Source organism: Bubalus kerabau, chromosome 1 (genome assembly GCF_029407905.1).
Source record: "Bubalus kerabau isolate K-KA32 ecotype Philippines breed swamp buffalo chromosome 1, PCC_UOA_SB_1v2, whole genome shotgun sequence".
Classification (NCBI taxonomy): Eukaryota; Metazoa; Chordata; class Mammalia; order Artiodactyla; family Bovidae; genus Bubalus; species Bubalus kerabau.
Genome location: NC_073624.1, coordinates 3,666,303 through 3,724,927, shown reverse-complemented (window position 1 = coordinate 3,724,927; position 58,625 = coordinate 3,666,303). Strand labels below are relative to the sequence as shown.

The 58,625-nt window shown below is 58.2% G+C and overlaps 1 protein-coding gene across 2 annotated transcripts; it reads left to right on the top strand.

The window, feature by feature from the left end:
• Positions 1-26,789: 26,789 nt before the first annotated feature.
• Positions 26,790-57,118, top strand: LOC129638169 (basic proline-rich protein-like). Of its 2 annotated transcripts, none has more exons than XR_008707758.1 (5): positions 26,790-29,554; positions 42,598-42,759; positions 47,711-47,838; positions 49,179-49,320; positions 56,334-57,118. XR_008707758.1 is itself a non-coding variant. In XM_055562770.1 (5 exons), exons 1-4 carry the CDS (start codon positions 28,963-28,965, stop codon positions 49,215-49,217), a joined length of 921 nt encoding a protein of 306 aa, XP_055418745.1. In that variant the 5' UTR covers positions 26,791-28,962; the 3' UTR covers positions 49,218-49,255; positions 56,334-57,118. The 2 variants fall into 2 exon arrangements, 1 of the variants encoding a protein (XP_055418745.1); XM_055562770.1 differs by having other exon boundaries at positions 26,791-29,554; positions 49,179-49,255.
• The last annotated feature ends 1,507 nt before the right edge of the window (positions 57,119-58,625 follow it).

Sequence of the window (58,625 nt, the reverse complement as noted above, 5' to 3'; positions counted from 1 at the left end):
AAGAATTTCAGGACGGTGACAGCAGAGCATTAAAGCAAGTATGGGGCCTTCGGAATGCAGGGCCTTGCTGAGTGTGGGGCCCGTGTGGCAGAGGCCACAGACCGCCCTCCCCCCGCCCCAAGCTGGCCCGGCTCCCCGCACGTGTTCCTGCCGCGTGCCGAGGGCCGGGGAGGGCCTGCCGGCAGCTCTATTGAAGGAGCATGACTCTTCTCCTGCAATGATTTTTTTTTTTTACCATCACTGATGTTACATGCTAATTTTAGAACATTTTGAATCCTCATAAAAGAAGAAAAGAAGTCTTCAATCACCTGTGAAACCACCCTCAGAAATAGCCAGTGGGAGCACTTCATGTAGCTTCTATGAAACGTAATTTTAAGCAGAATGAGCATCTTAGCATCTGATTATATGTATCATTTTGTCTTCTGCTTGTTTCACTAAATATTTTATCACAACTCGTTCCCCAAGTCAGAAGATACTTTTCTGCAAGTTGATTTTTAATGACTGTTTAATATTCTATTGATGAAACTCCTATGGGCTCAGTCACTCAGTTGTGTCTGACTGTTTGTGATCCCATGGACTGTAGCCTGCCTGGCTCCTCTGTCCATGGGATTTCCCAGGCACAAATACTGCAGTGGGTTGCCATTTCCTTCTCCAAGGGATCTTCCTGACCCAGGGATCGAACCCACGTCTCCTGTGTCTTCTGCGTTGGCAGAGGGATTCTTTACCACTGAGCACCCGGGGAAGCCCCGAAGCTCTTTAACCCCTTATTACTGGACACTTTGGTTATTCCCAGTTATTTCTGGGTTTTCGTGTTGTTTGGGGAATGTCTATGTGCCCGTTGGGGCTTATTTCCTAAGGGATCGAAGGCTGTTAGGAGAGACTTTCAGGTTCCAGAGCCTTTGGAGGTTGTCTGAACTTCCACCTTGGCCAGGGCTCAGCCCCCAGCACCTGCACAGCAACAGTGCTGAGGGGAGGGCCTGCTGGACCTCTTTTGACTTTTAGACTCAGCCCTCGCCGGAGCTGACTCGGCCGGGCAGTGGTGAGCGCACACAGCACGGCTGCCCCGTGAGGGGCTATGACCGGCCCCCTTCACAGACGCGGCCAGAGGCACTGGCCCGGGGCTTCCTGCCTGTCCTGTGCTGAGAAGGCCACGTCCGTGATGATGAAGCAGGAAGCGGTCCCTCTCCCCAGCAGACTCCTGGGAGGATCTGGGGGTCCAGGCTGCCTAGAACCCCGAGGCTGTTAGGCTGGGGGCGGAATGAGACAAGGTTTAGCGAGGTGCCCACTCGTGGGCGACATGCAGTAAATGGTGACCAGGAGGAGGAGGAGGTGGGGAGGAGGAGGAGGTAGGGAGGAGGAGGAGGTGAGCGGGAGGTGAGGTTAGAGCCCCTTGGGCAAGGAGGGCTCTCAGGGCAACCGGCCAACTGCTCGAAGGCTCCTGAGCACAGGGGTGAGATCTGCTAACCCCAGCCCAGCGCTGCCCAGCGCTGCGTATGGGCCGCATCCCCAGGGTCTCCTTCGGAGGCATCTGGGCATGCTGGGGGCAGGGTGGGGCGTCAGTTTCCTGGTGCTGCTGTGACAAAGTCCACCTATCTGATGGCTCAAGCGGTCAGAGGTTATGGAGGCTGAAGTCTGCAGTGTCTCACGGGCCTCAAATCAGGTGGGGGCAGGATTGCCTTCTTCTGGAGGCTCCAGAGGAGAATCCGTTTCCTGGCCTCTTCCAGCTTCTGGAGATGCCCACATTCCTTGGCTTGTGGCCCCTTCCTTCGTCTTCAGAGAGAGCAGCGTGTTGCTTCCTCTGATCGTAGCTGGGAAGGAGTTCTGTCGTTAGCTCGTCCCCACCTGGATAATCCAGCTGCTCTCCCAGCTCCAGGCCTTTAACTTCGTCACTTCCAGAGTGGATTCAGGCTGTTTTGGATTTATTCCTGGGCTGAGGAGCATCCTGCCCGAGGCTGCTCCAGCTCCAGGCTCTGTCCACCTCAAGGGCAGAGGGTCTGGGAGCTCTGGCAGCTTCTGTGCCAATTTGGGAGCTCCCCTTTCTCTTGCTCAGCCCTGTGGGGCAGGCACAGTGGGCACTGCTATCATCCCCATTTTACAGATGGGAAAATGGAGGCCCAGACAGGCCAGATAACTTGCCCAAGGCCATACAGCTGGCAAGGAGTAGGGCTGAACCTTGGTGATGGCTGGACCTTAAACCAGGGATCCAGGGGGCCCACCACCTGCTTCCAGGAATGTGGTCTTTCTCAGCTCTCAGACATAGTTTGTGATTCTTTCCAGAAGGGTGGCAAGGCTTCCTGCCCCATTCTCAGAACAGGCCACTGCTGTAGGGGACAGAAGGGCCTTGGGGCAGCCCTGGGGAGGGGGCTCATTTGAGTGTGGAGGGATCTGGGGGGGTTCACAGCGTGCAGGGCCTCACTGCAGCCTGCATGTCGGTAGGGAGGGTCAGGGTGCCGAGAGCAAAGGACAAGTGGTCCCGGAGCTCTTCACAGGCCAGTGCCCTGCCGGGGGCTTTGGGGCGTCCCTCCCCGCCACTGGCACAGAGCCGAGCCGCTCGGGAAGAGAAAATGAGGAAGAGGATGTTCTGCGGGCGCCTTTGAAGCTGGGGTGGCTCAAGGTCAGCCGAGGGCGTGCCCCACCCCAGGCCGGGACCCCTCCCTGCCACCGCCTGCTGCAGCCGCCTCCGCACCGGGCCTGGCCTGGCATGGGAGGAGTTAAGCCTCCGCGGGCACCTTGGCACGTCGTGCCGCCCAGAACGTCCGGCTCCCCACCCCCACTGCTTTTCTTCCCTTTTTGCCTTTTTTCCTTCTTAATTAATCATACGCTACTGCCCAATTTAAATATGGAAATGCCCAGGCCAGGCAAGGCAATTATTCCTCCGGCCAGGCGGGCTGTCCGGGCGGGCCTTGGGCTGCGGGGAGCATGGTGGCATCGCCCCCTTTCTGGTGTGTGTGAAATTACGTGCACAAAAGGCGTCTCCTCATCTGAGTGTGTGAACTAAATAAATAAATAAGGGCTTTTGTTTGTTTGCCGGCTCCCGTACATGACTGTTTTGACTAAATCGCTCGTGTTGTCTGTGCCTTTATGGGACTCGGGGGCCGGGGGCCGGGGTGGGGGGCAGCCGGCGGGCATCTGGGCCTCTCTGTCCCCTGGCACCAGCGCACCCCCGCCCCTCCCCGCACACACACCCTCACAGGAAAGTTCCCCAGCCCGGGCCGGGCTCCCAGGCAGCTTGGCGCCGTGCCAGGCTTGCCGCCGAGAGCGGGCAGCCGGGTGGGGTGAGCGGCGGCGACACTGAGGACGTGGCCGGGCACCCTGGGCGCCAGCAGGACCCAAGGCCTGGAGGCCGGGGCCCAGAAGGTGAGGGACTCCCGGGTGGGCACAGGGTGGCCCAGCAGCAGGCCGCGGGTGGCACGGCCAGCCCGGAGCAGGCCCGGGGTGGGCGGAGGGGAGGTAGGCAGAGGACGCGGCCACAAAGCCGGGCAGTGCCAGGCATTGCTGCCTCCCTCCCGCCTGCCCTGCCGGCCCGGCTCTGCGGGGAGGCCGCGCGTGCACGGGGCTGGCCAGCCGCTGCAGACCGCGCTGTGGCTGCTCTGGCCGGAGGAAGGCCCAGCGAGGCGGGGCCCAGGGCTGTCAAGGAGAAAAACATCCCAAGGCCTGCAAATTGCTGCTCTCAGCTTTTTTTTTTTTTTCCTCCTCCTGCTTGAGAGAGAGAGAGAGAGAAAAAAAAAAGCAGCGCTTCCTCTGGAGGCGGATGCAAAAAGGATGCAGAATTTTAACCATCTCCTGCACCGTCTTCCCCAACAGGGTGGCCCAGGCCCTGCACGGTGGCACCAGAGGAGGGGTGGGTGGCCAGAGCTTCAGATGCCTCCTTCTGAGAGGGGCTGAGAAGCGTGGCCTCCTCACCCCGGTTCCAGAGGCTGGGTCCCACACGGGGGTGTGAGGCATGGAGGGCATGGGTGCCCAGAGCTGGCTGGTGGTGGCCCGCTGCACACCCTAACAGTCACCCCTTGGGTCGCCATCACATATTTAGTGGGCTCGTCTCTTGGTGGTGAATGTGGCACCCAGAGCACCCGGTCGGGGACCCCAGCACTGAGCTGGGTGGGAATGGGGGGGCTTGGTTCTCACTGACTTGGGGCCTTCAGTCATGCTGCGATCCTGGGCCTTGCTCATGATCAATATTTGTGCTTTAAAAATAATGTAGAAAGGTTTTTGGTGTCTAGTGGGGACTTCACAAGCCATTCATTCAGGGCAGGACTTAAGGAAGGAATTCTAGAAGGTCATCTGGTCACTGGAGGGGTGGCAGGGGAGTCCCAAATGCAGAAAGAGAGGCCGGCGCACCTCTGCAGGTGAGGACGCTGCTCACTGAGTGGTCAGGGGTGCTCGGAGTGACGGTCCAGGCAAGCACCGTGCCCAGGGTTCAGAAATATGTTTTAATTTTAATCAGGAGAAAAAAAAATGACTATGGCAATAATGAACACATAATGATGAATTCAGTGTGGGTTATATTGTTCTTGACACCAATGCAATCATAAAATATAATTGTTAATATTTATGGAGGAAGGAGCCATGAAAGCAAAAGTACTTGAGTCCAGGAAAGTCGTGATGGGGCCTTGGGCGAGTCCGGCCTGTCTCAGAGAAAAGGGTCGGATGTCCAGCTCCGGGGGCCTTTGGGTGCCCTGTGAACCGACTCTCTCTGAACGCCAGCCGGCACAGGTGACACAGCCTGCAGTGGAGAGTCAGGGCCCTCAAGCATGCGTGTGTGTGTTCCTATGCACACTTACGTGCTTTACAAAGGAGTCCCAGACACCTGAGTGTGCAAGACCCATCCTCAAGTCAGTGAACACAGGCTGGTCAGGTGAGGCCGTGAGGGCCTGGGTTCCTGGCCGCTGGGCGAAGGGTTGTCCCTGGTTGGGGCGGGACAGTGGGGTTCTCATTGTCTGCCCAGGAGGAAGCGGGCTGCGGGCAAGGCCTGTTCCCAGACCCCCGTACCCACAGCCCAGCGCGGCTCCGTCTGGTAGAAACATCGCGTGAGCTGCCAAGGCAGCCACATCTGTAATTTAACATGTTCCACATTTTTACAAAAGTAAAAATAGACAGGTGGAATTCACTTTAATAATACGACTTCTTTAATATACATCCGAAATAATGTATTTCGATGTGTAATTAATACGAAATTATTAATGAGATATTTTCCCTTCCCTGCTGTCCCCACCCCCGGTTTTGTATTACAGAGTGTATTTTGCACATACATCTTCGTTCTGAGGGACTCTCCGCAGTCCAAAGGTTCAGTGGCCGCGTGTCGGGAAGGGCCATGGCACTGGGCAGGGCAAGTTTAGCGGTCCCTAGGGCTCCCCTCCCCCAGAGTTGGGGAGACTGGTTTTTCTGCTTCTTCTTCTTTTTTTTTTTGCTGATATCCCTTCTTGACCAGGGAAAGGACACTGCCACTGGCTAGTCATGCCCCCAGCAGCTCTGAGAGCTGAAAGAATGGGTGTCGAGGCTGCAAGTTTCCAGGGCAAGGAAGGTTCCTCGGCCGCGGTCCCAGATGCCAGGGGGATGGTACAAAGGGCTGGCTTCAGGGCACAATAGTGGGGCGGTTAGTCACAGTGCCGGGCAGCGGGCGGGCAGACAGAGCTCCCTGTGTCTGCGCCTGTTCGGGTTGGGCCCTGCAGCCCGGTTTGCCCTGCCCGAGGCCTTTTGTTTGCACCCTTCCCCACTCGCTGCTTAACCCCCTGCTGCCCGCTGCCTACCTGGCCACCTGGCCGGGACAGGTTCCCAGGCTCTGGTTTCCATCAGCCACCCCGGCCAGAGGCAAGCTTTCCTCTCGAAGTTGGGCTCAGCCCCGCGTGATTTCGTTGGCATCTCCAGGGACAGAGGCGTCAGGACAGCTCTGTCGCCTTCGGCGTGGCTAGGGGCATTTGTGTGGCTCTGGGACTGGGTCCTTGTGACTTAAAGATCCCATCAGCATTTGAGAGTATTCACCACGCAGGGAATGTGCGTTTCTGGAAACAATGAAAAGCCAAAACTGTGAAAAATTAAGGAGTGGCCCTGAAGCTGGTGCCTGCACTGCATGTTTTAAAGTGAACAGACTGATATAAATATTTTAATCCTGTGCACAGATAGATGGATAAGATAAAATAAATTAGTCATGTCCCAGCCTTGTCTGGGGATTGAAAACAGGACTTCTGTCAGCATTTGCTATTTAGCAGTTACAATTAAAATCTCCCCTTGTAGGTTGCAATCCTGGCATCTCAGAAATGGAATTAACTGTTTGTTGTGATTTGACAGTTAAATTATTAACACGTGGAGAAGGTAACTGCCCCCCCCAACACACACAAAAGGTATAAAACACAGTTAACAGTCTCCCCTGTCTCTCTTTAATTTAAAAATGATCTGTGCAGAGATTCTGCATGTTGGCTTTTCTTTGTGAAATTAAAGTGGCATGTGTTTTTATTTTAGAAGGCAGAGATGGTTTGCTGTGCCCTGGGTAACAAGGGGAAGTAAAAGAAAGGGTCCTGTGAAAATGTGCCCATCTCCTGACAGCTTAAAAAGCCAAGAGCCAGACGTTTTTTCTTGGAGGAAATAGATGTCTCCAATGTATTCACCTTACCCGTGGGTGACATTTTGTAATTTATTTATTGTATCACTTAAACCTTATCTAAAAATTGAGGATGGCTTTGGAATATCACAAGCTTGGACCTGTTTGGCCCCTCCGATGTTGGTGACTCTCTCTTAAAGATCACTGACCGTGGCCTCTGGGCCCAGCCCGCTCTCGGGGTGGAGCAGACAGCCCACCTCTGCTCTCAGATCGGACGTGATGGGAGACTCATGGTCAGCTCACACTCTTTCGTTCTGATGTATTTTAAACCAGTTAAGATGATTTTCACACAGAGTGGTATAGCTTACTTGCCTTCTGAGGGCCACTGGATTTTCAAGATGGAGTACAATTTTTTTTTTTTTTTTCAAAATCCAAATTTAGAAATTGCCTGTTAGAGTAGAAAACAGCATTCTCGTTTGCCTTTTAACTCCCTTTGAAAGAAAGACACCAAAGATCAAATGTATTTGATTTGTGGATTTGCTCCCATCCGTTGTTATCGAGGGGCTGGAAATGGCCCACTTCAACAAAGTCCGATAGGGAAAGGCGTGTGCCCACGCAGGCAGAGAGAGTTCTTCGGGGTGAACTCGAGCCCCAGAGGGGCACGGGCATGTTTTTCCCTCCCAGGAGGAGTGCGGCGTTCAGCTATAGTGTCATCGTATGAAAACAGGACAGCCCTGCCTTTCTGAGACACTGTCACACCTCTGCCAGGCCACTTCGCTGCAACACACCTCTCGAGATAATTGGATCCTGTGCAAATACCATTGTTTTCGAGCAAAACCAACACAATCTTCATTCACTGCAGTTCCGCCCCGGCCATAGGCACCACCTCCAGTAATGAGGAAAAATAATGGAAAAAACGGGAAACACACTGGATCCTTGGGAAAAATATATCCCCTGCAGGAAGGTGCTAAGATGGAGGCCCAGAAGCTGCCAGAGGGACAGTGGGGTGGGGGCGGTGGGGGCGGGGGGGCGACTCTGAACCTCCATTCAAATCTTGCGGCTCTTAACTTGGCTCTTCCACCCCTGAGTCTCCCAGATTGAAGAGGAGGAAGGTGTCCTTCCCTGCTCCCTGTCAAGGGTTGTTGCGAGAATTAATCACACGGTGGCCAGTATTTGCATAGCAAGGCTGCCGGGTTTCATTTTCTGTTTGAAAGCGTTTCTCTAAAGGGTAAAGTGCTAGAGACACGCGACCCAGCATTATCACCCTAAAAACTTGCCTGGCAACAGTATATGGTTCTTATTGTTTATGTTCAACCCCGGAGTAGTAATAATCATTTATCTTAGTCTTAAGATGAATTCTGTCTGTTGGACTTAATAATAGTTGTATTAGCAATAGGATCCCTTTCTATTATGAAAGCAATAATTGGAAGATGCAGGAAAAGGCACGACAGGGAGAAATCGTTCAGCACCCATGGAAGCTCTGGTCACATGTCCACAGATTTCCTTCAAGCCTGTCTTCTCTGCCTAGTCGTAGCATCTACTTTCTGATGACTCCACGGCACTTTTGGGCTGGGGCCACCTGGCCTCTTTGTGTTTCTGTTTTCCAGTGGCAGCGCCCAGCTCCAGGCCACCTCCTTCATGCAGGTCCTGGTGTTTGGGGAGAAGACCTCGGCTCTGTGGTCCCGGGGCTCCTTCCCCTGCCCTCCTGGGAGCCGTGTCAGCAGAAGGCCGGGCCGCCAGCGAGGCCCCAGGGCACAGCCCAGCCTCTCCCAGGACCTCGGGGACAAGAGGCAAGCGGCCAAAAACACAGCCTCCCACCGTGCCCACGGTGGTGATGGCCAGCAGCTCAGCCGGGGCTCCTCCGAGCTGATCAGGGCTGGGTCGTGGGAGGACGGCAGGCACCCCTCGGCAGGCAGTGCTGAAAAGCGGGCCTGAGGTTTGAATTCTCCCAAAGAAAGCCCCTCGAGCCAAAGCACTCCTCAGATGTGCAAAATTTAGACAGAGCTGTTGAGATAATGTTTCCAAGGTAGTCAGCTCTCTGGTCCTGACCTAAGCTCACCAAGTGAATGGCGGTTAGTGCCAAGTGACTCGGTAGGCACACAGAGGCCAGAGCTTTCATGCAAGGGCACAGTTCCCAAACGCTGTGTTGCAATCAGGCATGTGCCTCAGCTGGTCCCACAAACCCATCAGGCGAAAGTTCCAGAATTTGTGAGTTCATTGCTGCTACCGTGAAGTCTCCGTAGCTCTGTCTTGACCGCCTCAGATAACGCTGTGGCTTCAATGTCAGATTAACAATGGATCATGAAGACATTTGTTAACAACCGATATCGCAGACAAACTTCACAGGCAAGGTCATTGGTCATAGTGTTAGTTACGGTACAGAAATACTAGCAAGAACTGAAGTTCTTGTAATAATAATAGGGAGTTCTGGGGTGAATTATCACTTAACAGTATAATGGAATATTAATTATGTCACTGTTAAAATACTGTTGACAAAGAGTTTGTCAGCGCGTAGGGACGTATGGGAGCCAATATTTCCCAAACAGTAAATATGTGTGTAAATTATGCATTAATATTGTACGCATATGTTCACTGTTGGGAAGGAAATGCAATTGAATATTATTTTCTACATAATGGCATATAGGTGACTTTTCTTTTTCCCCTGTATTTTAGACTTGGATTATTTATACTTCTTATTACTAAAATTATCTCTAAAATGTCTATCTTCATATTTTACTTTTAAATTACTTATGTTTTAGATTAGGCTGTGCCTTCTCTAAACATGTGGCATTTTTATAAGCAAGGAAAAATCATTTTTAAAGTCTTGTGAGTAGAAATCTAGACAAATGGCATATTTTCCTTCAATAGTTGTGGATAGATGGCATGTAGCAGAAATATTCGTTAGGTCAACAAATATGTATAGTCAGTAAATAGTATTCGTTCTCTTATAAAAGATTTGTATGTTGATTGCTTATTAATCAAACCCTATATGAGTTTCCTAGTGAAACATATATACTTGAACAGCTAAGGCATAAAAATGTCAACTAGGATTTTGTTTGAACTTAAGAAGTATTTTTGTCCCCATAAACAACAGCATCAAGAAGTGGGGGAAAGGCGTTCTTATTCTTGGATGTTTGGTCCAATGACCTCCTCCCCACCCCGCCCCCCCATGGTTAGACTCTGCTTGATTTTGAGTTTGTGCTTTCTGCTCCTATTGCTTGTTTTGTGAGGGCGATTAAAAAGATCCTGCAAGTTCCTATCTGGAGAACATAGATCTTGAATTCAGCATGCCAGATGATACACTGTGGTCTTTGGGTGGAAATCTTAGGGTTTATTTATACACTCATGTGCTTTCTTTTACAAGAAAGAAAGAAAAGGTAATTCCCTCCCCCCCCCTCCCCCCCAGCTTGTACTTCCCAGGACTTCTCTACCTCAACATATTATTTTTAAAATGTATATTATTCTGCAGCCTTAAGTCACCTGCTGCTGGGCGGTGCATCTCTGCGTCCAGACAAGAGGCTGGGCATTTTCTTTTTTAACCCTAACGCTGCAGGATGGTGTGACCTGAAAAACGCTGTCCGTGTTTGCATCTAAAAACATCAGCCTTCAAGCAAGTGCCATTTGCTGTCCCATAAAATGAATTAAATGAATTCCCCGGACCAGCAGTGTTGGAAAGGGTCGGGAAATCGATGACTCCCTGCCCGAGGTTGGTTTACAAGGCCCGGTGGAGGGGCGGGCGGTTCCCAGAGTGACCCCCTCCCGGGCCGCCACGGGGCGCAGGTGAGCCGGGCCCCGGGGCCCCTCGGCCGGCCGCCCGCGCGGGCTGACCCGCGGCCTGCGTATCCCCGCCGGTTGCGCCGGTCGGGGCGGCCCAGGCGGCGTAGGACCCGGGGAAGGGCTGGCGGGGAGGCGCCCGGCTGGGAGGTCCCGGGGCCTCCGGGGCGCGACCCTCTAATCCGCTTTAGTCACTATATTGTGCGCTTCGCTCGGGCAGAGTAAACAAGGCGGGCCCACCGGGCAGCGGCCGGCGGCCCGCGACTCCCTGACCCCAGGGTCGCGCCCTTTGTTCGCCCTCAATGGGGCCGCCCCGCCGCCAGCCCGCGGCTAATTGGGGCGCGTGCCGCCGCCGCGACCCCGGCCCCGCCTGGGACCTGGACTCGGACAGGCCCTCCGACCCCGGCCCTGGGGACCCTGGCGCTCATCCGTTCCGGCGGGCGCTCGGAACCCTGCTCGGACCCAGATCCTTGCCTGCCGGACCCGCCCCGGACTGACTCCAGGACCCCCAGCCACGTGGACCCGGCCGCCGCCCCGCTCCCCACCCGATGCGGACCCCAGGCCCCAGATCTGCCCGGCCCTGGCCCCGCCTGGAGGAGGCGCACGAGGCCGCCCAGCCTCCAGGGCCGTGCGGACCCGCCCGGAGGAGAATAGCCCCGGCCCCCACTGCCCGCCCAGGTCGCCGATGCGCCGGTTCGACGACGGACCCCAGGCGGCCGCAGCCCAGTCCAGCCGGCGCCCGGCTGGAGGCGCCTCTGCTGGGCCTTTAGGGACCGCGAGCCGCCCGCCGAGGTGAGGAGGAGGGTCTGCGGTGCCAAGTTTTTCTTTCTGCCCGCCTCGGTTTCTCTGGGCATCCTGCCGTCGGAAAAGCAGAGGTGCTCCAGGAGGGCCTAGTCCAGAGTCCTCGGCGGGAACACAGAGACCTTCCGACGCTTCTGTTCTGGGATGCGGGCCCCACCCCTCCCAGCCATGCCTTCTCCTCCAAATCACTGCCTTACAGAGGCCCCGGCAGGTCCAGGTGAGCCCTCAGGCAGGATGTGCTGAACGAGTTGAGGTGACACTCAGCCTTGAGCGTTGTCCCCTGCGTTCTTTGTTTTTTCCTCCAGTGCTGGACAGGGTTATAATTTTTATCCCAAGCAGCTTTTGAGACTTAGCACCTTGTAACCTTTTTCAAATTTTTTTAAACGTTTTGTCTTTTTTTCCTTTTTAAGCCTGTTGTCTTGTAATTAAGTGTAAAAAGAAAGCAAGTGGAAGGAGTCTTGGAAGACTTTGCCTTTGAAAATGAACAGGGCGGAGGCTTCAAGTTCTTGGCCAAGCCAGACCCTCTGGCCTGTGCCTCATTGTGTTCTGTGGGTTTTGCTCACCTGGCTTTGCCGAGGAAATTTTATAAAATGCTGAGTTTGTTTCTGAGCTGGTCGTTTGTGGGGTGCAACATTCTGAGATGGAAATTGGCTTTGGGGGAAGACCTGCTGTCCTGAGGGTGATCTGGTGGGGTCAGCGTGTACCAGGAGCCCCGGGAGGAGGCAGGCGCTTGAGGAAGCTTCTCCCCGTGGTGAAGGTCTCTGCTGGAGAGGGCAACACCATGGCGACCGGCCCTGCTGACATCACCGTCAGTCCAACCATTTCCCAAATAAAGCTGGTTCCTTCTTTCTTTACCCCTTCCCTGTGGTCCTGGCCCCTCCCCAACTGCGGCAGTTTCCCCTGTGCTTTCCCGTTTCTGAGAAGCAGCAGCCATCTGACGGGAACGCATGTGCCCCTGCAGACCGCTGGCATCTGGGCACAGGACCTTGGCCACCCCTCCAGAAAAGAGCTGCCCCTGGATCCTGTCCACGGGGAGCCGGTCATTAGGGATGCTCGCTTTGCGGTTCTCCTAGGCCGTCCCCGTCACCCGTTTGGCCTTTTACATTGAGACTACGGGGTGGGACCTGCCGGGTTCACAGAGGGCCAGAAGCCAAGGAAGGCTCTTGTGGGGGCTCGGCGCTTTCCTGGCTGTGTGGCGGGGGAGTCTCTGGTTGTGGGGTGTTGGCACCCCAACAGAAGGGACGGTGAACAGGGGGCACTCTGATCCCTCAGCTCAGGCGAGGCGGCTTTGTTCCGAGGACTCTGGCAGGCCCAGCTCGGGTGCGATTTTACACCAGGATGTCGGTTGGTCCAGCCCAGCTTTGAGGGTGATGCATCTGGCGGGGAAGGGTGGACGCCTCAGATGACCAGAGCTGGTTGTGGAAGGTGGGAGATCGCCCAAGCTGGCCACCTCAAGGCAGTCCTGGGACCCAGATTTCAATGGAGCTCTGTTTTTCCTGGGAACTGTTCTTACCTATATATATATACACACACATATATAAAAGCCTCAGTGTGCATGAGTGCGAAGGGGTGGCGATGATGTTTTCTGTTAAAAAAGAAAAGCAAAAATAACGAAGCAATGTGTGTGGCCTCTGCGACGCTGGGCCAGAGTCACTGTTCCAGCCACGTGTGCCTCAGTTTCTCTCGTCTTTAAGGAGGTTTGACCATTCTTGTTCTGTCTGCCACTCGGGCTGTGAGGATCACGTGGGACAGGGTTCGGAGCTTGCCTTGTAAGTGACGAGACACTTGCTACACACTCACACGAAATACCATCCTGCTACCTTAGCAAAAATCTTCACTTTGAGTCGTTGCTTTCTGAAACTGTTTTGTGATACCTGGCACTGACTAAATGCTTGGGGTGCTTTGGTTGATTTGAACTGTATCAAAAACCCTGTGCAGTGATATGAGCCGGGTGTGGGCTGAGCGTGGGGAGAGTCTGGACAAGATACGAAGCATCCTGGCACCCTCAAGGCCTTCGATCCTGTCAGCAAGATGGCCCCCAATTTGGAGGATTGGACTGCATGCTTTGGAGACCCTCCTCTTGCTGACGTCTTTACCGAGTGCCTGGGCATGTTCATCCCAGGGTCCACGGCTCTGTCTGCAGCCTCACCCAGCCTGGCTTAGGTAGTGATATTTGGGGCGTGAACCCCAGCTGACCTCCTCTGTGAGGGGTCAGGCTCACCCAGCTTCAGAGCTACAGGCTGGAGAACATGCCCCGGCCCCGGACCCTAGCCGTGCTGCCTGAAGCTGGCCTGGCCGCTTTAGTCCTGACTATGCCGAATGAGGTCAGCTTGGTTTCCCATTCACAAAACACAATTTTTTTTTTTTAATTACAGGGAAAGTTTTTCTATATGTGAGGTTGGTCCTTCATGCCTACAGCAGGTTATGTTTTCACTGGCTTTTGGTGTTTGCATATGTGTCGTGATACGAGTGATCCCCCCAAAAATACAGGTAGGGCCTGCCCTTCATCTGGGCTCAGCGCTGGCCACCAGGACCTCAGGGGAGCCCACAAGCTGTAAGAGCCGCAAAACCTATGTCCCCACACACACACGTACACGTGGACACACACACATACATGGGAGTCCACGCGTGCGCACGCACATGCACACATCCCAGGATATTATCTTCATGCTGCCAATGTTTTAATGTTCTAATATTCAAGTTTGAGGCAGTGACAGGCTGTCTTGAAAGGCTCGTTCAGCCTGTCTGCCTTGGAGCTATTTTATTTATAAGTCTTCTTGTCACGTCAAAGAGCTCTGTGTTTCTCGCAGGCTGTGTTCAGGTGGTTGAGTGTTTTGGCTTTTGGCTACAGCTGGTTAATTTTTCCGAATCTGTAGATCCAGGTGTGCGCTGAGAAGTTTTTTCCCAGCGCAAGACGTTTCCCGGTGAGCCTTGGGGTCCTCCTAGAAATGTGTGTGTGAGAGACTGCCAATTTCAGAGAAGTTGTGAGTGAGAGGAAGAGGTGGCCGTGCCTGCGTCCACTGCCTCCACTCAGACACCGAGTCTGGGAAGGACTTTGGAAGCAGAATCTTGTAGCTTGTTTAGAATACAGAGCTGAAAAACGGGTGAATGGCTGAAACGTTAGCAACTACATTGACGGTAGTTGAAAATCCCTCTCTCTGAACATAGTTGGAAGCCAGGCACAGCCGTGAAAACGCTTGTCTACATCTCTGGTTGTTTTCAAATATATCTAAAAAATATATGTTCATCATGTAAAAATTATTTAGACCCTTATTTTCAAGTCTAATGTCATCCACTGTCTGATTGCTTACATGACCTCTTTCTTTTGGTTAAAAAAAAAAAATGAACTTCGTGTTTCTTTAAAATTAGGAATTATACCAAAAGTTGCTCTATAAATAGCAAGAAACAAAACAGAACAAAAGCACTGGCTTTCTTCTTTAGTATTTTATTTTGCAACCATTAAATATTATCTTGTCTTGCGGTGATAAATTTAGGTGAGACATTTTTTCACTTTTTATAGAAAGGGCATATGTGAAAAATCCAACCTTAATCTTATCTTTCTGTTAACCAGATCTAAAAACTATAATATTTATACATAGTCAGGAAAATGAAACTGTAATTATGCATAAGGTGAAGTACTTGTGCTGTGTGAAATCATGTTAGAGTTTAAAAAAAAAATGGGAATATTTCAATAAATAAGACCAGTGTGGTCAAATTTCAAACAATTTGTAATTGACACTCCCGTTCCCTAAGTCCTTCTTTCTGTATGGATTCATTTTGCGGGCAGTTTAGGTCTTGCTGCAGTAATTTTAAAGATGTAATCTGTGAAATCTTTATTTAAAAAACAAGTTCCTGCTATGCCTTGCAATTTAGCAGTGAACCATCTGAATTCTAAATCAGGGTTTTTTCCTTTCTTTTTTTCTTTATTCTAGAGGGGTTATAATTTATCTAGCTCACTGAAGGACTAAGAAATGATATTAAAATTCCCATTTTGTCTGTGGGGAGGAAAAAAAACTTGATACTGATCTTCATTAGCATTTCAGCATTATTTAAACTAAAAAAAATATAAACATTTGACAGTTTTAAAAATTACTTTCAATTCTTAATTGCTAAATTCTGCTTAGATATAATTCTAAAAGAATAATGACTAATAATGACTATCAGACTCCTATAAAGGATTGATAAGATATGAAAAGTACTTCCAAAAAATCGATACTTTTCAACCATGAAAGGAAGGCATTCCTTGAAAACTGAGGGAGTGAAATTCTTTTCAGATTTTCTGATGTCTTTTAGTTCTTGTGGAAATTAGTACCTCCTTCTACCAGAAACTGTTACAGTTCAAATTCTAATATATCTTTAATTGCTAAAAAAAAAAAAAAAAAAAAAAATTGCTATGAGCCACACAATAAATTCTTTAGAAAAATGTTAATTTCCCAATTTATGATGATTCCATTTTAGAAATTGCAGAATTGAGCAACCTAAATACATAAATTCATCACCCCCATCTTTTTGAAAGGTAATTTTGATGTTTTAAAAAATTTAGTTTGTGCTGTGCCTTTTCTCATTCCTTATATGAAGCCAGGAATATAGCTTTGGCATTTGAAACATGCATATATAACCAGGGATACTGGCCCATCTTCTTTAATTCGTATTTTCTGATTTGTGCTTCTTACTATTTTGGAATGGAAAAGATGCATTGTAATTTCTCATTGGTAAGAGGAAATTTCTCATACTAACACATATGTATTATATACAGTATATTCACATATTTATATCCATGATCGAACACACACTTATTTTAGACTTCTAGTTTTTGGATGCTCTCCTTTTAATTGCAAAATATTAACTCCTTAAAGAATGGCCTCGGGGTTAATAGATTTTTTTGATATACACGCACAGGTAACATTACAGAACGTGAATGTGCAGACTTCCAAAGTGTGCTTAACACGATGAAACAGCCGCTCACAGAAGCTTTCTAAGCAGACAGGCGGCTGCGTGGTGTGCGCTCCGCCCGTCAGCCGCGCATCGGTGTCGGAAGCGGGCACACCGACTCTGTTCTTTGTGTGTGTGTATATTTTTTTTAAAAAGAAAGAAAACACAGAAGTGCCCTGCCAGCATGCTTTTTTTGTGGGGACGAGGGCTGGCTACCAATGCAGTATCCTGCCCTGTGCTCTGTCCGTCACAGATGCTTGTCCCGTGCCCAGAGTTCCTTTCTATTGTTCGTTAACTCAAAAACCAAGTAACCTAAAGCAAAAGGTTCTGAAAAATGCTTCTTTACGTTTGGAAGGAAAGAATCCTTTCTATGGATACTTGCTCACTTTTCCTTAACCACCCTGAGACCATAGAAACTGTTTTACTCACCTGAAGGCTTCTGTCCCCTCTCTGTAAAAAAAAAAAAAAAAAAAAAGCTTACCTAAGGCAAATTGATGCTAATAGGTTTGCAGGTAAATAATTGAGAGTTAAAATGAAGGCTTCAGAAAGCAAGGGTACAAGTTATTACGAAATAGATGGATCAAAATGGAATCCCAAACCTACAAACTGCTCTGTGACAAAGGCAAACGGGAAAAGAAAACCGTGAGCCTGGGCTGCTTTTCCGCACGGCGCCCAGAGCTCTGCAGAGGCTGCCCAAAAGGGCACTGTCTGGGATGACTGGAAGGGTGGCATCTGACCCACGAGCGGCCGCAAACTGGCTACCTCCGGTTTACTGGGCTAGTTTTTAAAGCATCAGAGCCTTGGGGTGGGCAAGTCGAACGTCTAAAACCCAAGTGAACATGTAAGTTTTCACTCACACTCCATCCTGCTTACTTTAATTAGATTAAATGCATCTGTTTACCAAGTCCTCCTAATGCTTTGGACACAGAAAATTTTAAAGTATTAAGTGTCGCTAGGTTAAGAACAGGGAAACTAAACTCAAGTGCCCCGGCCTTGTGAGGCTGGACTGTGGCCGAAAGCTGTGCTGGGCACAGCAGGAAGTGGCCGGCCGCATTCCCATTAGGCACATCTTGGGAGAAATCAGGAAAAAATAACTGTATAAGGCTGATACTATAAACATCCTGGTATAGCGAGAGCCCTCCTATGACTTATTTTTCAAATATCTGACCACGGGCATGGTGCGGCCCACAAGCAAGAGACCAAGTTCTTCCTCCAAGAAAGCTGTTCATCAGAATATTCATCCAACAAAGTCAATTTCCATGTTTCCTTTTTGCTAATGTGAGCACCCTTTTAGAATTTATTTACTTTGAATAATCCAATATGATAGCGAGTTGGAAAAAGACTTTACAAACCTGAAACCTTAAAAAATACCCAACAGAACAACAGGAGTGCTATTATTTTCCTTACGTAAAGCAGAAATTGATTTCTGAATTTGCAACCAAATTATATGTAAATCCTTGCCAAGTATAGAGAGGATAAAAAAGTGTGTGTTCTTGAATATTATTCTGACTCACCCAATTTCTTGTTTTACCAAATAAAAATTGGGAGGAGGAAAAATTAACTTATTACTGTGTGTGAGAGCAAGAAAAAAAAAAAACCAGCTAATAAAAAGATTAGCAAGCCAGTACGATTATACAATGATTTCAGGTGAAAATTACAAAGCTAATATCTTGGCATTTAGTCATTGCCTTCATAATGATATAGTTGTCAAATCGGTATTTGTACCAATGGAACAAGACTTGTAAGTGGCATAATGGAAGATAATCTTTTTCTTTGTGGCTTTTTAAATTCAGTGTTTTAATCCACCCATTTAATCACACAACATATATCACATTAGTTATAATATTTATAGTGTTTAGGAAAGTGATTATAAATAGATTATAGTGTGGTGGTTGAATGTATTGGTTATAGTATTTGTCTGTCTGTGTGTGTGTGTGAATTTATCTCAAAGGTATGAAGCCTTTCTGGAGTTTGCACTTGGGAATGGTTTTCTGTGAGAAGAGTCACCAGGTATTTATTTTCAAAATCTCCATTTGGTCCTTACCAAGCTTGCTCATTATTTTAGAAAAACAGAGATTTGGTATTAAAAGGGCCCGGTACGTCCAGTGTTTAGATCTCTGTATCCAGCCTGGTTTCTGAGGCATTTCTGTTGCTCTAGAGTCCCCAAAGTTGCTAAACCACAAAATGTCTTTAATATGTTTTTTATAAAGGAGTTGAACCATACAGTAAAGATGGGGAAAGGGGGACTTTATAATGGCAGTTAGTGGTCAGGTTCTTCCTTGGTGTGGCCGGAGCAGGAGGGAGTGACAGCAGGGTCTGTGTGGCTTGGGCGGGGCGCCTTGCAGCGTTCATCTCGTGGGAATGTGCCCTCTTCCCCCACATGTCCTGGTCGGGGCTGGGAACTGTCATAGTGGAGAAAATTATAAAGGACTGCGCTAAGGAGAAATTGGTTTTTCCTGCTGTCTTGGAACATGGCTACGGCTGCTGGGAGTCCTTTTCTGAGGAAGGGGAGCACAGAATTCCTGGGCTTCCCAAGGGGACCCCACAGCTCTGGAAGCTGGGAAGGGTCACTCGGACCTTCCTCGGGGCAGGAGCAAAACCCACCCCATCGTGGAGCCACCCCAGCTTGGGCCCTCTCGCTTGGTGTCAGCAGCCGTAGAAAGTGAAAGTTGGTCAGGGTTTCGGTGAAAAGATTAACCAGAAAACATTTCCACTCCACTCTCTAAAACTGAATTTTCTCATGGCTGGGGCTGGGGGTGGGGGGTGGAATGTCTGTCCCTACAAAGAAGAGGCCATTAGGAAGATTCTAACACACAAGAAAGTAATTTTGGAAGATTTCTTAATCCATCCTATTTCTCTCCTCCTTCCCTTCCTCCTCCCCACATCGTATATGTCGTGCGGTGGTGGCAGTCATGTGTGTGTGTGTCTAGCACGATTCAATGCCAAGGTCAGGGTGGGCCTAGGGAGCCTCCTAGGTGGGTCGGTGGGCAAGGGAGGCCCTGGCCTGAGCTGCTCCGCTTGCCCCAGCCCAGCCTGGCACCATGGCGGGTACCCCCTGCCTGGGCAGTCCAGTGTGGAATGAAGTTTCCTGGGAAGCAAGGCGCACGAGGAACTTTTGAATTTACCAATGGCATAAAAAGTATATATATTTTTATGACAACGGGCAAGTTTTAATTGGTTGACAGAGATGGCGAGATGTGACGTCAAGGGACACTGGTTAGAATGCCAAGGCCGGCTGGGGTGGGGGGGGGGTGGGGAGAGAGACAGGCACAGAGAGACACTGGGATGGGGCCCAGGAGGCCTCGTTTCTCTCCGGCCCCTGTCGCGGGCACTGGGGACAACCAGGTCCATTTGGCTCTGAGAGACGGCATGCCCCGGGTAGGGGGATGGGGTCCAGGCAGGGTGACCCCGTGTCTGTGTCCCCAAGCGCCAGGAATCACTCAGGCGCCTCTACGGAGAAGGCAAAAAAAAAAAAAAGCAGCTGTGGCCTTCTTGTCATTCTAACCAGGGTCCGGACCCTGGAGCCCCGGCCCGCTCACGACTGCGGCAGAGGGCGCGGGCAGGAACCGCGCGGCCCGGGGACAGCAGCGTCGTCGTCAGGCCCCGAGATAGCAAAGCTGCGGCCTAGAACTTCTCCCCGCAGCTCCTGCACCCTGGGCCGGGGGGTGGGGGTGGGGGGGTGGCAGGAAGTTGTTTCTGCGGGGAAGGAAGAGAGAGAGGTTGGAGCTGGGCAGCGGCTCCGGGCACGGTGCCCCCGCCCATTCCATGCCTTCCCCGGGCACCATGAGGGCCCCCCTGTGCCAGGCACCTTGCGGCCCCCATCTCTGGGCACAGCGCGCTGCCCCCTTCGTTGCACCAGATCCCCTGCACTTCGTCTTCCACCCCACTGGACCCCGCGCCCCTTCCGCAGCCCCGCAGGCAGGGTCGGGACAAGACGCCGCGGGCTCCTCCTGGTGCGCACCGTGCCCTGGGGAAAGCCCGGTGCCACCCGCGATCCCAAGCCCTGTCCTAGAGCTTCGTCTAGAGCTCCGCGGCGAGCCCTAGCCTCACAGGGAGGAGGCCGGAGGTCTAGCCGCCACTCCGCCGCGCGCCCTGGGCTGCGGTCAGGCCAGGGACCGTCGGTCCGCCCCGGGTCCCCAAGCCGGGCCCGAGCGTGCGCGCGCGCGCTCCGCTGCCCGCAATCATGGCAGCCGGCGCCTCGGAGCGCAGCCGCCGAGCGCGCTCCGGCCGCTGCCTCGGTGCCAGGGCGGCGGGGGCTGGCCAGGGCCCGGGCTTACGGGCCGCAGGGCGCGAAGCCGAAGGCTGATGAGTCCCCGCGACGCGGTGCCCCCAGCCCCGCGGGACCGCGCGGGCGGGGAGCCCCCGGGGCGGCGTGCCCGCGGGGGCGCGCACGCGGGGCTGCGGGGCGAGGCGCGGGGCCCGGGCGGCGAATCCGCGGCTCGCGCCGCCCGCCCCGCCCGCGCGCGCCGGGCCCGGGAGGAGGGTGCGCGGTGGAGGGGGAGTCGGGGAGGGGCCGCGCCGGGTCCTTGCCCGCAGCGGGCACGGCCGGGGGCCCCGGGAGGCCTTGTTGGTATTCCGGGCACAGCCGAAGCCCTGATCTCCCTGCGGAACTGGGGCGCCCGGGAGCGCTGCACGGCCGCCCGCCCCCCCCCCCCCGGGCGGTCTCCCCCAGGCTGCGGGGTCGTAGGCGCCTCGCTTCCCCCGCCCGTCCCCTCCTCTCCAGGTCCCCCGGACCCCCTCCCCCGCCCTGATCCGGCGGCGAAGGGGTGGGCAGGGAAACGCGCTCTCTGGGACAGGTGCCAACTCCGAGACAAAAGACATAAAATAGGCGGCAACGGGGGAAGCGCGGCCGGCGCGCTCGGGCGGGGACGGAGGCGCCGCGGGGGCCGCATCCTCGGTGCCGACCGGGGAAAGTTTGGGAAGTCGCCGCGGCGGCTTCGCGGCGGCGGGGGACACGCGGGCCGGGCCGCCCTCCGCGCCGCGCTCGCCCTCTCCGCGCCGCTGCTGAATAATTCATGGCGCGGCCGCCGGCCATTAGCATGCACCGGGCGCGCGGCGCGTCTGTGCCCAGTCGCCGCCGCCGCCGCGGCATTCGGCGCCCCGGCCGCGCTCGATAAGCGGCCGCGCGGAGGCCGAGCCCGCGCTGTCCCCGCGCTCACCCGCCGGTCCGCCGGCCGGCCGGCTCTCATTGTGCCCCGGGCCTGCGCCCCGGGCCGTCCGGTGACCGCCCGCGCCCCGCAGCGCGCCCGACGGCCGGGCGCTGGAAGTTCGGGCCCACGGCGCTCGCCCGCCCGCCCCGGGATGCACGTGAACTTGGAGAAAGTCGCGGGGCGCGCTGGCGCGGACCTCCGCGACAGGGCGTGGGCGCCCCTGGCCCCGCGCGCTTTCGTTTTCGCCCCGGACAAAGGTCCCTCGCGGCGCAGGTCGCGGACGTGGAGACCGTGTCCTGCGGGTCACTCTGCGGGTTGGTCCGATCGTTCAACCCGGGGAAGTCGGAGCGAGAAGAGGACGAGCGGCGCGGTCGGAGCGCGGTGCGGGACCCAGGGAGTGGGGCCTGGCCGTGCGCTTCGCCCGCGCCGTCCCGGAGCTGTCCCGCCCTGGGAAGAGTTGTGGGACATGGCATGGCTTTGCTCTTTGCCCCTTTCGCCGCGTGAAGGGGAGAATCATTTTGGAAGCCAGAACTCGGACCGATGGGCAAGGGCCTGTGCAGCCGTGGGCGCGATAGCGCAGCGCAGGCTGCGTCCGAGCGCGATCCTCCGGCAAAGGCAGAGCTGCAGACCAGCGCGCCCCAGGCTCGATCGGGTTCAAGGCGACTCTTGAGGACGGTAAGTGCATTTCTCACTTTCGCTACTTGGTGAATATTTAAATATTGATGAAGGGATTTCTAAGAAGAGCCCTTTTGTAGGGCAGGCCTTCCGCAGACCCGGGGACCTGGGAAGGAAGGTTGATCTTGGACCCGAAGCCACCCCAGCTTGCAGCAACTCCATGGCCGTCGTTAAAATTCTGGAACTTGGAATTTGTGAAATACAGCTTTTAATCTCAGATGTGTGCCGGCCATTTGCCAGAGAGAATTTGGTTGAACACGTCAAATAGCAGGCCTCCTAAATAGAACACGAGGAAAAGAGGAAAAGAGAAAACAACAGTTTTTAGATCAGACGTGTTCTGAAAGGTTGTTTGGAAGCCACAGCCCTTTCTTGAAAAACTGAAATCTTGCATTCACTTCCTAAACCATCAGTGTTTCTTCTTCTTATTTCATTTTTTCCCTGCTGGTCAGGCATTTATGGAGAGCTGGTTTAGGGCGGCCCTGGGACTGGCCGCTCTGGCCCTTGAAGTGAAAGCCCCGAGTGGATGCTGTTGTTCATGGTGGCATAAAACAAAAATAACTCATAACTTTTCATAATAAATCCCTCTTTATAGATGGGTCACACACAGGCCCAGCCCACAGCCCTGGGGGATTTGTGGGGAGCAAGAAAGGGGTGAAGGAATGCATGTTTGCCGTAATTACAGGGTTTTAAGGTAACGCTGAAATTAATTTCTTCAAAGTTGGGCTACAGAGCCCACGGCCATCTCTGTAGGCAGCACTGTGTTCATTTTATTTTAGTTTGTTGGGTTTAGCTGTTTGGGATTTTTAAGAAGCACGTTTGTGCTTGTGTTACCTACCCTGTTAAAATGAAACCCATAACTGGGAGATTAAACCCACTTTTTAATATGATCGTATCACAGGTGCGATTTCCCCTTTACCCTGCCTCATCTTATTGATGTGGTTTGGACAACCTTGTGGGGTGCTTTGACCACAAAATAATGGGGGGGGCCTGTTTCCATAACTCCCCAGCGCTGTGAGCTGGCGCTCGGAGGCCGTGTTTCCGGGAACGTGGACAGAGGCCTGCGTAGCCCAGGCCTGCCTCATGCCTCCCTCTCCCAGGGCTGCCTGGTTTCCAGAACCGAGAGGAGAACCCAGAGGAACGAAGAACCGGTTTCAGTAAGGTCCTGCCCACCTGGCCCTGAGGCTGAAGGCTTGCTTCTGTGAACCCCTGTAGAGCCATCCTCGCCATCTTTTTAGCTGGGCCATCGCCCCTTACCCCAGTGCCCTGTTTTGAATTTGTCTTTATGACTTTATCAGAGGCAGTTAGCAGCCTTGAAACGCGGGGAGAGACACTGGGGACTGATCTCAGAAATGGAGGGTGGCTTGCCCCTCCGGCCAGGAGCTGACGCTGGCCGTGGTGTTGGCAGCGATGGGTTAGTAATTACAGAAAGCCCGGGTTCCGCTGGGGCCTTGCTTGTAAAATGCAGGAGACATTTTCCTGGGTCCACAGATGACCTGTAGTGTAGCTCAGGATGGGCAGGCATGGTGTGGCTTTCTGCTCAGACTGTTGGGCATCCCCCGGGGTTAAAGCAGACCCCAAAACAAGGGGCGTTGGTAGCTCCCTCTGAGAGCCCACGGGCCAGACACTGGGAGCACGGAGAGGCCTCAGCATCCGAGGAGGCACTCTCAGGGCCACTCAGCGGGGGGGCTACTGTTCATCCAGCTCCAGCGGCCCAGTGCCCGCCCCACGTGAGCCCCCGGCACAGGGGATGCACTGGGGCTGAGAGGCCTCAGCCAACAGCCAGGCCGGCCCCATGGAGGGAGGCCCTGTCTTGGCACCACGCCGTCCTGTCCTGCCTTTGTCCTTGTCCTTAGGGCCAGCCCGATACCCTGGAGACTCTTCATGGAGACCCGAGTCCCGGCCAGGGGCTTCTTACTATGTGGGGAGGTCTTCTCACCACGCGAGGCGGTCTTCTCACCATGTGGGGCGGTCTCATCCAGAGAAAATGCATTTTTGAGGATGTGTAGGTGACACAAAGTTCGGAAAATGGAACTGGCGCCTGCCTGGTTTTTCTCGTGGGGTTTTGGGGGAAGAATGTGCTAAGCAGGGGACAGGGTCTTAAGGACTGCAGCGGGCTGGTGGGAGGGTGGCCCTGGCACCCCTGTTTTTTTTACAACGAGGGCCAGGCCCAGGGTGCCCCCTGGACCGCACTGAGTCTTTGCCATGCCCCACCTCTGGCCACTCGAGGCCCCCCGATTCTGGCCTGGGGGGTCTCCAGGGTGCAGGTGGCACCGGCTGCCCAGTACGGCAGTGGGTGGTGACTAGCCCCTGCCCACAGTCAGGTCTCCCCTGCTGCCTAAACAGGTACAGACAGCATCTTGCTCTGCTCAGCAGGACCAGCGGGAAGCTTTGCCACAGGGGGGACATTCGGGTCCCTGGAGTTTGCACCCAGCTGTGCTTGATGCCGTGAACGGGTCTCACTTGCTCCCATCTTCATCCCAGCGTGGACGAAGCCTGGTGGGAAGGCGTCCCGTGGGGCCCAGGGAGGGGCGCAAGGGCTCTGCCCACCCTGATGGGCTCTCTGCCTGGGTGGGTAGGTGTTCCCTGGTGTCCAGGGTGACCGACGTGTGCCCTCAGTGAGGGACAACGCTCGGGGAAGGAAGGAAGCCCCACGGACCAGGCAAGGAAACATCTTCAAACCAGCATGCCTGGCCGTTCTCAGGAGGGCGTTTCTGCGTGTTCAGGGAGCACAGAGCTGCCCCTGCAGTAACCCTGCCAAGTGCGGGCACGGCCGGGCCACTCCAACCCAGCCCCCTGCCCCTGGCTTGCCATGGGGCCCTGGACAAGTCCTGTCCCCTCCCGGGACTGCAGTCCACGCTCCAGAACAGGAATAAGAGCCTGGGCCTCGGAGGGTCCTTGGGAAGGTTCAGACGAGGTTATTTCCACAAACCCCAGTCGGGGCACGTGACAGGGACGCCATAAATGGCTGTCGTTGTAATTGTCTTCGTTGTAAATGGTAATCGCCATTTTTATTGCTAGTTGTTGTTATATTTTTGAGCTTCTAAGAAACAGGGAAGCTAGTTTTGGTTTCGTTGGAAAGGACACCTGGGCGTTCACGACACACCCCTCCCCCCACCCTGCCCATAGTGAAAGCAAACCTTGGTGATTCCAAGGTGGACGACCAGGAGCTCCCGAGCCAGCGCCCTCCTCGTCATGGAGGCTTGGCTTAGGCACGTGCTCACGGAGGAGGTGCCCCTTCCTAGGCACCTTTTAAGAGTGGAACCTCCTCAAGGATGGCACTCACAAGGGAGCCAACCCTGGGGGGCTGACCAGGGAGAGACAAGGGCAGACGTCCTGACCCAGGCGTCCAGGGTGCCCATGCCATCCGCTGGTCATCCTTGCCTGCAATTCAGGTTGGCACTTTGATGGGGCTTCATCACTCTGACAAGCTAATTGTTCTTTGATCCCATACGAACGTGCCTTTACGAAGATGCTTGCTTTAAGAGAGCTTTATCTCTTAGCTGATCATCCAGGAAGACCCAGCAAGATTGCCCTTTCTCAAAACATCTTGTCAGAACAAGAAAGAACCCCAGATGGCATCGGCCCTGCTTGCTGATGTTACGGAGCCGAGAAGAGAGAAAAAGCAACAATTGTCTCCAAGCAAAGACAATGGACCTTTTATATGAAATATTTATTTTCAGGGCCGACCGGTGTCCCGGTGGCTCGGCATCGCAGGCCCTGAGAACTCAGTCAGGGACGAGATGTACAGAAAAGGAAAAAAAAAAAAAAAAGAGTCCCCTGCCCTGTGATTCTTGGGGAATTTCAGTGGGAATGTCTGGCTTTCTTTACTGAGTGGCGTTTAAACTTTCACAAGTTTATTTTCTCCCCCTCTGTGATTTCTTCTGAAAGGCCGCTTGCAGGGGCCTGTTGGCACATAGCGGAAAGGCAGCCAGGCTTTGGACCGTGGGCTGGACACAGCCTCGCTGGGGCCAGGCCTGGCTGGCCGTTGTCTGCTGGGGGGTGGGTCGCAGGACGGAAGTGGACTGGAGGAAGAAGGGTCCTTGCGGGGGTGGGGGTGAAAGGAAAGCCATCAAGAGCCAGTCTTGGACAGTATTTGTGATTCTCCGGCGTCCCTTACTCCTCCCCAAATCGCGTTGTCCGATGAACTTGGAATCTGCCAGCAGCTTATCAGAGAGCCTGGCCTGAATTGGCGAAGCCACACATAGGCCCCTCAACACCCTCCCCGGCTGGACAGGCCTGGCCCAGGGTTCCTGCCCTATGGATGTTCTCTGAACTAACAGAACGAACAGACTTTTACTTGGAGGCCTGCTCTTGAGCCACCTCCCCTTTCCCTGCCTTGTGGCTCAAGTGGGGCTCATGTTGCTGACCCGGGTTCCTGATCAAGGTCCAGCTTCGCCGCAGCTAGGAAGGTGGCCTGGGAAGCGAGGCCCGGATCCCAGGCTCATGTTAGGGACCCCGGGAGGAACAGATCAGGCTGGGGCTTGTGATGGGAACATTGGGGCACCAGTTTTCCTGGTGTAGGGCATGGGGGGCCATTGGCCCAGACCCCTACTGGCTTAAGGGGTCCTCGGTCTGGTGGGAGGAGAGCAGGAGAGGGAGTGGCCCCCATTAGGGTAAGCGGCAGGGTTTCCTCTTTACCCAAAAGACTGTCAACAAATTATATTATCTGGCTTCAAAAATGAGGGTTTTTTTTTGTTTTTTTTTTTAAAGGCAACAAAACAAACCTGCTGTTGCATCTTTAAAAAAAAAAAAATCCTGGAACCTCTTAAGTGGGGTCTGTTTCACTTTCTGCATTAACGCCCCCCTCAAAAAATGTAATTAAGAGTTCTCTTTGGGCGGGGGTGGGGGCAGGGGCAGGGGGCACCTATAACAGGCTCCAAACCCACGCTTGGAGTTGATAAAATGGAAAAGGCTGAAATCCCTTCCCATGAGGCAGGACAACCCTAAAACACAGATTTTATTTACTATTTTTTTTTGGAGAAGGGTTTTGCAAGTAAAAGGCTGCAAAGTCTTCCTGTGAAATTTTGGATGGAATTGTGTTGTTTCAAGACTCTGGATTCAGGAGTCTTGCCTTTAGGGACGGCTCAGAAATCCTGTGGATGGGTAAATCGGCTGGCCGGGCCCACTGTTGTGAATCAGTGGCTAAGAGGTTTTCTGAGCAGAGATGTGGCCAGCAGAGGCGGTGGTTATTATCGCTAAATGAGCCTGGCAGTTGTGGTTAGAAAATGTGTGCATGGGGCTTACAGAGCAAAGCCCAAAGTTTCTCTCTCTGTTTTTGGAGTAATGGAATTTCCCCTTAAGATGGGTGGGGGGAAGCGTGTTGTCTCTGCTGCCTTCGGTTTCCGATGCTGGGGCCAGGTTTTTCGGTGAATCACCCTTCCTTTAATTCTAGGATTTGAGATGGTTAGGAAGTTTAGCTGAAATATTACCTGCTGATTTGGGGCTCTTAAATCTAGATTCGCCTTTCATGTGTTTAAGAGCGATATTTACATTCAAATCAGCCTTTTATAATTACATTTTAAATTATAATGAAATGATGGAGCCGGAGCTTGTCTTCCATATGTTTTAACTGAGAGATGCTCTGGTGGGCTGCACATCACGTCACAGCCCTGGGCTCCACGCAGGCGTGAGCAGGCATCGGACACGCAGGTGTTGGCCTGCAGGGCCACACGTGTGTCCTGAGCATGCCCGAGGGTGTGCATGTCACCTGCGGGGCCCTCCCCAGGGTCCCGGGAGGAGAAGGGCTTGTGGATAATTCTGACCCCAGCATGGCGGCGATGTTGCCAAACCTTGTGGCACTGGGCTCCCTCCCGGAAAGGCCTGGCTCGGGCCTGGCTGCTCTCTTGGGTCTTGAGCCCCATGCGGACCCACAGGCCTTGGGGATGGAGGCCTTGATCTCCTGGGTGGCCAGCTGGGCACTTCTGGGGGTGCTGTGTGTGCCCGGTGGGGGAGGGGCGCCCTAACCCAGGTTCTGCCTCCTCTGCCTTGTTGGGGCGGCCCCCCCCCGCAGTTTTCCGTGGCTTCCCCCACAGAACACGGGGGACCCTCTCCTCCCGGGCCCAGGCTGTTGGCAGCCATGCCACGCGGTTCCTGGAATGGAATTCCCGGCGTTCCTGGTCAGGCGCGTGGCATTGGAATCCTACCTGCTTTGTCTCTGGCATCAGCTGGTGAGCTGGTCACGTGGCCTTGTGCGTGAGCCCAGAGCCCGAGGACCAGCGGGCTCCTCCCGCCGCTTCCCTCTCGCTCCCCTTCTTGTGCCTGTGCCCTGGGCACGGCTGTCTCATGCAACTGTAAAGCGGTGTTAAAATACACTCCAGGCAGCGGGGGTGCAGCGGGAGCTCGGTCCACGGAAAGGCCTGGAAGCCAGGGGAGCCGCCCCGGGGACCCCTGAGCAAACTCTGGCCGTGGCGGCCTGGCCTTGGTCCCTGCACGCCGTCCCTTCTGCCCCCAGAGCTGGCTCTGCTTGCCTGGGGGCCCTGCCCACACACACAGCCTGCTGGCCCACCCTGCAGGGGGACAGCCAGGTGGTCATCGCCTCAGTTCTGGGCCACAGAAAGGTCCAAAGGAGAGACCCGGGTGGACCGGCCGGCCATGCGGTCACGGCCCGGAGCCCGCAGAAGAGGCCTGAGGGTCTGATAACTCTCCAGGTGGAAGCGCCCCTCTTAGCGCCTCAGGCCCACTGACCCGGCTCGGGTGGCCATACCTCTCTGTCCTGGATTTGCCCGGGTGAGACCCGTGGGTTTGTGGCGGTCTGGGTGGGGTGTGGTGACGGGCCCTCATCGTGGCCAGGCTGAGCGTTCCTCACCGTGTCATCACGGCAGCCCCGAGTGGCCGGAGCCGAGACCCCAGCCCGGGTACCGATGGGGAAACTGAGGCTGGGAAGGGCTGCATGGCCTGCCTGGGGCTTGGTGGCCGCTGGGACCCAGAGCTGGGGTTCGGGGCGGTGGCGCGGCTGCGGGGGCATCGGTTAGAGGGGGCTTGCTCTGGGGGGCCCCCGGGGAGCCTGGCTGGGGTGCTGGCTGCCGCCTGCCCCCCGGCCGGGAACAATGCGGCCTCTATCCCCCGAGCCGGCCAGCCAGGCGGGCCTCCCGCAACATGGCGCCCGGGGCCGCGCCGCCTGTCCACGGGGAGGGCTGGCGCCCGGACCAGCCCGGCCCCCCGCGTCCTCCCCGGGCCGGCCTCGCAGTGGCCAGACGCCGCGGCCGCCCCCTCCCTCCCCCGCTGGGCCAGCCCCGGCCCCCTCCCGCCGGCGATGGGTTTGGGGGTCCGGCCCACCCGCCGCTGCCACGTCTGCCACCCTCCCAGCACCCACGAGCATCTTTCAAAAATTCCCGGTGGGCGGGGCCGAGCCGCAGCGGCCGCCTCTGGCCCCCCCTCCCCGGCAGCCAGTGCCAGAGGAGAGCAGGAGACAAAAGTAGCATTTTCCTCGTCCTCCTGGGCTGGCGGCGGGGCCTCCCCAGCGCCCTCGGCTCCTGGCCGGCCTGCCTCCGGGTTGCCGGGGTGGCCGAGGCCGCGGCCACGCCGGCCGGGACAGAGGGGACCGGTGGACTCCGGTGGCCACAGCCGAGGCGCCCGAGGGCTGGCACCCGGGCCCGGCCCTCCTCTGCCTGCCGCGGGGCCTGGCTGGGGCGACGGCCGCCGCCTTCACTGCCTTGCTGTGGAGCAGCTCTCCGTCCTCCTGCGCCCGGTAAGTCTCCCTCCTCTTCAGTCCTCTCCGCGCTGGAGACGAGCTGGGGGCTCTCCATCTTGTGCCTGCTACGTTTGCTTCTCTCTAATTGGTTACCCGAAATTCAAAATCCTATTTCAGATCCCCACCCTCCCCCCACCCCCACCATCTTCAGTGAAGTAAGCCCTTCCAAAAACTGCAGGGAAGAGGCAGAAGCCAAACCCATTTATTTTTAAGATCCAAAGCTACAGGGCGTTCGAAATCACAATAAAAATGAATGTTTGTTATTTCACAGTAGCTGCATGTTCAATTATAATTTGAACGAATGTTTCAGGAGGTATTAATAGGCACGGCCTTACTCTTTCATGTTCACTTGTACCAGTTTTATTTATTTATTTTTTTTTTGGAGGGGGGAGATCTCATTATTGTTGTTCTGATTATTTTAATTTTTGGCCACACCAGGAGTGGCAAAGGGAAAAAACACCAGAAACATCCACGGTCTCCCCAGCCAACTCCTCAGAAGGCAGGGCCAGGCGGGCACACGGGAGGCTGGATTCTGCCTTGAGAAACAGAGGCCCTTTCATTTTGTCCGGCGTCTTTAATGCTGCCATATCCACAGTTTAGCGATCCAGTTTCTTTCTCCCTTTTATTTTATTTTATTTTTGGGGAGGGTAAGAAAAGGAAGCTGTTTTCAGCTCTCAGCTTAGTGTGGGAAGATCTCGTAGGTTGTTTTGGGCTTTGTTTTTTAAGCACTTATTTAAACCAGGGGTTCCAGCTAACATTGCTATGCCGGCTCCTATCCACCCTGCCCGTGGACGGCTCGTGGGGCGCACGTGGGCCCATCCACCTGGTCGACCCTCTGGGGCCCTGAGTGATCCCAGGGCCTGCCTGTGCCCCGATCCTGCCCTGGTCCCCGACTGGCAGAGCTGTGACCGAGACATCCTGACCATCTGGGGTCTGAGCCCTGGCCAGCGGGATGGGGAGTGAGACCTGGAAGGTCTCTGAGCTCCCGGACCACGCCAGCCCTGCCATCCAGGAGCTGGGCCCTGTGGCCGTCGGAGTCTCTCCGTCGGGCCCGGAACCTTTCCATTTAGAAGGTGGGCTTTGCTGAGTTCAGCTCTGAGCTCGCCTCCACCCTCTGGCAGGCTGACAAAGCACCCGCAGACACAGCCTGGTTTCCCCACGTTGGAGGGGCAGCAGCCAGGGTCTTGATTTATGGAAAATGGAAAATCAGGCCCCGAAAGTTCTAAATTGCAACCGAGAGGAAAATTCCCACGTGAATGCGTTTTTGTTTTCCTGGTTCCGAGGCGTGGGGGTCCTGTTCGTGCAGGCCTGAGCAGCCGGCCAGAGCAGACACCACCAAATACTGAAACGGAGCTCGGCACACGCGAGAAGCGTCTGCGGCTGCTTTTGTTCTGAGATCCGACAGCAGTCACTCCTGGAGGATTTGGGGCTGCAGAGACAGGCGCACGGAGCAGAGATAATTAAAACATTTTCCTGATGGTGACAGCCACATTCTGCTGCTGTAAGCTGGAAGATCATTCCACCCAAATATTTAGCAAGCACCAAATGAAACACTGGTGACAAAACGAAAGTAATCGGGAAAAAACAGTGTAACAAATTCTAGAGGCAGAAGAGTCCACAGTACAGAGACGTTGGCTGGAGGGTTACTGGAGAGGAAGGTTGATCATTTTAAAGAATTTATACTTTTAATAGCTGCCCATTCCTCATTTTAAAAAAATTTTATATGATAAAATTATAATTTTCTTGTAATTAAATGTAGATGAATAGGCCTTTAATTCTAAATCCTAGAGTGATAGTCAGATTTCCTGAGCATTAACTCATCTTTTTGGACAAGGTAGTGCAAGTACCATAAAATCAATTAATTTTCATAAATGAGCATTTTCATTCTAAATTGGTATTTTCCACCGAGATTATGTTCATCTAATGGTTTTAATGTATATGAATAACACATTTTCCAGCCTACACCTTGTATAGTTGGGATAGTAATATGTGATCAGTTATCATCTTCATTTTTTAATTTGGGGAATAACACTGTACCTCTCCCAAATCAGTAAATTTCCACAGAATCTTTTTTGTTGTTGTTGTTTTAATCAGGCGAAAATATCAGCATTCTCCATGGCACCCAGTACTTCTCAGCAGTATTTTTTTTTTTAAGAAAGTACCGCACATAGCAGTTTTCACATCATCGCTTCTATATAAATTCCACTATAGACTGAAATTATACATTCTCACAGCACAGATGGGCTGGTCTGTCATTATGACTGCCGGGTCCTTGTTGGAACACACAGCATATTTCAATTGTGGAGTCGACAATTTCGAAGAACTGAGGTCAAAATAAACAAGTTGCCTTTGTACATGAAAGCAGTCTTATTAAATGATCTTCTGATCCCCTGAAACATTTGGTAGCAGAACAACCATCATCTTATTAAAATTTAATTTAAAATTTGCTCTTCATCTGCACCTTTTTAAGACTCCAAATACCCTATGTCAAAGGACCTCAGATGTTTTAATTACCAGTTGTTATCTTTTGCATCATGAACAGCCTAACAGTAATTTATATTACAAATTATGGGCTTTGGGACTTTTGATTTTAACATCTTTATAATTTCTCTATAAAAAAATTAAACCTTTCGCTGTTCTATGTAGACATTCATAAAAATTATTTTGAGAAGCTTCTGAAAAACCAGATGATAACTATTTCACGTGGTCTAAAGATACATCTAAATCCAAGCTAAAAAAAAATTCAACAGGTAAACTACAAAGAGTAGCTATAAACTTAAAAAAAAATTATCTAACCAAGATAAAGTGCAGAATTTATTGGTCCATATCAACACACGTGAGGGCAGAGCGGTTTTACAGCCATGATAATTTGCAAATGATGATAACTGTTTATTTTGTGAATTTGCTCGCATTATGATGTAATCGGTTCTGAGGGCTCTTTTCCCCCAGCTCCTCCTTATCTTTAAATGTTTGCTTCTGAGCGTCTGAATTCCAGACTCGGGCGCTGCAGCCTTGGAGGCTCTTCCTGGCCGAGAGCAGCTTGCCCAAGTGCGTGCCGTGCTTGGTGAGATCCGGGTGCTCCCTCTGCCGTGTCCCGAACGCTCCTGACGCCGTTCCGTGGGTCAGCAGAAGGGCTTTGTTGTGGCTTGTTTGTTTGAAGGAACGTACCTGTTGGCGGAGATGTGGGGGAATAATAGGAAAAGTGAGATGTTGATGACATTTACCAGAGTGGGTTGGGAGCTGCTTTCTGCAGCAGCTGCGCTCTCGGGGTCATTTTTTTAACCACTTTGTCCTTTCCCATGTTGGTCTTTGCAGAGGGCATCAGAACTGGGTTTAGCATCAGCCGCCATGGATGTGGCGCTGGTCTGGGGCTCTCAAAGATGAGGCCCAACGAGACATCCCGATACCAGGGTCAGAGCCTCAGAGGGATGGCGTCAGAGCATGGACGGTGGTGATAGGCATGGTCGCCATGACGATGCTCCGCCGCGTGCTCCACGCCAGGCTTCTTCCCGTCTGGAAGAGGAGGGTGGCGGAGACTATGAGCTCCGGAACTCATGGCCAGGGTTCAAGTTGAGTCCTTTTGATTTTCTGGCTCTGCTGATCAAGGTCAAGGGTGAGTTATTTCCCCTTTTTGTGGCCTCAGTTTCCTCATCTGTAAAATGGGGCAGTAAGTGTCCCTGCCTCACAGTAATACAGATACAGCACTTGCCTCAACACTTTTCACAGAGAGCACCCCATACATCCTGTTCCTCCTTGGTTTGTTTCTGAGTCTCAGAAGTGCCTGCACAGTGGGGTCATTTCTGCAGGGGATGAGCCTTAGAGGTTCAGCCGGATAATGTGCGTTGGGGTGGATGTGAACACAGGCCTGCAGGCCTCCAAAGCCCGCGTGCCTTCTGCGTTAAGTGATGGTGTGAACATATGTGTGTACGCGGCGGCCCGTGTGGCCGCCGTCACCCCTTGGCCTGTGTGTGCGTGCCTCGGTGGCGCTGTAACGTGTGTGCATACGCAGGGGGGTCCCGGTCTCTGGGCCACCCCGGAAGACGCCTGGCTGGGCGCTCGCTGCCCAGTGGGTGGGCTGTTCTCCTGGTGCTGGGTGGACAGGCCCCAGGTGCCGGGCACTAGTGAGTGAAGGAAGGCCCGTGGCTGCGCTCTGGGCCCGGGTCAGGCACCCACAGTCTCCTCGCAGCTGCAGGCCGTTCCGGACGCCGGCCATTTGCAGGCCCGGAGGACTGGCATTGGGCCTCCAGCCCAGGAGAGGAAATGGCGGCGGGGCAGGCCCAGGACGGGGCCCGGGAAGGCATGTGAGGGCGGGAGCGGCCGGGTGGCCCGGGGGGCACGCGTCCTCCAGCCAGCCCCCTCCTCCCGGAAGCGGGTGGCAGGGTCGGCCTTCTGTGCAGGTCTGCGTGTGTGTGCGTGTGTTCCTGTGTGTGCACACACCTGTGTGCTAGGCTCTGGGCCCTGAGCGCACACTCGGGAGCCCAGGCGAACCATTTCCCCACCAGGAACACAGCGGGGACTGGGGGCAGGATCTGATGAGATACTGTGAACCCCCAGCCTGCCTTCAAGCAGAAAAGGCCTCAATAAGAATGGTTCTCGCGGCCGGGCCTCCATTCTCTCATCTCTGAAGTGGGGGAGACAGCGTCGGCCTGGGGGCGTGGTCAGAGGCAGCAAGTGGGGGTCTTGCCTGGAAGCTGCGGCCAGCCTGCTTTATCCCAGGCTGCGGCCTCGCGGGAGGAGCGTGGGGCCTGGCTGCTCGGGGAGCCACCTGCCCCTCTCAGCCTCAGTTTCCCCACCCGGAGGCAGAGGGTAAGTCCTACCTACAGGCTTCTTGTGGAAGCAGGCCATGTCACCTGCCGTGAATGGGAGCAGGTTTTGGGGAGGCTCGCCTCTGGTCCCTGTGACTCTCTGGGGCCTTGAAGGGAGCTGGGAGTGGGGGGACTCTGGGGGTCCGGCTGCTGCAGGTCCGTCCTGTGCGTGCGCACAGGAACCTCTGGCCCAGTTTGCTGGGCGCTGGCCCTGCCTGGGGATTCCTGCGGTGGGTGTGCCCGCGCTTCCGGCTGCTGTGGGTGGAGGGATCCCGGAGGCGGGCGGACAGTTCCCGCCACTCCCGCCCACCCGAGCCTCCCGGGCGTGCTGATTCCTTGAACTCGAGGGGACGAGGAGTCGCACCTGGGCCCACCATGCCGGGTCCAGGCAGCAGCGCCCCCGACGTGGCGCCAGAGGCCTCCAGCGGCTGTGGGGGGTGCTCGGCGGTGTGGACAGGGTGCCCTCAGCCGGCGCCTTTGTTGCTGTGAACACGCACTCGTAAGTCGCCCCGCACCAGCCCTTGGGAGACTCTCGGCCCTGATGGGTGGACGGATGCGTGAGCTTTGAGGGTCTCTGCTCTGGTCCTGGTATTCCTGCCCGGCCTGTGACCAGTGCCCAGGGGAGGCCCAGCAAAGCAGCCTCTGGGTAGTGGCTCCCGGCCCTGGCAGTCTGGCCCGCCACCATGGCCCACCGCCTCGGCCGTGCCACGAAGGTCAGGTACATCCAGCTGCCGGGGAGGGTGAGCGAGGCAGGCTGGGGCAGGACCCGTGGAGGCGGGGACTCGAGTGGCAGAGATCCTCTGCCTTGAGGGTCGGGGTCCACCCTTGTCTCCCCGACATGAGAGGCCAGCACATGTCTGAGTTGGCAAATAAGAGTGAGCTCCCTAGGGTTGGGGGAGCTGACCTTCATGGACCTACTGAGTGCCAGGCCCAAGGTCAAGTCCTTGTTTCTTTTTTTAAAAAAAAAATTTCAGTATTTTTTTGGCCACACCGCCCAGCTTACGGGATCTTAGTTTCCCAACTAGGGATTGAACCCATGTCCCCCGCCGTGGGGTACGGAGTCCTAACCACTGGACCACCAGGGAACTCCCTAGGGCCGAGGACTTTAATCCGTTCTTCTAAACATCTATTTTTAAATGGAATCTGTTCGATTTCATCTTGTTTCAACATCTGATCAGAGCCAGCAGGGGCTAGTGCTGTTCTGGTGGCAGGAGAGGGCACAGCCAGGATGCCCCCCTCCCTGCCCTCGTGGAAGGCGGCTGTTAACAGTTCTCTGAGAAAACTTGAGGCTCACCGAGGCCAAGGAACATGCCCAGAGTCACACGGCTAGCAGGCAACAGAGCCTGCCCTCAAACCCAGGTCCCTGAGTGCGGGACCCAGCGTCGCCCCTGGCCGGCTGGGGACAGCCAGGCACGGGGTCCCCTTCATGGGTGCCGACCTTGGGGGGCTCTCCCCGGACGCCGGTCACCAGGAGGTCCTGTCCCCTGGCCTGCCCCAGGGAGAGTCGGGGTTTGCCTCCGTTTTTCCCCTCCTGGGGACCATACGATGGTGGCGAATCTGGGAGCCCTGGGCCTGTCTCTGCCTGAGCTGCCATTTCTCTAGGATCTCAGGCCCACGGGTTGGACTGACGCCACCCCCGAGCGCCCGGCTGGATGAGGCTCCAGGCCTCTGTCGTTTGCTGGCCCGGCGTGGACGACGCCCGGCGTGTCAGCGAGGGGTGGGAGGAAGGGAGCCATGGTCACCCTTTGTCTCGGTGTCCCCCCAGCCCAGAGCGGGAAAGAGTGAGGCTGTAGGCCGAGGTGATCGAGACTTTAACACTCAGACAACTGCAAGTCGAACCTTTGGGAGATGCTGTAAAACCCCCAAACAGGCAAGACCATTTTGCAGGTTCCAGCATTCTCAAGATGGTCCTTTTTGCTCTGTGCCAAGCCCAGACCCTTCCATCATACCAGGAGCCGGCGGTGTAGACCAGGAGCCTGGGGTTTTTCTCCGTGGGTTTGTTGCGGGCACCGCTGGACGTGTGAGGGACCCTGAGTCTCTCCCGTGGAGACGCGCCCACCTGATCTTGGGGTTCCCAGGTTGGTCAGTAGCAGGGTGTCACTGGCACAGCTGGGGCCTGCATGCCCCACGGCTTGCCCTGGGTCCCAGTGTGAAGGGCTCTTGCTGGTGAGCGCCGAGTGCGGGGGCGGGGGGATGAGCTCAGGGAAACCATCTCTCTGCAAGTGAACAGGGGCTCCGTCTGGTGTCAGAGACCCTGCTACTCAGTCCCCGTCCGAGTGGCCACCTCCCCAGTGGTCTGCCAGTGACCCCGCGGCTTCCTTGTGTCCCTGGGCGGCTCAGCACCCACTTGATTCTCCAGGGCACCCAGCAGAGCAGTCAGGGGGCCAGCTCAGGGCTCAGGAAGGGGACTGGAGGCACTGTCCAGGGACCAGGTGGAGCAGGCCTTGTGGAGCACCCACTCACTGGCTGGGGGGCTAGAGCCACGACTGGAGGTTCTGTCCCCAGCTCCTATGTCTCCCGTGTCCCAGCAAGCACTGGCGCCCTCCGCGAGGCCCGGGCTGAGATGGTGCAGGAGGGGGCTGGGCCCAGCCAGGCGGAGAGCAGAAACTTAGGCTGGAGTGGCCAGTGCGAGCGCCCCGGGGTGGGGGGAATCTGGGTGGCCTCCTGGAGGTGGCAGACCCGCGGCCTCGGGCTTGTGCGCGAGTCCGGCTCGGGCCTGCCACGTCCCAGGGCCCTGCCGCCCAGCGCCGCCCCTCCCGCCGCCCCGCGCCAGCCCTGCACAGGCCACATCTGCTGCGGCGAGCCTGCCAGGACTCCACCTCCCGGCTCCGTCCCCATGGAAACCGGGGGGCGGGGGTCCTGCTGCCTTTGGCCCTCGGACTGGTTTCCATTAGAGCCAGCCTGCTTTCCTCGGGGCTCCCCTTCACCCCGGCAGGGGCTTCTTCCCACACTTACCAGTGCTGGCCTCTCCTGTGCCAAGAGGCCCAGTGGCCCGGGCCTGCCCGTCCAGGCGGGCATCCCTCCTCGGGGTGAGTGCCCGGAGCCCTGCCCAGGGCTGCGGCGGCTCTTGTCCTAACAGGCTCAGACCCACTACCTCTCCCACGGGGCCAGCAGCTGCCGGGGCTCAGACTCTGGACCTGAGTCGGGTACCCTGGGTTCCCGCCCCAGCTGTGCCAGGGAGTCACCGGGGGACCTCGAAGGGGCCCCTTTCCCCCTCTGGGCCTCAGTTTGCCCCTCTGTGAAATGACAGGGGTGAACTGTTCCTCCAGTTCCTTGTGATGCCAAAAAGGAAAGAGAAAGAAGGAGAAAATGAAGCTGCAGCAAGGCCAGTGTTTCTGGAGTCTGTTCTGGGATTTTTGTTTGTTTTCAAAGAGGGATTTCATTTATTATTATTTTTTTTTTAAAAGAAAAGAGCCATGGAATTTGACCAGAGATCAAATTTGAGAGACCGAGAGCCAGCCGGAGCCCACAGACCCATGACAGGGAGGCCCAGCTGGGCTGCGGGCGGCCAGAGGCCTGTGCAGCTGTGCCCGCTAGGCTCCTCCTGGCACCTGCCTGGTGCCCAGCGGCCTGGCTGTGAACGCAGTGAGCAGAGGCATGCACCGTGCCCCCGGTGGAATCCAGAGGGCTCTGGAAAACTACCCGAGAGGTTTCCGGAGGTCAGAAATGTGGGCAGAAAATGCGTTCCAGCTTTATAAAGAAACCCAGCCGGCTCTTCCTCCAGGGAGCCCGGTGAGGGGCCCGGGAGAGCGGCGATGCTTGGGTACCTGAGAAGAGCTCGCCCAGGGCTGTTCCGTGGCTGCTGCCCCAGGCCCTGCCTGGTGCCCTGGTGGAGGCCCTGGCCTCCTCACCTCCTCCTCTCACAGGAGACCATGGGTGATGTCTTGGGGACATTTCTGCCCACCCTGCCCAATGGGTGCTTTGGCTCCTCCCATGAGACCCCTCGGCGCCCACTCGCTTCTTGTGACATGTCACAGGTGCCTCAGGGGCTGGCCCCTGCTTGGTCCCGCTCACTGCTCTACGGGGGACACTTTTCGGCTCATGATGGGGAGCAGAGCCTTGAGGGCTGCAGGGAGCGGTTTCTGGGTGGTCTGAGCAGACTGCTTTGCCCCCTGGGCCTCTGTGTCCCCATCTGTAAAATGGACAGATTTTCAATAGGTTTCCCATATTTTTTCTTACATTTGCTTCTTTTTTTTATCCCCCTTCTCTACTTCTCAAGGATAGTGTTAAAACAATTAATACATATTTAAGTTACTTAGGGGTCGGGCTTCCCTGCTGGCTCAGTGGTGAAGAATCCACCTGCAACGCAGGAGACACAGGTTCGATCCCTGGGTCGGAAAGATGCCCTGGTGAAGGGAATGGCAACCCAAGTATTCTTGCCTGGAGAATTCCATGGACAGGGGAGCCCGGCGGGCTACGGTCGATAGGGTCACAGAGTCGGACACGACTGAGCGACTGAACACACAAAACAGCCACGTGCTGGGGTCGTGTGGAAATTCGGTGAGAATCGGGGTCAGGGCTGGATGCGCGCAGGAGGTGGCATCAGAACAGCATGCACCCCACACCCTCGCCAAGAACGAGCAGGCTGTTACAGACCCATGGAGGGGCTGACCCTCCCCTGGCGCAGCTCCACAGAGAGTGGGGACAGCCCGACCTCCTCGAGGTCACCTGGAACCCGCTGCCAGAACCTGTTGCCCGCACATCGGTGTTTCCTCGTCGTCGTCTGAGCCGAGGGACCGTGGAAGCCCCTGCCCGAGGCTGCCTGGGTTTGCCGACAGATCGTGGCGACGGGAGCAGCAACCCATGGGCCCCGGGGACGCAGTCGCTGCAGCTTAAGGGGAGGGGGTAGCGCCTTCGGTTTTCTGTCCAGGGCAGGAATGGAGCTTTAGTTTGAGCAAAGATGGCACCCCAGTAGCCCCTGCCTCTTGGCACCCCAGCCCGCCCTCGCCAGTAAAGTAGGCCGAGGGTGAGAGCTTGGAGGAGCAGCCTGCTGCCCGGGGTAAGGTTGATTTAGACTCACACAGGGAGCCGGGGATGATGGAGGAAATGAAGGGAATTTCCCCAGGGAAGTGGGAGGAAAAGAAAGAGAGCCTAAGTACCCAGATAATTATAAAGCCTGGCGCGGTGATTCACGGCGGGCGGCGGGCTCCCCTGGCTGGCCGCACTGCCGCCTCCCGTCTCAGCACCCCCCGAGCCTGGAGACCCCCAGACGCCACCAAGCACCCATGCTCGAAGCCCCTCTGTGTGCCAGGCCCTGATAACGGTTATCGGGGAGACCTCACGGAACCCTGATGTGCCACCAGCCAGAGAACTGAGTTCTGGAGGCTGAGCCCTCATTGCAGAGCTAGATGGTGGCACCCGAGCTAGACCAGCCAGTGTCCTAGACCTCAGAGCCGACCCTCTGCCCACAGCTGCGTTTGGGGCCTGGGAGGGGGACAGCCAAGACCACAGTGTCGGGCAGAAGAAAGAAGGTGCATTTCCTGGCGTGGATCTGGGACTGCTCTAGATCTAGATGAGAGACGCTGGGCTGCCTGGACGGGGCGCCATGTTGGGTCTGACCTTGGGTGGCTTCCATGGGGACTTTCCTCTGCTGTGACCACACCCGTCTCCTCTCCCTCCTAAAATTCCTGGGGGGTGTCCCTGCAGCTGCTGCCCTGCCCCGTCATCCTCAACTCCCCTTCCCACCACACCCAGACTGCCCTTCCAGCTCTGCTGGCGTCCAGCATTTCCCAGACACCCTCCTCCCTGCCGCAAGACGGCGTCCATTGTCTTGCCCTCCCAGGAGCAGGCCGTCTCAGCGCGGGCCTCTGCCCCAGTGCCCATCCCGCAGGCTTGTGTCCAGCTCCTGGCTGCAGTCCAGTGTCCCGTTCGTGGGACTCGAGAGGCCCCCAGCAACCTGTTCTGCCCCCTCCACGGCGCCATCCCCCACCTCTCCAGACTGGGGTGCAGAATCGCCTCCTCCTGGAAGCCCTCCCTGCTCTCCACATGCCCACCGCCCACAGACGCCTTGCCCTGGGAGACTGGGCACTTCGGGAAGGACGGGCCAAAATCACCAGCCTGGCACAGAGCAGGCTCTTGGGGAACGTTTCATGAATGAATGAAATGGAATCCAGAGACCAAAACGGAAGAAGAGAAGGCCGAGTGCCGACTGCCCAGGCTCTGCACCGGGTGCAAGCCAGCAGCTGACCGTGGCGGCCGGGCGGCCAGGCTCCTGGAGAGACGATGGCGGCCGGGCGTCCAGGCTCCTGGAGAGACGATGGCGGCCGGGCGGCCAGGCTCCTGGAGAGACGATGGCGGCCGGGCGTCCAGGCTCCTGGAGAGACGATGGCGGCCGGGAGTCCAGGCTCCTGGAAAAACGAGAGAGTTTCTTTCTTTTTCCGCCTCCACCAGCCACGTTCCCTTTTAGGATGAATCTGGGACCCGTGGAGCCACACCTCGTCACAAACGGTGCAGTGATGCCCGAGGAACAGCCTGAGAGTGCGGACGGCGGGGGATGCCAGGCTGCGGGAGGACCACGTGGCCTCCAGGGGTCCCGGCCAGGAAGAACGGCGAGTCCAGCTGCCCGCGGGCTCCGTGAGGCCCATTCCTCACCCATCACTGGGCATAAGAGCCAGGATCCGTCAGTCCGTTGGGTGTCATGGGCGGGGGGCCCTCCGTACATTCTAAGTGAGATATTTCTGACTCACAGATCTACCCGCTCCTGCCCCCACACTGTCACAGCTTCCAGGGTCCCCTCCAGGGGGTGATGACAAGGTGCAGGACCCTCTGGCCTCCCCTCTCCCTGCAGCGCTGGTTCCTGACAGGTCAGCCCTGGGCTTGCCGCTCCTGGGGGGAACGTGCCACGGCCCGTCATTACCACTGTTCACCTCCATGAGTTGTCGTGAACGCGGGTGTCAGTGCCTGGCACCCTTCTAGGGCATCTTTGACCCACTGTACACCTCCATGAGTCGTCGTGAACACGGGTGTCAGTGCCTGGCACCCTTCTAGGGCATCTTTGACTCACTGTTCACCTCCATGAGTCGTCGTGAATGCGGGTGTCAGTGCCCGGCACCCTTCTGGGGCATCTTTGTCCAGCTGCGGAGGGTCTGGGGCAGCTTCCATTTGGGCCATTTAAAGGTGTGCCTTGGGGGGGCTTCCCTGGTGGTCCAGGGCTTAAGACTCCGTGCTCCCGTGCAAGAGGTGCGGGTTTGATCCCTGGTCAGGGAACCAGATCCCCACGTGCTGCACAGCTCAGCCAAATAAATACAAAATAAAATATATTTTAAAAAGGAAATTAAAAATAAAAGCGCGCCTTGGGGAGACACTGCCCAGCAGCCTCCCGGCTCTGTTGGCGGCCTGCGGCGAGGTCGTGGGCCGGTCCCTGCCCCGCGGTGGGCCTGCTTCTCCCCGATGCCCCGTCGTTTTGACCTGCACCTGTGACATCGGGTGGGGCTCTGGAAGGTTCTGAGGGGCCAGATGTGGGGTAGCTACCTCAGACATGTGAGAGTGCCCTGGGCTTTGAGCTGGGACCCCACTTCTAGGGGTCTCCCCGGTGGAGCAAGGAAAGGTTTATGCATAAAGATAAGAGGTACCCATCTTCACGTCTCTTACAAAGGTGAGAAACGGGCCCAGCCGTCCTCCTGGGCTTGGCTGTGTGGGTTGAGCAGCCGTGACGAGGTCACGGGGGACAGGCTCCATGGCCTGTTGCGGGGACCACCAGGGTTTTATGGCCACATGCATGTGCCTCAGAATGGCTGCGGGTCCTCGGGTGGGCGAGGCCTGCCGTGGCTGGGTTCACGGAGGATGCAAAATGCTCGCTGCCTCTTTCTCCTTTGTTTCCCAGAATCATGTTTCGTGAGCATCTATTCCTTTTGTAACTGAAGGAAAAATTCTTTTAAATTACAAAATTAACCACCGGAGTGAAACTGACCCGCCGAGATTCTCCCTGTGTGTTCTCCCTCAAAGGAAAATGTTCCCCGGGGCACCGGTGGTCACGGTGGGGGCAGCATCGTCGTCCCGGCGCCTCCTGTCCATTTAAAAGGAGCGGAGGCAACTTGCCAGGAGGGAATGCTCTGACATGGGGTGCACCCCCGCCGCCGCCAAGGTGGCAGGGCCGTGGCTCCTAGCAGAGCCCATCCTGACGCCTGAACGTGTGTTCATGGTGTTCTGAGTCTGAAACCTGGAAGGAATCTCTAGGACGTGCAGGACTGTGCTTTGCTGTCTCGCTAGAACCGGGCTCTTACTCTGCTGTTCCAGGTACCATCAAGATGCGAGCTTGGGAGAGGCTGGCCTCCCCCCCGGACCAACTCGGTGACGCGTCTGCTGTCGCCGGCAGCCTTCGGTGCGGATCCACTGTGTGCCTGCCAGGCTCTCGGGAACTCCACATTCGTTTGCTCAGACAGACATCAGCTTTGGACGGTAGGTGTAAATGGCTGCTTCTGAAGATACAGAAAGGAGGCCTCAAGAGGCCAGGCTTCACAGCCCAGAAGGTTCTCTGCGGCCCTGATTGGCTCTAGAGCCTCGGCTTCTCCCCCAGACGGGCACCTCTGCCCTCAGATGCTGTGTCTTAGAAGCCTGCGCTCACTGGCACCCTGCCCACACTGCCTGCCCTGGGAGCCGTCAGCCCCCCGAGGCCCTCCTGGAGCTGTCTTGGCCACAGTGGGGCGGCAGGGTGGGGCACACACCCCCGGTCTGTGCGTCTGGGAGCCCCCCTGCTGGGGCTGGTGCTGGAGGACGTGGCCCGCAGGCTCGCCTGCCGACTTCTGACCCCTCCCGCCGTGTCTCAGGCCTCTCCGAGGGCTTGAGTCCTGGCACAGCGCCACCCAGGGTGCCAGGGGCACCTCCGCCCCACGGTTCGATAGCACTCAGCATTTCCAGGAAGGACGTTCTCCCACACGTGCCCTCTGAGGGGGTCAGGTGGGATGCTGCAGGCGCGCGTGCACGAGCCCGGGCTGAGCCCCCCGGGGGTGCTGTGTGCCGTGGGTCTGGGCCCTCAGTTTGGCCGACGGGGGAGTTCCTGCTGGCGGCTCAGAGCCTCCCGCTCCGGGGCCTGCCCACAGCTCTGTCCACTCAGGCCCAGCCCTGGCGGGTCGGCCAGCTGTCAGACGAGAGGCTGCAGGCACCAGAGTGGCCGTCTGTGGCCTGGAAATCATATGGAGGGTCAGCAGTGGGCGCCGCCGTCCGCTGAGCCCCACAGTGGGCGAGCACACTCTGTGCACAGTCTCTAGTCTCCGGGTAAATCCTAGGAGGGGAGCACCGCATCGCTGCCCCTTTGTCACAGACGAGGAGATGGAGGCCCGGGGAGGCGGAGGGGCCTGTCCAGGGTGACAAGGACAGAGCTGAGATGGAGGCCCGTGGCCCCGGCCCCCTGTGGATGGACGCAGGAGTGTGCCAGTATCCAGGGATACTTGGGGGCTGGGGTGGGGCGGGGTGAGCCTCCCGGCACCCTGCTGGGCCTTGTACTGGTTCCAGCAGGCTCCGCCGGCCTCCGTGGGCCAGGAGCTTCCAGAGGACAAAACTGCCTCTGGACGGAGGACCTACCCTCCAAGTGACCCCTCCATGGGGCAGGGGCTCCGAGTGCCACCGGCCCCTGTGGGATTCCGGGGCTGAGAGGGGAGCCCGACTGTGAGCCCACCTGGGGTTTGGGACTTTTCCTCCTGCCGTCCGTCATGTCACAGCCCTACACGGGGGACAGGCTGTCCCATATCACGGGGGAGGAAGCTGGGCCAGAGAGGGCAGTCCTGTGCCTGGAGCCACACAGCGTGAGGAGGCAGTGGGTCTGACTGACTCTCCTGCCTTCCCAGTCCCTGCACAAAATAGGGGCTTCTGTCCCCAGGGGGCCTCAGCTTGTGGTTCACTCGTGACCCCGAAACAGGCTGAGGCCCCTGGCCACCCTTCTAGCTCAGCATGTGGGCTGGCCCATCAGGAGAGGCTTGGGCCCTCCCCAGGGCCACTCTGCACTCCCAGGACAGCCTTAAAGGCTCCGAGGGCAGTGACATGCCGTGGGTGTAACCCGGGAACACGGGACTGGGAGCAGCAGAGGCTGAGGATTGCAGCCTGAGGGAGGTGGCGCTGCCTGGCACCTCTGTGTGCAGAGCGCCAGACCGGGGAGCCCGGCGGTCAGCCAGCCTGGTGGTTCCATGGGCGATGCTGGGTGGGTGGGTGAAATGATTCGGGGTGCCGAGTGCCCAGAGGCAGGACTGCCTGTAAATGCCGCTGTGAAGGGCCGCCCTGGCGCCAGGACAGTCCGGCGGGTAGCTGTCCCTGTGAGGTTTCTGACCATGGCCACGTGCGTCTCCTGCGCCGCTCAGCCATCCAGCCAGGGTCCCCGGGCCTGCGGCGCGAGCTCCCTTGCCCTCGGGTGGAAACGGCAGCCCCAGGTGTGCTGACCGGGTGTGGGTGGCCGGCACCCGCCTCTGGCTGGTTCTCCCCTGCTGAAGGTGGCCTTGTGCCGTTTCACTTCCCGGCTCCTGTGCCCTGAAGTCCAACTTCTGATTCCAGCATCCACAGAGGAATACTGACCTGGGCTGTTTGCAAAAAGCGGGGTCTCAGCCGCTGGGCCGTGGGCATTCAGCGTGGCCCACGGTGGAGCCCTCTGGACGCCGGCCGGGCCACACTCGCTGTCCAGAGAGGAGACTGGGTGTGTTGCAGTCAGCTCCCCGAGCCAGTGGAGGGTCCTAGACCTGTGGGGGCCCGGAGCTGCTGCCCCGTCGCTCCAGGGAGGGCGTTGGAGTCCCCCCAGCCCAGGGGCCACACAGGAGGGGCCGTCAGATGGACTTCCTCATCGGGCCGTGGGGGTTCGTTCAGCCCACCCTGCTGGGGGGCGGGTGGGGAGGGCCGTCCCTTCTGGAGGCGGGGGTAGGTGCTCCCCGCTCCCATAAACAGGACAGTGGGGATGGCCCTGCTGGTCCAGCGGCTCAGACTCTGTGCTCCCAGTGTGGGGCCGGGGTTTGATCCCTGGTCAGGGAACCAGATCCTGCGTGGCCGCTGCTAAAGACCCCACGAGCTGCAGCAAAGGTGGCAGACCCCGTGTGCCACACCCTGGCCCAGCCACACATGTTGAAACCCACAGGACAGTGGTGGGCTTGAGGCCAGTGGCCCGTGCAGGCGGCAGCAGCCAGGCCTGGGCTGACCGCCCAGCCCCACGCTTCTCTCGGAATCCGCTCAGGGCTCCGGGGTGCAGACCTCGTCGCCCCATCCGACAGTCGGGGAGAGGGGGCCCGTGAGAGCCTGGGCAGCGAGCGTGCGGGAGGCAGGACGAGAACCAGTGCTGCTCGATGCAGGGTCCTGTGCCCACGTCATGTATAGGGTCCTGTGCCCACGTCATGTATAGGTTGCAGGCGGTGGGCTCCCAGGGCCCCATCTCTGTCTCCAGAGAGGAGGTGACCTCGGCACATTGTCTGAGGTGTCGTAAGGCCCGGGCACATCCTGGGGAAGCCGCCACCAGGTCCCCTGTGGACCCTGAGGGCCTTACGCGTCCCACGCACGTCCCGCGAAAGTCAGAGTCAGAGGCACGGCTGCAGAGGCGCGCTGAGCTGCCCCGTGCCTCGTGCCCACACGGCTCCCACCTGTCCACAGGGAGCACGGCCCCGGCCCTCAGGTGACGGGCGCCCCCGAGAGGACTGGGTCTGTGGGAGCTGCACCCCTACGCCTTGGCATGGGGGGGCCCCGCGTGCTCCTGGGGACTGGGTGCCCCGACCCGCCGTCATCCTGGCCGCAGCCTCCCCCTGGGCCCGGGTCAGAGACTCCAGAAGGAGAGGACTGGCCTGAAGCTCAAGGCCCAGCAGCATGCCCCGTCGTGGCGGGCTGGACCTCCGTCCAGGTCTGCCTTCTCGTCGTCACAGAGGGTGTGCTGTCCCTGCTCTGGGAGCGCCGTGCGCCTCCTGCGGCCTGAGCCTAGGCTGGGTGGGAGCAGAAGGCTGGGCCCGGGCTGCCGTCGGCTGAGTGCCGGCTTCTGGGTCTCTGCCCAGCCTTCTGGGCCTTGGGGTGCCCTGGACAGTTGTCCTAGGGTGTCCCCGCACGGGTGCCTTCGGGAAGGACACAAAGTCACATCTGCACCGTCTATTCTCAGGTAGCAGGCATGGTTCTGAGGGTGGTGGTGTTCAGTCGCTAAGATTCTCTGTGACCCCACAGACGGCAGGACGCCAGGCCTCCCCGTCCATCACCATCTCCCGGAGCTCGCTCAAACTCGTGTCCACAGAGTCAGTGATGCCATCCAACCCTCTCATCCTCTGCCGTCCCCTTCTCTTCCTGCCCTCAATCCTTCCCAGCATCAGGGTCTTTTCCAATGAGTCAGTTCTTCACATCAGGTGGCCAGAGTATTGGAGCTTCAGCTTCAACATCAGTCCTTCCAATGAACATTCAGTTGACTTCCTTAGGATTGACTGGTTTGATCTCCTCGCAGTCCAAGGGACTCTCAAGAGTCTTCTCCAGCACCACAGTTTGAAAGCATCAGTTCTTCGGTGCTCAGCCTTCTTTATGGCCCAACTCTCACACCCATACGTGACTACTGGAAAGACCACAGCTCTAACTATACGGCCCTTTGTCGGCAGAGTGATGACCCTACTCCTTAATATGCTTGTCTGGCTCTGTCATGGTTTTTCTTCCAGAGAGCAAGTGCCTTTTAATTTCATGGCTGCCATCACCATCTGCAGTGATTTTGGAACTCGAGAAAATAAATTCTGTGGGGGTATTTCCAGGCCTCCTGGGTTATGGGCACCATTCTAGGTGTGAGGACCACACAGCTGCTAAGAGGTGGTCTCTACCAGGCTCGGGAGCTGGAGCCTGAGGGGGTCCAGGTAGCAAGAGCATCTGTGAGCTGATTTCAAGGGATGTCAGCCTATTGCTAGAGCTGACCCTATTGCTCCTGACCCAGGAGGCCCTCCTGGAGGAGGTGACCTAAAGGATGGGTAGGATAACCCCAGGTGCCAGTTGGTGGGTGCCAAGGCAGGGCCAGAGTGAAGAGGGTGGGGCTCCATGACGCGGCAGGCTTGCTGTGCCGGGAGCAGGCACCTCGAGTCTCACCAGCCGCCTTCCTCTGCAGACTCTGAAGGGTGTGCGCGGCTGGGCTGCGAGGGAGCCAGTGGGTGGGTTGACTTCTGAGCATGAGTCCAGCACCAGGATGACAATGGGGCGGTCAGACTGTCAGAAAAGGCTTTTCTGTGAGGCCCTCTGCCTCTAAGGTCCCCGATCTCTGGAGGCGCCTCCTCGGCAGCGTGTGGAGGGCCGGGTGATCTGCAGGTACAGTATCAGACAGGGTGGGGTGGACGAGGGCAGGGGCAGGGGCAGACGCCCGCTGAGCCCCTCTGTGCTTGGGCTGCAAGCCACCAGACCTGTGGGGCTGACTCCTCGCTCGCTTTGTTTCTTGTAGAATGTGGCTGCTCCGAGAGCACCTCCAGGAAACTGGACGCCTGCCGTGGCCTTCGGAAGACACTCCAGCACCATGTAACAATGTGGCCGGCCTTTGCCCCATGTCTGGCTGGCAGGGCAGCCCAGGAGGTGAGCGGCCTGACCGGGAGGGGAACATGGACCGGTCTCGGGTGACCCCAGCACCAGTCCTTCCTTGAAGGCCCCAACCGGCAGCCAGCTGGGCCCACCTTGCCCAGACTCCCCAGGGGTGCCCGCCTCACCACCAGGAGCTGGGGAGTAGAGCAGCCGATTGCTGTCTACTGTGGTCCCGCCAAGCCCCGCACCTGCCCTGTGGCACAACTGTGGCGCTGGCCAGAATCCCCAAAGCAGACAGAATCGGGGAGGCTGCCTGCCTCCTCCCCAACCGGGGCTGCTGGTGCAGAGATGTCCCTGAGACCACCCTGCCCTGTCAGTGCCTGCAGCCCCCAGACCACCTCCCACAAGCTGTCCGGCCCAACAGGTTTCCCTGGAGCCCCGAGTCTCGGTTTACCCTCTGTAAGACTTGGGCGGGAATACCTCCTAGCAGAGTTTGGGAGTGCAGAGTGAACCCCAGCGCACCCGTGGCTTCAGCAAAGAGGCTGGCGGTGGAAACCAGTCTTTGCAGGGGTTTATGATCCACTGAAGGGCTTCCGTGGTGGCTCAGACGGTAAAGAATCTGCCTGCAATGCAGGAGACCTGGGTTCGATCCCTGAGTCAGGAATGTTCCCTGGAGGAGGGCATGGCAGCCCATTCCAAGATTCTTGCCTGGAAAAGTCCATGGACGAGGAGCCTGGTGGGCTACGGTGCATGGGGTCACAAATACTCGGACACAAACAGGGCAACTAACATGTGCACTTTCGCACGATCCACTGAAAGAACTCCCCAGCCGGGCGCCCTGCCGGCCTCGTCTCCCTTTGCCGGAGCAAGAAGGAGGCACGAGGCCAGGCAGAGCCACTGCGGCCCCGTGCAGAAGGGGGACTTGGCAGTAGCCTCAGCTCCAGGCGGCTCGGGGCTTTATTGGCAGCACCTCTGAGGCAGCCAGGACGATTTGGTGGCCCAGGAACCCAGGCCTGCTGTGGTTACTGACCACAGGCTTTGGGTCAGTTTCACAAGCTTGGGAAGGGCGTGGAGCTGGCCCTCCGAGTAAGGACTCTGTTGGAGGTGGCTGAGTGGGGAGAGGGGACCTGAGGCCTCAGAGTCTCAGCAGCTTCGTGCTGGTCATGGGTCTGTTTGCACATCACCGAAACAGATGGCCCACCTGCTTGGGGGTATCCCAGGCCCCCAAGGTTCTCCTGGCCCGTGGTGTCCCCCGAGAGGCTCTGGGTGCCCCTGAGCTGTGCTGGGCGCTGTGGGGTCTTGGGGCACGGTCTCGGGGAGACCGAAACCAACAGTGTGCAGACGTAGGGTGTGCACTTTCCCACAACTTAACCAGCATCTCTTTCTCCTCCCAGGCCTCATCCCTCCACCTCGACGCCTCGGTCCTCAGCTGACGCCTGGAGCTCGGATGACTGTGCCACCCTCAGGCCAGGTAGCGTTCGAATGTTGAAAGTCAGAGCTCCCCACCCGCTCCGTCCCGGCGTCACCCTGGGCTGGGTATGTCTGAGAGAACACAGACGTTTAGCACACACACGTGTGTGTGTGTGTGTGTGTGTGTGTTGGCGGGGGGGGTTGGGGGTGGCGTGTCACGGGGCCAGACAGGCAATTCTTGCCCATTTGTTCGGGTTCAGCTGGGGGTGCGCCCCCCCTCAGCTCTGCCCTCCCACCAGCCTCTTTCTGCGGCCGAGGGTCCAGGGTGAGTACGGGGTCAGGAGCTTGCTGAGGTCTCCCCCAGGCAGCTCAACTTGGGGCGTGTTTCCGGCTGGCCCCGGCACGTAAGGTGGATGAAGCCCCCTTTGCAAGGAGGCAGCCGCAGCAAGAGGGCCTGGGCCGCGAGCGGGGGACTGCTAACTGCTGGGCAGAGCTCGGGGCTCGGCGCCTGAGGACGTCCTGCCCTGCCCCTTGGCCCTGAGGGAGCTGTCGTGCTCCGAGTTTGCTGGTCCCCCGGCCACACCCTGCCCCTTCCCAGAGCCAGCCTGCACTGCCGACTGTCGGGCCCCCTTGGCTGCTGCCAGCCTCCTAGAGGGTCACGGGGTCTGTGAGGGTCAGGCCCGGCCTGTCAGCCTCTCCTTCTCCCCTGTCTGGTGCCATAGCCTGGGACAGTTCTGCCTGGAGAGGGCCCGGGACCCCTCTGCCATCTGGGCCTCGCGTGTTTACAGGTCCAGCCTGCCTGCCAGACTCTGCAGACGCTGCCCCAGGGCTTTTGTGTCTGCGCGCAGGGCCTGCGCCAGCCACTGCCTGAAGGCGGGGAGGGGGGAGGCCCCCCGGGGGACATCAGGGGCAAGGGGAAGAGAGACCTGACGGGAGTGAAACAGCAAAGGAGAGAGCAAAGGGGTGTAGGCCCGGGGAAGGACGACACCAGAGAGAAGGACCGGGGGCCGCCCGGCCGTCACCGGGGAGACAGGGCCGCGGGCTCGCTCATGGCTGTGCGGTGCAGCCCTCCCCTGGGCACTCCCTGTGCAATCCCCCCAGCCTCCCAGCGGAGACACGGCCCTGGGAGCTGTGTCCAGCACCCGGGCTGGGGCACCAATGTGCCCCTGGGACCGACCCCCAGGGCCTGGCAGACACGCAGGAGGCCGTGAGGGCACGTCCCTGGGTGTGCGCGGGGCACACGCCCTGCTTCTGTACCCCGTTGGCTTTGGCCCACCCCACCCAAGACTCCACAAGGCCCGGCACAGCTCAGGGGCACCCAGATCCTCTCGGGGCACCACGGGCCAGGAGCACCTCGAGGATCTGAAGTACCCGGGGGCAGGGGTCGCTGAGGGACCCTTTCTCCAGGCCGTGACCCCAGACACCTGGCAGTCTTAGGCTCAGCAGGTACAGCTTCTCAACGTGGCTCCGCTGTGGGGTGCCCCACGCACGCCTGCGTGTCCTGTGGACCCACATCCACGCAAACCCCCAAAGAGCCAGCAGGGCGGTCTCTGGGTGCCAGGGAGAACAGGGACAATTAATTCCCTGCAGAAAACAGGCCACCAGGGGTACTGACTGGGTCCCACGTGGCTCCTGCCTGCTGCCCAGTGTGGGTGCAGCACCAGGGTGGGCACAGGGAAAGAGGCCAGGGTGCTGCCCAGGACCCAGACCTGGACACGGGCCCTGCCCTGGCTCTGCACCTGCCCGTCTCCATAAGAGCACAGGCCTGGCTGCGCCCCCAGATATGTGAGTAGCATCTCCCGAGTTGGTCGCTTTCCAAGGAGTCCCCTGCTGGCAGCAGCCAGGTCTGTGCTGACCCCCTGGACCTGTCGACCATCTTTAAAGTGAGACTGGTCTCCATCCTGAGTTTTCCCTCTGCAGGAGCAGGGACGAGTGGCAATGGCTGGACTCACGGCTCACAGAGCAGGGCTGCTGGTCTCTGCCTTACGTCTGGGGTTCTGAACCAGGCACTGGCTGACGGGGTGAGAGAGATGTGCCTCTTGTCCAGAGGAAGTGGGGAGGGGGCTCCCCAGAAGGGACATGAGTCAGGCAAGCAGGACAGGAGTCTTGAGGCGCCAGAGGAGGCGGGGCTGTCGTGGGCGGCTGTGCCCGGCTCAGGCAGGGTCTCGGTGCTGCAGGACGTCAGGAGAGCTGTGGCCACGCACCCCTGGGGTGTTTCTTGGCAGCTGCCCGTGCCCCCTTCTCCCTGCCCCGGACAGACAGGAGGTGCCAGCCTGGATCTCGGGGTGGCTGTGCCGGGGTGTCCCTAGAAAGCAGGAGAGCCCCTCAGGCCACTTGGTCAGAGGCTGCCCCGACCTCAGGCCAATGAGGACCGAGACCCCGTGAGGCATCCATTCCGGGGGCCACCCAAGGGCAATAGGGCCTCTGCGGCCGGGTGGCCGGGAGCTCAGGCGGGAGAAGGTTCTGGAGAGGGCGCGGCGCGGCCGTCCGGCCCGGGCTGCTTCCTGAGTGGACGGCCGCCTCCCGCGGCGCCCTGCCCTCCGCGCCGCCGCCTCTGTCTTCCCGGAGCCGCTGCGAATGGCCGCCGGCCCCGCCATTTTGTGGGCGAGACTGCGGCCCGCCGGCCCCGCGCGCCCTGGCCGGGCCGCCCCGGGCTCGGCGCTGGCCGGCGTCTTGGCGAGGCGTCTGGGAGCCCCGACCCTGCCGGCCCCTCGCGGCCCCGGGCCGGCCCGCCGCGCGGGTGGGGACGCTGCCCGCCAGCGCCCGGGAGCGGCCCCGTCGGGAAGGCTGTGCCCCGAGGGGAGACCTCGCAGCCACGGGGCCGCCGCGGACAGTTCTAGAAATAGCGGGGTTGCGGGGCAGCGGGCCCCCGACGCGCCGCACACAGAGGCAGGCCTGTGTGGGCCACGCGGAGGCGGCAGGCGCCCGGCTTCCCCGCCTGAGCGGCCTCCGGCTTCCGGGCGGACCCGGCACCGCCTGTCCTGAGACGCTGCCCGTTCTGAGGAAGCCGAGGCGGCTGCTTCCTGCAGGAGGGGCGCTCCCTGCAGCCTGGGCCCGCCGCCTCGGCACCCCTGGAGACCAGACCCCGGCCCCCCGGCTCCCCGGAGGCCAGACCCTGAGACCCCGGCCCCCCCGAGCTGGGGCCTCTCCCTCCCGACACAGAGCCCTCCGGTCTCCTTCCGCACCCGCTCTAGACTCGGTGTGAACCCGCGCCGCCCCCCAGTCAGCGCCGGGCGATCGGGGCAGCGTAGCGGCGGCCGGGGCGGGGGTGGACGTGGAGCCGCCGGGCGTCCACGCCCGCCCGCAGGACCCAGCGAGAGGGCCCCCGACGGCAGTCCGCGTCCTTCCCTGAGGGGTGCAGAGACGTGTCCGGGAAGAGAGGCCGGGCCGGTGTTGGAGGAGAGGGCGCGTGCGTTACAGGGGCTGTGCCCTTTCTTTGGCATAAGGGCCGTGCCGGGCGGCCCCGGGGCCACGCTCTGGCCTGTGGTCCCCGGCTGGCCAAGGCTAGGCCCTCGCCGGGCAGCACGCGCAAAGCAGAGCGCACCCCGGGCCCTCGGGAGCGGTGGGGCACTCTCCCTAGACACCCGTGGCCCCGCCAGGCCCTCCAGGCTGGGTCGGCTGCTGGGCACACAGCCCCCGTGCTTTCCGCAGATCCCCGCTCCTCGCGGTTCCCGGAGAGGACATTCCGTCACCATTGAGTGGGGTTTGCGCGCTGAGCCCTCCCACCGCCGGCTCGGGAAACCCAGCCAAGGACGGGGTGGTGCCACGCCCGGCCAGGCCCGGAGCCTCCCGGGGAGGGGGGGCGCAGGGAGCCCCGGCAAGCAGAAGGTACATCTTGAGGGGCTGTGGCCAGGTGGGGCTGCCCCTGGGGCGCGGTTTCACGCCGGGCGTTTTTAATGATGTGGTTGCATCTGGTCCCCCACCCACCCCCTTCTTCCCTCTCCTTGCCTTGTGACCCAGACTGCGGCTGCGACTGAGAATATTTTCAGATAAATACACGCCTTTGAGGTTAAAACGATTGCCTAATGGTTAAACACCAGACGGAGACACCCACCGGGCATGGAGAGGGCTCTGCCTCCTGGCTGCTGTTCCCTTTGGACTCTGAGCAGACCCTCTGCGGTGAGGAGCAGCTTCCCTGGTGATTGCCCCGCCCCTGGGCACGGGCACCTGGACCTCCTTCCCGACAGCCCTGGCTGGCATCCTTGCCCCACTTACCAAGCCACCAGCTGAGGCCAGAGGTGCTGACTGACTTGCCTGAGGCCCGTCGCTGGTAGAGGCCAGAACAGGGGACAGAACTGTGGCCAGGCAGCTCCCAAAGCCATCTGTCCCCAGCCCGTGCCCATGGCCCCCGTGAATGCAGGGGTGTCTGCAGAGCAGGCCTGAATCCCACTGCAGCTTTAGCCTCCCGGCCAGGAGGAAACCCCCAGCTTCCCAGATGCTAGGACTTCCTGGGGGCTTTCGGACTCACACCTCTGTGGGCAGTGACCCTCGGTCCCTGGTGCATGTCTGGCCCCCTTCCCTGGGGAGTGGACATTTCCTGTGTGTGCCGCCTCCCAGCTGCAAGCTTGGAGGAAGACAGGAGAGCAGGCAGCCAGGGCAGGGTACAGACTCCCAGGGATGGGAGACCTTGACCCAGAGTACAAGGGCGTCTGTCTCAGGGAGACTAGGCAGGAAGGGTACCAGCGAGAGGGCCTTCTGTCTCCCTGAGAAGAAAGGCAGGCGTTCCAGTGTCTGTGGGCGCCACTTCCCCACCTACGTGGCACCACCGGGCTGTATACAGGGCTATGGGAAGAGCCAGGGTCAGAAGGCCAGGTTCCAGGTCTAGTTTTTATTCCTCTGTCCCCCAGAGGTGCTTTTGGGGCATTGAAGCTACTGGGCCCTGCACTCAGCTGAGCTCAGAAATCAGTAAGCCTCCGTTCCGCCATAAGTTTGTCCTTCTTACACCAGGGGCCTTTTTGCATTAAAAAAAATTTTACATTGCAGCTTTTGATTCCTGAGTTTTGGTGCCCCTTTCAAGTGTGTGCCCGGCTCTGCCCAGCCTCTGCCCGGCCCCAGCCAGCCTCTGCTGGGCGCACATCTCGTTAACTTTATGGGCCATGTTTGTAGGGAGACCCGGCCCCCGGATGCCACCCCCCACGCCTTTTTCCCAGACTCCATTGTTGGCACGGCTTGCCGAGCAGAAACACTGGCTGCTTTATGGGGAGAAACCTAATCGGGGTGGCGGTAGAGGGAGCCGTCACGGGGCGGGGGGGGTCCAGGCTCCCAGTGGCCCCAAGCCAAGCCCGAGGTGACTGTGGGGTGACACCGTCTGTCTGCCTCGCTCGCTCCAGACATCCGCCCGGCCCTGAAAGGGCCACCTGCCCACCGAGGCCTCCCACACACCTGTCCCCAGTTGGCCTGGCTCCTCCCTGCCCGGCGCCCTGCCCACAGGCCGACACTGGGGCCTGGGGCTGGGCCGGCAGTGGCAGATGGCAGGGCAACTGCTGACCACTCTCTCCCGCAGCCCTGCCCAGGGAGCCCCTTTCATGGCACAGTGGCTGCTCCTGCTGCCACCCCCGGTCCAGGCTGACCAGGAAGGGTCCCTTAGGAGGTCTCAGACCCCTGCCACCCCGCTGGAAGAGGGGAGGTCTCTGCTGACCCTCCCTGGGCTGGACCCATGCTCACTTTTAGGACTGTGGGGCAGTGGGCCGAGCAAAGCACGCCTCCTGACACCCGGAATCGAGGCCTCCCCACCCAGCTCTGAAATGTCTCCACAATTAGGTCTCAGACCTGGGTCAGTCCTCCTTCCTTCCCGCCAATCCTGGGTTATTGGCTAAAGAAAGAGCCAGGTTGTGTGAGAGCGGTTCCCTGGTGGGCAGGCAGAGCCCAAGTTTGGAGAACCCTGCTGGGGGTACACCTGCCTCTTGCCCACCTGGAGAGGCCATTAGCTGGGCCGCCGTGTGGGAGCCCGCCCGGCCCTCATGGAGAGAGGAAGTCCCCCTTGTCCGGGGGCACAGTCATGGGCACCGCTTGAGTCAGCTGCATGCCTGCCGCGGTTCTGGATGTCCAGACGTGAGACCTGGGGCCTAGGAGGGCCAGGCCAGGTCGCAGAGCCCGGACAGTGAGAATTCACTGGGGCGCCCCCCCCCCTCCCGCAGGCCTCCCGATGGGCAGTGAGCGAGAGGAACATGCGTGGGGAGCGCAGAGTCTTCATGGGCAACAGGGTGGTCACTCCTGGCTCAGGAGAGGCCAGGGCAAAGGCCAGGAGGCACGCGGCAGGGTGGGGAGGGCTGCCCAGGGTGCTCTTCTGCTCTGGAGGGGGAAATGATGGGAGCCGGGCCAGGCGGGGCACAGAGATGTGAGCCCAGGTGATTGATGGACATCGGGCCTCTGGGAGCACGGAGGGACAAGGGGCAGGACAGCACCCCTACAGCCTGGTGGGCCGACCCTCTGTCCCTGTTACCGGCCGGGGACACCGAGGCTCAGTGGTTGGCACATGATAGGGCTGGATAGACCCCAGTGGCTCTGGCTCCGAGTGCAGCGACCCGGGATGAGGCTCAGGCCCTCCAGTTGGCCGAGCGGGTTGGAGCCAGGTGGGGCCGTGGCTCGCTGAGTGAGCCCTGTCTGAGGCCTCACACCGGGCCCCAGGTGCCCGCTCCCCCACGTTTCTGCTCTTGGGATGGTCCGAGGCTTCACTTTTCAACTTCGTTGTTGGGAGCCTCCTCTGTGAACTGGGGAGTTTGGTTCCTTCTCCTGGGTCCCACAAACGGCCTGGCACACAGGAGGCAGCACCCGTCTCTCCTCCCCTTGCCGCCCCCTCCCAACATCCAGGCCCCAGAGTGAGCCTGGAAGGTCTGGCCACCCGGCATGGGAATACCAGTGGCCCTGGCCACTCACGGATGCGGACTGGGTCTTGTTCATTCCCCATCTGGGGTCGTCGGACACAGGGCGCCAGAGCGGCCGCTCTCTCCAGACCTCTCCACAGGGTGTGTCGCCAGGCAAGGGGCCATAGTGAGACAGGCTGGACTGAGATGTGGGATCCGCAGGAGGTGGACGGGCGAGTCCAGGGAGGAGGCGCGGAACAGCGGCCAGAGCTCAGGCTTGGCTGCACCTCTTGCACAAGGTCTGACGCTTGCGTCTTTTTTTCTAAACCCCAACAGGTCAAGAAGTGGCGCTGAGATGGGAGTGTCTGCCTGAGGCCAGCGTTCCTCGTGGGGAGCCCAGCCGGGACGCCCAGGAGGCCCCTGTGCTGCAGGACATCGGCCCACCCCGGCCTCGGTGTGGTGACTGTCCCCGGGCATGGGACAGCACAGTGACTGTACGTGCCCCTCCGGCCATCCTGGTGCTGGGAAGTAAGGAGCCTTGGCGGGAGGACTGTAACGGGGAGGGACACGGTCAGGGCTGTGTCTGTGGTGCCCTGTGGCCTCAGCTGTCACGGAGGACCCTTGGCCACCCTCTCCTCAGCCCCCATCCTTAGAGGCTCTGTCCTTGGCGACTCCCTGGCCCTGACTGCCGGCAGGGAGTTCAGGCAGACAGTGGGACGGGACCCTGAGACCCTCTCACGCTGATTCCCCTCTGGGGCCTCGAGGAGAGACAGGACAGCTGTGACCACAGGCCAGCCAGGAGTTGGGGTGTTCCCGGCTCCACGCCCCGGCGACTGTACCTCAGGCTCATCCTCTGTGTGGACGGCACGGTGTGGGTGCCGGCGTCCCCATCCCTGGCTGAGGGCCCTGGCACTGACTTCATACTCCTCGGGGTTGTTCGGGAAGCGGCCACTGCGCTGTTCACTGGGCCTGGGCATGAGACCCCACCTGCGGTAGTGGGCGAGCCAGAGGGCGGGCCCTTCCTCTGCCCAGGGCCCACGGGATCAGTGATCCTGGCATCACCAGGCCCGGGAAGACCACACGGCATGGAGCAGCCTGGTGCCTGCCTGGAGGAGGCAGCCTGCTAGGGAGGGGTGTGGGGGGAGGTGAGGGGTGTCTGACGGCTCGGGGCTCTTGTCCAGTTACAAGGCAGAGGTGTTACCAGGCAGAAAGCAGGAATGACCTGTGTTCTGCCCTGCCACCCATCGGCATTGTGACCTCATGACAGTCACGTGACCTGTGTGGGGCTCAGGCTCGGGCACCAGGCCCTGTGTCTGCGGCTCCAGCCCAGACACCCTTCCCTGAGAGCCAGGTTCCCTTCTGGAAGGAGGGAACATTATAGAGCCTCTGCCCGGTGGGAAAGCCTGGGTTACCCTGATGGCAGGATCAGGCTGCTGGGGAGGGAGTGCCCCCGGTCCAGCGGGTGGAGGCGGGATCGCAGGTGGCGGTGCTGTGAGATGGGGACGTGGTGGGCACTCTGGCCGCTTTGGGCACAGGTTGGCCTCTGACAAACGCCAGCCTTCCTCCCAGCGCCTCCAGCACAGGTCGCCTGGGGACACCGCAGCCTCTCCGGTCTCCAGTCCAGATGGGAGCTGTCTGGTCACCTGTGAGCCTCTCCTGAGAGCCCCATGGGCCTCTTCGCTCCACCGATGTCCCCGCTCCCTCTCCTCCCTCCTTCCCTCCCCTCCCTGGTCAGCGGTCTCCTCCTGTGGGGCAGCTCCCTGGGCGCACAGGCCCCTGCTGACCTGCCTGCCAGGGCCCTGGGCCCTCAGCCTCCAGTGCCACCTTGAGCTCCTGCCTCTGCCACTCTCCACCGCTGCCGCCTCCAGGAAGCGCCTCCGGGAGCCACCAAGTCCGCCCAGTCCAGGCGCCAAGACTGACCGACGGCCCTTTGGGGTGAGGTAGTAGGTTGTATAGTTTGGGGCTCTGCCCTGCTATGGGATAACTATACAATCTACTGTCTTTCCTGAAGTGGCTGTAATACCGACAGCGGCCAGCACCCAGGACCCTGGCTTGGTGGGGTGGGGGGGCGAGGGGCGGGCAGATGGGGAGGGGTGCGGCCTCTGCAGGGTGGGGTGGTGCTGTGTGACCTGGGGCAGGTCCCTTGACCTCTCTGAGCTTCAGTTTCCTTATCTGTGAAACGGGCCAGGTGAGGGTTGAGGGCAGTACCGTATGAGGTGTCCAAGGAGGGCTTCACTCAGCCAGCCCTTCCCTCCCCTCATGCCATCTTTGCCACCTGCCCCTCGCCCTGTCCCCCTGACGGTGCTCGTGGGCGGCCCCTAGTCCGAGCTGCGGCCGACCCTGGATGCCAGGAGGAGCAGCCCCGGGGCCAGCTGAGACTCGGCCGGGGTGGGACAACTGCGCCCCAGGGCGGCCCACGGGGCCAGCTTCCATCTGCCCATTTCTCCAGCGGCCAGCCCGCCCATCTCAGTGCCAGGCCTCTGGTTGGCGGAGGGAGGGGGGCCGGGGCTCCCCGGTTGCGGGCAGGAAGAGAGGTGCGTTCTCCAGCCCGCGGCGGCCCCGTGGGGCCCGTGCCCACTCCCCGCGCCCACAGGCAGGCTGGACGCCGTGGAGGAGCCGTGGCGCCGT

What these genes read in the sequence shown, in the direction of transcription:
- LOC129638169 (XM_055562770.1), top strand. Translation starts at nt 28,963, where the DNA reads ATGGCGCCCGGGGCCGCGCCGCCTGTCCACGGGGAGGGCTGGCGCCCG. An exon ending in ACAGACATCAGCTTTGGACG is followed by an intron (nt 42,760 to 47,710) that starts GTAGGTGTAAAT and finishes TGTTTCTTGTAG; the next exon opens with AATGTGGCTGCTCCGAGAGC. An exon ending in CTGGCAGGGCAGCCCAGGAG is followed by an intron (nt 47,839 to 49,178) that starts GTGAGCGGCCTG and finishes TTCTCCTCCCAG; the next exon opens with GCCTCATCCCTCCACCTCGA.